At 54.3% G+C, this 69993-nt stretch overlaps 3 long non-coding RNA genes across 3 annotated transcripts; 2 read left to right on the top strand and 1 right to left on the bottom strand.

Moving 5' to 3' along the window:
* Nucleotides 1-17801: 17801 nt before the first annotated feature.
* LOC144375797 (uncharacterized) lies at nucleotides 17802-19314 on the top strand. Its single transcript, XR_013435671.1, has 3 exons — nucleotides 17802-17955; nucleotides 18219-18292; nucleotides 19098-19314. It is a non-coding gene; the product is annotated as an uncharacterized LOC144375797 (long non-coding RNA).
* Nucleotides 19315-30072: 10758 nt separating this feature from the next.
* LOC144376108 (uncharacterized) lies at nucleotides 30073-33930 on the bottom strand. The gene is made up of 2 exons (XR_013436199.1): nucleotides 33339-33930; nucleotides 30073-32922 (listed from the first exon to the last, which is right to left on the bottom strand). It is a non-coding gene; the product is annotated as an uncharacterized LOC144376108 (long non-coding RNA).
* Nucleotides 33931-39990: 6060 nt separating this feature from the next.
* Nucleotides 39991-43827, top strand: LOC144376107 (uncharacterized). Its single transcript, XR_013436198.1, has 2 exons — nucleotides 39991-40275; nucleotides 43623-43827. It is a non-coding gene; the product is annotated as an uncharacterized LOC144376107 (long non-coding RNA).
* Nucleotides 43828-69993: the final 26166 nt, after the last annotated feature.

Here is a 69993-nt window from a genome sequence, read left to right on the forward strand (position 1 = left end):
TGTAGGACCAGCGGACCTGGGCAGCCCTGGTTTGGGAAGTCACGAGCTGCAAGCCACAGCCAATTATGGCTGATAACATCAAGTGTAGTAGCGTAATGCAATAAAGCCAATGACAGAGCAGATCCGACTGGCATTTCATGGAAGTACTGACTTAATTGTGCGACAGAGAGAGGACATATCATTTAATTTTTTTGTCTGATTAGGAATCCCCGGGTATCAGTTAGGATCCCAGCAGGAACCAGATGGCGCATTCACATTAGGAGAATTCCGGGGGGCGTTTTAAACAGAGGAACAATTTGTCAAGGTGTGGGCAGGGGGTGGGAACACCGCATGGGGGGGCAGGTCCTCAGGGTTAGTAACAGGTGTGCTGGGGGTGGGGGCTCCTTAGGTGGTGAGGGGCAAGAGGAGGGAGTGGGGACCAGAAGCCAGAGTGTGGCAAGACTGCTCAGAGAGATGAAGGTGGCCCTGCAGGGAGGGAGCCTGGGGAAGGAGTACCTCCCCTCTCTCTGATTCCCCAGCACGGCTTCCCAGGGGTCAGCCCCACCAGGGCCAGAGGGAGCAGGGCCCCTCACAGGGCCTAGGCCAGAGCAGACTGAGGATGGCTGGCCTCATCATAGCCAGTCCATCCTGAAACGGTCACCTGGGGTAGCACACACCTCCCTGGGCCCCACACTGCACTGTTGGGTGGCCCTAAGGACTGAGTGCTTCCCGTGAGCAAGCCCAAGTCAGCTTCCCTGTTGATCCTTTCCCATTTAATAACAAAAACCGTGATCATCAGGCCCATAGAGAGGCGAGCGGTGGGCAGCTGGGGACTGCTCTTGGTGTTGGTCAGCCATGCCTGACCTGCCCAGTTGCTAGCTCTTTTCTCCATTACTGAGTTGATGTCCCCTCTGTCTCAGGACAGAGGTGCTGGGGTTTCCCCCGGACTCTGCACTACTAAGTGCTATTTTGCGCCCTCACCCCTTTGACTTTGTTCCGAGGCTAATAGAACAGGTCCAGGATCGCATTATGCAAAGTCCCCTGTGACCTTGCGAAAGCCACCGATGGCCTGGAGCTGAACCACGTCTGCTTTCCTTAATGGCCAGCTTTATCTCTTCCAGGTCCTTCAACCTGGAAGGCACATCCAGGAAGGAGGACCAGAGACCCTGACTTCCACCCCAGCAGGTGGGCACAGGGCAAGGCTGCTTTCCCACAGCCCAACATCCTCCCTGGGAGTCACAGACAGACAGGGGCCTGAGAGGACTGGACAGGGTGGCACGTCTGCCTCTGCCACTCTGTCTTGGGCCAGCTGCCTTGGGTCACTGTCCCTGAAACCTGCTGTCATGGACTCCAGGCAGCGCTGCAATGGGAAGACCTGAGTCTGACTCCTTTCAATGCACGCCCCTTGAAGACAGGCCAGGCCATTGGCCCAGTGTTTGAATACCCCCAGGGATGGGAGGCTCACTGCCTTCTAAGGCAGCCTATGGATGTTTTTGGAGTTCTGACTATTATCCAGTTAAGGAGAGTCCTGGCCATCTTAAATATTTTATGGCTAATGACAGAGCAGAAACAAATGGGGACAAAAAGAATAACAAATACCTAAGTGATACATGGTCACCACCGTGGCTTCTGCTCACATCTCATACACCTAGCTTAGCCTTCCAAGCCCATCTCTCCCAGGGCCTCCATACTGCGGTACCTCCATCCTCTGCCATCTATTGGGTGGTGTGGCTTCCAGATGGGACCCCTCACTTCTGAAGAGACTAGGGGTGCTGAAGGGGCAGGGGCAGGCCCCACAAGTCAGTCTTCATAACAATTCCTTTGTCTGATTAGGGAGCTGCTTTCTTTCTCCCCTCCTCCCCGCCATCTGATTGAATCGACCCCTCCTTCCTCCCCACCCCACCCTGGCTGAGTCCTCCCCCACTCCTCCCCTCCCCACTCTGGCTGAGTCCTTCTCTCCCTCCCCCCCACCTCACCCTGGCTGAGTCCTTCCCCCACCCCCACCCCTGCCCCATCCTGGCTGAGTCCTCCCCTCCTCCTCCCCTCCTCCTCTCCGCCCCACCCTGGATGAGTCCTCCCCTCCCTCCTCCCCACCTCACTCTGGAGTCCTCCCTTCCCTCCTCCCCACCCCACCCTGGTTGAGTCCTCCCTTCCCTCCCCCTCACCCCACCCTGGTTGAGTCCTCCCCCTCCCCCCACTCTGGCTGAATCCTCCCCTCCCTCCTCCCCACCCCACCTTGGCTGAGTCCTCCCCCACCTCCTACATCCAGGTGGCTAGCCCATTCTTATTCCTATTCACAGCCACCCTGCCAAAATTCTCAATGTATCTATTTTGTTTTTTAAAAAGGCCTTAAAAAGTTACATGGATAATCCCTGTTACCATGGAAAAATCAGAAAATACAGGTAAGTGCACAGAAGATGAAACTCCGCAACCCACCGCCTGGAGGTGACCACTGCTGAAGTCCTGGGTGTATATCTTTCCAGACTTCTAGAAAGACACTCTTCCCCGTGAGAGTGGCATCATACCGGACTTGTTATTTTGCAACCTGACTTTTCACTTGGAATATATGGGAACATTTTCCCACCGCCATAAATATCCTCCCCAGTTGTGGTTTACATCCCCGCTGTTCCGTGCTGCATGTGGGCAGGATTGGGGTTGGACTCTCAGGGCGCTGGGGCTGCCGAGGGGGGCTGCCCTCCCTCCCCGCAGTGCAGCGCGCCCTCCTCCCTGCTCTGTTGCTGCCTCCTGCTGCCCCTGGGTTCTCCTTGCAGCCCTTCTGGGAGCTGAGCCAGGACCTGGCTGGGCCTGCCGCTCTGTTCCCCCGGCCTCCTCCCTCTGCTTTCCCTCTCAGCCTTGACCCCTCCACCATGTCGCTGTTCCAAGGCAGGCCTGGGATCGGCTGCTCCTTGGGGATGTCATTGTGGTTGTTGGCAGGGAGAGAGGGTCAAGTGCTGCTGGAATTTCAGTTAATAGAATTTCTTATCTCTCCTTCCCTAAATGTTTGCGTGTCCAAGTGGCCCCTTCTTTCAGGTCAGAAGCCACCTCCTCCAGGAAGCCTGGATGCCCATGGTACTTGATCTTTGCTCAGTCATGGGCCTTGTCACAATTGGCTGTGGATTAGAGTACATTGTGCACAAGGAGACTGCACCGTAGAGGGGATAAGAGCACTAATTGTCTTAGCTCTGAAATTTACCAGCTGTGTGTCAGAGGACAAGTGACCGAGCTTCTCTGAGCCTCAATTTCTTCATCTGTAAAATGGAACTAATACTAGTATGTATCTCATGGTACTTTACCTGGCAAACAGTATATGCTCTGTCTGCATCTTGCTGGGGGTGATTTAGATTCCAGACACGTGTGCACAGGGTGTGTTTGGTGAGGCCACAGCAGGGTGGGTTTGGGGGGTATGGGAGCAGGCTCCCTGCGATCAGGGCCAAGACGTCTTTCTAGTACACTCTCTACCCTAGGACCCAGCACAGGGCCTGGTGCCTGGTTAGGGTGCATGGTTTATTTTATGAACAAGTTTGAATAAAAGCCCAACAAGAAAATTGAGGTCCAGAAAGGGATCATGACTCACAAGGGTGACAGGGTGAGCTGGTGGCGGTGCCAGTCCTCAAAACCAGTGCTCCTGCCTTGCAGGCCCCTGCCCTTCTGCTGACCTGGCTCTGCTCAGGCGGCCTGCTTCTTTCCACTGGGCTGTTTTTGGAGATCTGGCTGAAGGATCTGCTGGCTGCAGGATCCCAGCTCTGTGGTCCCAGGAGGCCAGAGGCCTTCCCCAGCCCACCTGTCCCCCTTCCCCTTGATTTTAAACCTGCAGTCTGGCCCCAGTCTTCTGCGGGTACAGGAATGGGAAGGAGGCCCTGCCCTTTCTCCAGCTCCAGCTCTGGTGCCCCTCCTGCCTCTGCACCTGGGTCCTGGTCGTGGAGGGCTGCCTTTAGGGGTGCTCCCTTCACTGTGCAGCGTGGCCGTCAGTCAGGCAGCTGGGAGCCAGGAGCGCCCCCCCACCCCCCGGGGTTGTGGGCAGGGCGGGTGGGCAGGGAGGGCCTGCCCAACCCCGTGGCTACTGAACTTCCAAGAGGAGGCGCCAGGTGTCCACTGCTGGTCTCCCCAGTGTCTGGCTCCGAGCTGAGGGGAACAGGGACAAGCTGGCCTGCGAGGAACTCCTGGTGCAGGGCAGGAAGTGACAGAGGACAGAGCCCTGCCCAGCATACGTAGGGCGGTGGTCACTCTCTAATTCCTCCCAGCGGAGCCTGGGCCCGAGGCCCCTGGAGCATGGAAAGCCCAGGTGACTGGTAGCTGGAGACCTTGGGCCTGCCGTTTCCTAGCTGTGTGATCTGGGCCATGTCCTCTGGCCTCTCTCCACCTCAGTTTCCTCCCCTGTCAGATGAGGATCACAGTGACATTTACAAGGCCATCCACAGGCCCAGCATCTAGCCAAACCTCGGATCTTTAGCTTCCTCCCACATCCTCCTCTCCTCCAGCACTTCCTTTCCTTGCCCCCAGAGATCCCTGAGGACCCCAAGGAATGGCTAGCAAGTTCCCAGAGGGCTGCGGACAGGCTGCTCAGCAAGTTTGACCAGCCGGGTCCCCCGAGGCTAGAGTAGCCCCCACTCCCCCACTCCCCACAGTGGGAAGATCAGACTCATCCCCTGAGGTGACTCCTCCCTGCCCGGGCCCTCGGTGGGGTGTAGACTCCCAACCAAGACACACCTAGTCCGGGGCTCAGGTGGCCACGCCTCCTCACAGTACAGGTGCACAGTGAGGGTAGGTAGGGATGGTGCTGAGGTAGCACAGCCCGCGGAGCTGGGAACCAAGAGTGGCTTTCACCTCCCCCACCTGGAGCACAGTCACTGTCCAGCATCCTCCGTGCAGCACCCGTTGACCTCCAAGCCCGGGGACTGGGAAGCAGGGCCTCAGTCTTAACCCTGATCCTCATCCTGAGTGATTTAGGTTCCAGAGCTGTGCATGAGGTGTGTTTGGTGAGGCCATGGCAGAGTGGGTTGGGGTGTGTGGGAGCGACCACACTCAGGGCCAAAGGCTCCTCCTCCTCCTCCTCCTCCTCCTCCTCCTCCTCCTCCTTCTTTACCTTTTTTCTCTTTTACTTTCTAGCCCTGAGCTGAGGGGATTTCCTCTGCATGTGCTGCCCCAGGCCCCAAAGTATTGGGCGGAATGATCATAGCCTCAACTCTGAACCCAAGAGCCCAGATAAACCCTTTCTTTTACAAGTTGACTACCTGAAGTATTTTCCACAGTAACAGAAAAGTGACTTGACCCAGGGGCCTTCCTGGGGTGGGTGTGGGTGGGCATTTGGGAAGGAAGGTTCCAGAGGTCCCCAAGCCTATCGGCAGAGCCCACTGCATACTATGGAATTTCCCTCTCGGTACCTCTTTCCAGTTCAAAAGCAGAGGCAGCCCTGCCCCCTAGCTCTGGCCCCAGTTGGAGAAGCAGAAGTTTCCAGAGGCAGACTTAACCTAACCCACACCTGCCTGCTTCAGAGCCTCAGGATGAAGGCGGGGAGCACATTTATTTTCCCCCCCTCTATTCTGTGAGGCACCAGCTTTGCTTCCAAACTCCCCTGCAATGTCCTTCTCCCTTCCCTTCCCAGCAGGCCAGGGCACATGCTTCCCGATGTGCTAGGGAGACAGCACCCACAAGAGCATCAGCAAGAGTGAGGTGTTGAGCTCTGATGAATTCATGCACCATGGAAACTTCTAGTTTACAGCTCCACCCTGCTTTTAACTTGAATGCCGCGTGGTGGGGCAGAACCACAATCTTTTAAGGGCTTGATGCCATCAAAGTCACGTCCTTCTCCCCACCACCCAACAGACCCATCTGAGGATCACTTGAGGATGACTTCCCAGGGAATTTCAATCACCCACGAGCACTTTGCATGGAGTTGCAGGCTCTGCCAGTGTCCCTCTCAAGGGAGAGATCCAGCTGAAGGCCCGCTTGGGAAGGGGTGGTCACATTGCTCCCCCTGCTTCTTGAGGCAGGGTTAGAGCTGGGGAGGCATGCTTTCTGTCCCAGGAATGAACAGAAAAGAGGGTTCCTGCCCTAGGGGACTGCCTGGCCTGATGGGGGAAGGGCAACCAGCACTCTCGGAATAAAATCTGGGAGGATGTCCTGGAGGAGTCCATGATGAGATCCCCAGCGAGATAACCCGCGGGGTACTCAGCGGGAGGTGGGGGGTGGGTGCCCATCTCTGCGCATGCTCCGATGCTGGTGCAAACCCGAGCCGCCCAGCGGGGTGGCCGCCGAGGGTACCCGGCGCCCGCGCACGTGCACTGATTTACAGGGTTCACCTTTAGGAACATCTGCTTGTTTTCTCCCCTGACAAAGGAAAACAGTTTTAAACATAAATCCTGCACCGACTTGGGTGGATGTTTCCACCCCCGCCCTGATCAGGGGCCGAGGGTGTGGGAGATGCCTGGTCTCCAGCGTTCATCACCGCGGAGCGCGCGGGTGGCAGGCGTGACAACCTGGTCATGTGGCGGTGATCTACGGAGGTTTGGGAGAGGGCCCCAGAGAGGGGACTCGGCGTTCGTCCTTCAAACACAAAGTCACGCTCTTTATTTATTTATTTGCTGCAGGAGGACAGCTTGCTCCCAATTGCCCCGTGGGGGCGTGGAGCTGGGGGCCTGGAGGAGGGGAGGCTGGGCATCTTTCATCTGGGCTTCCTGAAAAAGCCGCCAATGGCCCCCCAGTGGGTTGGGCCTGGATGGCCGGGCAGATGGATGGCCTGGCTCTTGCATTTCTTTCCAGGACTGCTTGGTCGTTTTGACCCTTGGGATTCTGGCATCCCCTGCTGCTGGCCACTCCAGGATCCATACCAGGGTCCTTGACAGAGGATCAAACTCATGGGTTTGTGATTTTTTTTTTTAAAGGATTCTTTTTCTTCTTTTTCCTTTTTTATAGTTGGACACAATACCTTTATTTTATTGATTGATTGATTGTCATGTAGTGCTGAGGATCCAACCCAGCAGCGCCTTGCAGGTGCTAGGCTAACCCTCTACCACGGAGCCACAACCCCAGCCTGGATTTGTGATTTTTAAAAATGCATCCAGGGTTCCATGGGAGCCATTCCAGTGCTCCATGCCTGTGATCCCCCATGCTTAGGAGGCTGGGGCAAGAGGGTCACAGGTGTGAGGACAGTCTAGGCAATTTAGCCAGACCCTGTCTATATATATATATATATATATATATATATATATATATATATATATATTTTTTTTTTTTTTGTAAAGTGGGGGGACTGGGGATGTAGCTCAGTGGTAGAGTGCCTGTCTAGCAGGAGCGAGGCCCTGGGTTGCATTTCCTGCCCCCTGCCCTACTCCCCCAGAGGCTGGGTTCTGTGAGATTCGCCCACTCTGCAGAGATGAGAAGGGATCCTTTTCTTGCCCACAGTCTGGCAGCCCCTGAGGAAAGAGGAGCGAGAACTGTCCAAGGGTGAAAATTTGCTGTGGGGAAAGAGGAGAACCTACTTTTTTACAAACATCTCTCCATAGAGGGAACCGCGGCACAGACGTTCTCTTCTCAATCCTGAAATCACAGACTTGTTTTCCTCTTGGTAACTCGCTGTGCGGGAGCTCCGCTCAGGATGCTTGAGAATGTCCAGGATCTCCCCCTCCCTTGGAGTTCGGACTAATTGGCCATCATGCCTAGGATGAATGGAGTCCGGCAGCAGAGGCTGGGATCCTGAGATGTGTGACCCTGGTCCCTGGCCCTGGGCACTGTGTATGAGTTTCTGTCTCATCAAGCTTGATTTTAAACTCCCCACTTGAAGAACTGTGTGCCTCTGGTGAGAGATCTTGGGAAGACCACTCATCTTGTCATTGAACTGGCTTCCTTGTCCCAAATCCACACCCTTTCTTGTGTCCCTTAGTAGGATGATGAAGCAATTGCTTCCCAAACCCTTTATTTTAAAATCCCATTTTTTTGGCCAGGGATGCTGGTGGTGCATGCCTGTAATTTCAGCGACTTGGGAGTCTGAGGCAGGAGGATCGCAAGATGGAGACCAGCCTCAGCCATTTAGTGAGACCCTGTCAAAATAAAAATAAATAAATAAATAAAAGGGCTGGGGATGTGGCATCTGAGTTCAATCCTTGGTACCAAAAACAAACAAACAAACAAATAAATCAAAATTAAAATCCCATTTTTTGAATCCTTCTTGGGCACATAGCTAGAGTAGGTGCGACAGGCCTGCAAAGTGTCCTCCTGGTGGCAATTGGGCATCTGGGCTGCTTTCAGTTCAGCTGGATCTCACCTCCCACCACACGCTCTTCTGGGTCACAACAGAGAAGAGCCACAGGGTGGTCACGTCCTAGCTCTTCCATATGGCAGCCCGGAAGTGGTGCATGTCACTTTTGTCCCCGGCTCACTGGTCAGAGCTAGACAGTGGCCTCCTCAGCGGATTGCACGGGGTGGGAAGTGTGGGGTGACGCGTGGAATATTTGTTGAGTGCAGCTGTTTCTGCCCTGCCTCACCCTCAGCAGGCAAGGCTGCCCCAGGGAGCTGGGGGATAGCTGCCAAGAAACTCAAAGGACAACCTGCCCTGCAAGATTCAGACCACTTACTTACGGTAGGCGGGAGCAGGAAGACCCTAGAGAGCAGCTAGATCTATTTCTGCCTTGCCCCATTTTATAGATGATTCACGTGCAGCCCAGAGAGACTCAGGGGCTAACTCATGGTCACACAGCAAGTTCAAGGCAGGGCTGGCCCAGCCAGGGTCCCCAGAACCTCACAGTTCAGCCTTCTTATCCCTATACCTTTTCTTGGCCTGGTCCTATGGGGCAGTGGGTGTGGGGAGCTTGCTGGGGGTCACACATCTCAGGATCCCAGGGCCAGGTCTTAGCCAGCCTCGGCCGCCTGACTCCATTCATCCTGGGCATGATGGCCAATTAGTCCGCACACCATTATGCCGCCTTAACTGCTTTAGCTGCGGCCAACACGGGCGTGCATGGCAGCTGCGCTGGACGGCGGCAGTTGTAATTAGCAGAGAAATCAGGGAAGGAGGCATGTGAAGCTTTTATCGCGGCGCAAACCTCAGAATTGAAATAACTCTGCTAATTGTGCTCCGTGTGCTTATTAACATGACTCGAGTTAGTAAATAATGCCCTGGTCTGGGGCTTTCTCTTCCCGGTTGTCTTTGGGGGCTGAGAATGAGAATAAAAACATCTTGTCCTTCTGTAGCAGGTGCTGACAGCGTGCCAAGCACGCACCTAACTGCTTTTGGGTGAAACTCATTGGGACTTCACAATTTTGAGGAAACTGAGGCCGAGTGAGGCTCTGTCCTGCTGCAGTAACAGAGCAGGCCAGTTGACCGCCGAGTCACGAGAACACACCTGGGTTTTGGTGTAAGGTAAGGGTTTCTCTCCTGGGATCCTGAAGACCCCGGGGGGAATGTAGCAGGAATTCAGGGGATCCATGAACTTGGCTGGGAAGAAGTTACATCTTCATTTTCTTTGAGCTCCCATTGATTTTGAGTATCTCCTTTCCTTACTGTGCCGGAAAAGCACCGGGCGCCAGCAGAATTAGCAGAACTGGGACTTATCGCTGATAGACATCACAGGCATTTCCGTATCCTATTACAGATGTTTTAATACCTTAAAAAAAAAATATTTGCTCATCACGACTTCCTGCCACTCGATCTTGTCATCTTCTGCGTTCATAATAGGCACATTTATCACTCTAACAGGCATTTATTTAAAAACTCTTTTGGTGATACTTTGATAAATCGAGTTCCCTTTGCAATCCTATATATTTTAAGCTTTGAAAGGCATGGTTCTGAGAAGGATCTCGTAGGCGTCCCCAGAATGCCGAAGGCGGCCACGGTGTAAAGAAGGTGACAGATCCCTTCTGGAGGGCCTCTCTGGGCCTTGCTCACTGGCCCCAGAAAACATTTCACTTGCAAGCCTATAAATTAGGCCCTGGGCTGACCCTCTTCCTACTTTGTCCAGGGCTGCTGGCAATTCCTGGGATGTGCCAAGTTCACACCTTGTGCCAGCTGCCTCTTGGCCTGGCCTGCTGCCACCTTTTGGGATGGAGGAAGTGCGGTGCCTCTCTGTCCCTCTGAGAGAGCTTCCCCGCCCCCCCCTCCCAGGCTGGGTGAGGCAATCCTTGCCCAGGGTGAGCTCCAGAATGGCATCTATCACGGGCGGCTGGCTTAGAGACAAGTGAAGGGTGATGGAGAGGCAGTCTTCCAGGACCCTGGGGTGCTGGGACACCCGGCCACCAACTCAGCATTCTCCTCTGGATGAAGACGTGGCCCTGTCAATACGTGGAGTTAGCCTTACGAATCTGGAATGTCAGGGAACGTTCTCTGCAACATTCAGAGACTGTCAGGGTCAAGGATGGGGTGGGTGTCATGAGCCCTTCTGCATGAAAGGGCAGTGTTATCCCCGGGGCAGAAGGACGCTGCCTGTGTGGAGGAGGGGGCGCTGACTAGACCCCAGGGACTGGGCACCTACACAGCAATGGGTGGCATGTGTGTGTGCCATTCCACCGTGTGTCTGCCATATGGCCAATGGCCCCTTTCTGCCACCCCTCAGCTCAGAGAGATGCTGCCAGCACCCACCTGCCCTGGCTGAAGCAGGCCAGAGACCCCCACCCAGAAGACCCTTAGCACAATTAAGCAGGAAACCCCCACTCTATTTGCGGTATGTAAGTTCCTCTTCTTATCAGAGATTTTGTTTTTGCACAGGATGTCAGGAAAAACTGCAGAAGGACATTGGGAGGGAGTAGTTTCCTCTTTTTATAAATGCCAGGTTTGTAGGGGTAAAATATAACTTGTAAAAAATAAAATAAAACCATCTCTGTCCAGTCTGAATTAAAAATGAAACAAAAAGCACTTGTCATGTAAACCTTCGAGCCCCTCCTTCCACTGGGTATAAAGTTCAAAGAATTTCCAAAATCTTTGTTCAGAGGAAGAATTTTTAGGCGAGAGCCTCTCTAAACCTTGTGGTCCATCAATCTGCTTCCTGAAAATTCCTTGGGTGTCCAGCCTCTTGTGTCCCACATCACAGCAGCTCCCTGGAGGGAGCATTGCATGCAGAATCTGAGGCACGGAAAGGCTTCCTGACTGGCCAGGGGTCCCCCGGTGGTAAATCCAGGAGTAAAACCCCATACTCTCATCCCAGAGCCGGCACTCCGAGCATCAGACCTGTCGGATCGTGGGTGATGCGCATGCTCCAGAAGGTCTTGTGTAATTCAGAAACTTGCATAATTCAGGACAGATCCTGAAACAAACTTTGGTAGGTGTTTCTGTTTATCAGCGAAAGTAGGTGTCTCTGTGCGGGGAACGTGCAGACAGGGCTTGCAATTCACCAGGCTGACAGCTTCCACATTCTTCATGCTAAAAAAAAAAAAATAAATGTGAGGGATACATATTATTTCAAATTTTGCATATAAAGTGAGGCTTTATTAATATCTTTATATCACGGTGTCAAATTCGCATGATGCAAAGTCTCATAAAACACGGAGACGCTTATTGCCCGGCAACTTGCATTTTCGTCTCTCTGGGGAGGCTAGACCGTGAGCGGCTGCACGGAAGTCCTCACTTGCGTGTCTCCTGTGCCTAGCACAGGGCCTGGCACCAGCTCAGGGAGGGCTGTTGGGTGAACTGGATTCCGCCTGCAGCCGTTGGGCTGGTTGTGATGTGGGAGGGGGAGAGCTCCCTGGGGGGTCGTACCTCTGAATAGTTTTGTGCATTCTAGGTTAGCAACTCCTGCTTTTCCTGTACCAACATGCCTAGTGGCTCGGGAGGCTGAGGCAGGAAGATCGCAAGTTCAAAGCCAGCCTCAGCAAAAGCAAGGTACTAAGCAACTCAGGGAGACCCTGTCTCTAAATAACATACAGAATAGGGCTAGGGATGTGGCTCAGTGGTTCAGTGCCCCTGAGTTCAATCCCTGCTCACCTTTCCCCCCCCAAAAAATAAAAGACAGGGAGGAGGCACTGGTAACTGACAGGGGGAAAGGGGCAGGATAGCCTTTAGGTGAGCAGCAGGATGTGCGCTCCACATTGGAGAGCTGTGTTCGGGGTACAGAATGGCCTATTGGCTCAGGGTGTGGGAAGGGTCAGGGCGTTGATCGGCCAGTGGGAAACCAATTCTGGGTCACTTAACAGAAAGGGGGCTCAGTGGAAGGGACCCACGCCTCCTATAGAAAATGAGGCTGGAAAGCGAGTTTGGGGGACAAAGTAGCCAACGGGACGATCACAGAGCAGGATGAGGGGTGGGGAGGCAGCCCGCCAGGAGGCCCCAGCGCAGATGAGGCCCAGGGATTTCATAACAGGAAGGCTGGGTGCTGAGAGGCAGGGGTGTGGGCCTGGGTGTCCCTCTTGCAGAGGTAAATGGTCAGCCTGGAGGGACGGGGAAGGTCACTTCGTTTCTCCTCCTTATGTCGCAGTGGAGGGAACTGAGGCCTTGGGCAGTAGCAGTGATACAGCAGGACCAGAGCCCTCTCTCCTGGGCGCTGTCCCCAGAGCGGGGCAGGGTGTCTTAGAGTTTTGAAGGCCTGCAGAGCCTCAGTCTCCATAGCGCTGGGTCAAGGCATCCTGCCTGGCCTCTCTCCGGCTCTTCCCGATTCTCTCTTAACCCAGAGAACCTGGGACCCAGACCAGCCCTGGGAAGTGCAGGAACAGGATCTTGATCAACTCTAGGGGTGGACAGCACCATCGCCTTGCGGTGGGTGTGTGGGGCGGGGGAGAGTGCATGCGGCCCTGAACCAACCCAGCCTGCCATGCTTCTAGGTGGGCAAGAATTAAGGTGGGAGGGGGCCCCTGGGAGCAAAACAGAGAGAAGGTATTCGGGAAATATGTACACCCTGGGCTGGTACTGGCGGGTCATTTTTATGTCCCTTTGTGTGCCACCTGCTTGTGAATATATAAACCCAGGTGATTTTTGGGGGGGCAGAGGGATACGGCTACTGCCTGTTCTTCTCAATTCACTGGGCTTTATCCCATGGACTTTGCCGCTCTTTCCTAAGTTCACCTCGTGGCCCAAAGTGGCTGCTCCAGTACTCGTCATTACATCTCCATGTACCCAGTGGGAAGGCAAAAACTGGGGAGGAGGAGCCCCTGACTGAGCACCCACTACGTGCCAGGACTTTGACTTATCCAATACTTACCCCAACCTCTCAAGACAGTTTTCATGGCCCAGGGTCCCAGGCGAGATGCCAAGGCTCAGGCGCCTTAATCACTTGTGTGTGCGTCAGGCCCTTGGCCGGCTCCGCAGTCGAGGGCCGAGCTGGCACCAGGACTCTGATTGCTGATCCTCCAGTGGATCCCATTTTCACCCTGTCAACGAGAAGCTTGTGGGGAGCCGGTGAAGGAGGGGGGAGCCTCTTCAGCATTCTGTGCAGAGACCAAGCCCTCTGGCTCCCCAAGGAACACAGATAATCCTCCTTGGAGATTAGTCACCAGTCGGCCCCCTGCCTGGGGCTGAGTTTTTGCCAGAAATATCAGCCAGGGCTCCTGAGGGGAACGGGTCAGCAGGGGACCCTCTTTTCTTATCTAGGGCCTGCACCAAGCCCACAGCCAGCTCCATCGCCTCCGGCAGGGCTGTCTCAGGCCCTGTGGGGAGCTGAGCCCAGCTGCTTCTGGGACAGAGACTTGCAGGTCCTATGTGCACTTTCTTCTTTCTTTGTAAGAGTCCTGCATCAGACCACCCAGAATAAAGACATTGCTTCCCAGATTCCTCTGCGGCTAGGTGTGGCCATATGACCCAGCGCTGGACAATGGGACAGAAGCAGAAATGGTATGCACAGCTTCTAGGAAGTGACCTCAGAGAAAGGGGTCAGGGACTCTTCCCTTGTGGTGTTTTCCTTCCTGCTGGGTACAATGTGGATGCAATGAATGCACTGGAGCAGCCACTTTGGGCCATGAGGTGAACTCAGGAAAGAGGCTATGGAGCTGCCAAATTGATGGAGCCCGAAGGGTCCCTGACACCGGAGGCACTGGGGCCCTCACCTATGTAGCTAAGGCTGGACCCAGATTTGATTTATAGCCCCTTCCTTGCTGTGCCACCTGGGTTCTGTCTCTGTGGACCGCTGTTGACAGTACCAGCTGCACATCCGGGCACCTCCTGTGCGGGGGATAAGGGGGGAGTGGGCCACTGGGGGGCTTCAGTTCTAGGAGGACGGAACATAAGGAGAGCTGGGGCCTCCGTCAAATCACCGCTGGAGAAGACAACAGTATAGTGAAGGGAAGGCCCTTGGGGACAGGACTGGCTCCTGGCTTTGCTACTTGCCTGCTGCGTCCCCTCGGGCAAGAGATTTTCTCTGAACCTCGGTTTTCTCATCTGTTAAGACACTTAGCTGCTTCCCAGGGTGTTTCTGAGAAGCAGAGACCGTGCAAGTCTGGGCCTGTTGAGGTAGGTGCTCTGTGAGTGGCAGCTAGGATTTTTGTCATTGGTTTGTGAGGCCAGAGAGCCGAGCCCCCCTCTAACTGAGAGCTGACCCCACGGGTCAGGGCCCCGCCCTAAGCAATGGCCAAGGGAGTAGTGGGCTGAACCCCCACATGGGGGAGAAGCAGGAGCCCGGGGGAGGTGTCTGGGAGGGGCACACGTGAAGGGGGGGAGATGGAGAGCAGGATGGGCCCAGAGCCCGGGGAGCCCAGCTCTGCCCCCCCAGTTTGTGAGGGACCCCACTGAAGTCTAAGGCTGCTGGACAGTTGGTTAGACGAGCAGAGACCGGAACCAGACGTGCTCCCTCCAGCCCCCAGGAGCTCTCTCTGGGAACCTGGCCCTTCCCTGTCTTTCCTGGAAGCCTGGGCATCCCTGGTTAGGATGCGGGTGGAGGGGAAGGCAGTGGGGGTGGCGGGGGGGGGGGTGGCTGCGGAGCTAGAGAAACACCCAGGGACCGGCAGCCAGTGGCTAATTAAAGGCTCCATGTCAAAGAGGAATGCCAAGTAGGTAATTTCCATGCCATTTGAATAATGGGGAAAACGCTTACCATTTCTCCAGTTTGCCTGTTGAATAGAGAGAGGGGAAGAAAGGGAAGGGAGGGGGGAAGGTCGGGGTTGGAGGGGCCTCTCGGGGAGGAGCTGGCGGGGACGCGCTCTAAGGAGGGCGGAGGTGAAAAACGAGAGAGAAGCCATTTTTCACCTGGGAAGGTCCCTGGAACCTGGGCTGGGGGACAGGGTGGCCACTCAGAATGGCCATGCCGTGAAGCCTCTGAGCTGAGCAGGGCCCTCGTGGGTGCACAGCATGCACGCCCTCTGCTCCACTGCCTGGCCACAGGAGGGGGATAGTGACAGCGATGGCAGGTCATGGCAGCGGTGGGAGGGCCATGAGGTCTCAGAGGCAGAACCTGGACAGATTAGAGAGGGCCCGGCGGGCCTGGTCTTCAGGCTACAGGGCCATCGGGTGTGGCTGAGGAGGGGCGGATGGGCCTAGGTGGAGCCACTATGAGGACCCAGCCTCCCTCCCTAGCCTCCTTCCCCAGCCTCCTCAGGGCCTCTAAAGAACAGGAAGCTGTGTTATGGGGCTATGGGGTGCAGAGGGCCTGCAGCTCTGGCCTCTCCCCGGTACCTATCACTTCTTTTCCTTCCTGAACTTCCGATGCTTTGACCTCTGGGCCTTGCTGACCTTGGGGAAGCTGCCCTCTTAGAGCTGCCAATACCTGGAGGAGGGGGCGCTGTTGTAGGCAGACCATCCTGTCCGGAGCCCAGAGCCAGTGGACGCCTATACTCCAGGTCACTGATCGTCCCTCTCCCCAGGCCCCAGCACTGGAAGACTAGTGCTCACCCTGCACCCCAGAACTCACTGACGTGACTCCACCAGGCCAGCCCTGAGCCTTCTCCCCACACCTCACCCTCTCCTTCCTCTGGAGACCACAATCAAGCCTCCTGCTCACAGGTCCCCCCGCGCCCAGCAGGGAGCCTCTGGCTTGGAGTTTCTTGAGGAGCAGCAGGTGCTGGCCCAGGCATCCGAGGGCTGCAGAATCTGCCCCAGGAGGCCGCTCTCCCAGATGCCTCACGCGCACGCCTGGCAAGGAGGCGCCGGGGTGGTGGGGAGCCTCCTAGGGCCCTGCCGTGGGGACAGCCTCCTAGGGCTGCTTGAGTGTCCTCACAACATGGCCCCTGCTTTCCCCAGAGTGCAGAGGACGGAACCAAGCAGAGGCAGCAGAGTCCTCAATGACCTAGCCCCAGAAGTCACATGCGCGCCAGGTCCCCCTTGGTGCCACATCTTGGGGGAGAATCATGCAGGGGCATGAACTGCAGGAGGCTGGTCGCTGGGGGCCACCAGGGGAGCTGGAGGCCACAGCCCCCCTCCTGCAGTGGGACCGAGAGCCAAGGTGGCCTCCCTGCCTAACAGGGCAGGGCTTCCTAGGTCCACAGCAGGGCGGGCCTCTGCCACCTTGGAGGTGGGAAGAGCATGCTCTGGTCTGCAGGGCGGGGAGGACAGAGGGCCCAGCCTCAGAGGGGGGTGTCCTGGGAACCGCAGCACACGGGGTGTCCCTTCTCATCCTGGATCCTGCCTCTTCACACAGGCGGATAATCAGGCCTCCCAGAGCCCTTGGCAGCAACCATCGATGAAGCCTGGTGTGGTGCTTCCCTCTGCTACGCCCGTGGCCACGTTTCTCCCTAGATGGCCTGAGCAGGGACACGGCCCTGTGGAGACTCTGCTCGCTTCCCTCACACTGACCAGGGCCGTCCAGGCCGGCTCTTCTGTTTCCCTCTTTGGTAAGGGGGTGGGGGACTCGGGATGTCAGAGCCAGAAGGGACCTTGGACTGTGTGGTGTAATTCCTACATTTTACAGATATGGATCAGAGAGGGCTGGCGAGAACCCAAGATACAATTTCGGTCACCTTTTATAGCCAAGGAGCCAAGAGACCAGAGTGGGGAGGCCCTGGCCCAAGCTCACACAGCAGGAGGAGCTGAGATGGTGTTGGAAGCTGGGCTCAGGTGACACCCGTCTGGACACCTTTCTGGTACCATGTAGGCAGGCAGAGGTGGCAGGCAGAGGTGGCAGGCAGGCTCCTACCCCCAGCTCCAAGCCCTATATTGTTGGTTTGGCCAAAACCCCCCAGGGATCTGGTGAAGAGGGGCTCCCCAAGGCAGCCAGACTGGCCACCTGCAGGGCGCGGGTGACAGAGAAATACTGACACTAATTGGGGAGCCAGAGCCCCAACATCCCTATTTCCTGTCTTGGCTGCTTGGCCTACAAAAGGGCTTTGTCTTAGTTGGCCCGGTGACAGTGTCTTGTCATGCTCTTCTTGCCTCCTTCAGGCTGGCTCCTTAGGACTACACAAGGACTTCCCCCACTCCCTGTCACCATGGACAGGAGACCCGGAGTACAACCCTGGGGGTTCATCCAACTTGCTGTGTGAGCTTTGAACAAGTTGCTTAACCTCTCTGGGTCTTCATTTTTTCCACCATTTTTTCCATCGGTTTGGAGCCAATGTGGCAAAGGTCTACGGGGACTTCCTTCCCATCATAAGGCCCAGCATTTGTGAGGGCGACGGGGAGATAAGTCCTGCTGCAGCTCTTCCGAAGCCAGGTTGCCGAGAGGAGAGAGTCCTCAGGCAGAGGAGACGTTGGTGAGTTCTATTCTCTTTAGAGAGAGATGCTATTTGCATGTAATCGGCACTTCTTTGGATGCCGGAATGTTCTGACATGGCCCCTCCAGGCTACTCCTCCCACCCCTGTCTCCCTGCTCTCCAGTCCCACCCCCAAGCAGTGCCAGCCCTGGCCCGTCCAGCCAGCTGGGTAGCCTGGCTGCAGGAGGGTGGCAGAGCGTGTGCGGGGTCACTGCTGGGCCTCGGGTGCAGCCCCGCCCGGCTTCAGCGTGTGACTCAGCTTCGTAGCACCCAGAGCCACGCACCGTGACTCTGATGTGTCATTTCTAAAGGATCAAAAGCTCAGAGAGGTTGGGCCACTTGTCCCCAGCGATACATGGAGTGGCAGAGTCAGCGTTCTGGCGCCATCTGTGCAGCTTGGAGCCGCGCTCTCCTCCCTGCTCCAGGCCGGGGATGCGCTACGGGGTGAGGTGCAGGGGAGATGGCCCAGCGCCCACGACAGCCCAATTGCTAGGCAAAGTGTGGCCCCGGGGACCAGGAACGAGGGCATCGCCTGGGACCTGAGTCAGGGTCTGCATTTATCGATGCAGGACACGTGACACCATGCCCACCCTGGGTTAGGTCTCAGTAATCTCACTTGAGACACCATGCCATTGGAGGGGGTGGGGCTCAGCGTTCAAAAGAAGTGTTGGAAAAACATGGTTCACCCGGCTCATCTGTTTTCACAGGTGAGGAAATCCATGCTTGGAGAAGGGCAGGGACCCGCCCAACACCACCTGGGGAATCGACAGCCAGAATCCAGGTATAAAGATTGGTGTGAGGAGTAACAAGGAGCCCGGGTGTCCACTGTGAGTGCTGGAACCACAGCAGCTCAACCTTGCCTCAGTGGCCCAGGTTCTTCCTGTTCCTTAGCCTGGTGTTTTGACCCTGGCAGAAGATGGCTGCTGTTGCTCTGTACCTTACATCCAAGTTCCCGGCAGGAAGAAGAGGGAAGGAGGAAAGGGTAGAAGTTATTTTTCCACTTTAGCTTTTTTATTGAGGGGAAGGATGCTATGCCCAGAGGCTTCTTTGTCTTAGGTCAGAACTGAGTTGCATGGTCATTCTCATCTGGAAGACAGCCAGGGGAAGGGAGGTAGAGAGGCGGGCGGGGGTCAAGCCTCTGTGGGTGACTGTCTCCCTGTCTAGAGATCCTGAGCTGAGATTCCTCGGGGTCCTAGAATGGCAGGCTGTGGGATGGAGTGGGGTGCCTCTGAACCAGAGATGCCGTCCTACCCCCAGCACCTATGGTGTGAATGTCCCACCCCTGTTACGAGAACTATTTGGTGCGGTGGGGGGTGGGTGGGTGAAAGCTTTGCTGAACAGAACACCTATGTCCCCGAGGGCTTGGCGACAGGGGACCTGGATTAGAGGGAAAGCCACTGGGGCTCATTCTAATTCTCTGACTCTCTCCCCTGCTCACAGACCCTAATGAAAACATGTGTAAGAAACCCGCAGGGTTAATTTCGCCGGAAAAAAAAAAAATTCCAATAAAGCTCCATTAGATTTTCACGTTAAATTAATGTAATGGATGCTTAAAAGCCATGCTAATTAGGCTTCCTTATTAACAGGAATGTCAGGTGGATGGGTTGTGGCCCGAAGCTGACATTTTACATCCAGGCAACCTATGGGAGAGGGTTTGTCAGTGGCCGGGAGACGCCACCTCATCTGCTCCCCGCTCCCCGACTGACTCCCGCTCGTGCCTTGGAACGTGGAAGTTCATGGCCTGGGGTCGGGAGTATTTTCTTCACCAAGATGACAGAGGATAAATTGTTTTCTGTTTGTTTATTTCGTTTTCTTTCTGTCTCTGTTTTCTGTGGGGTTTTATTTATTTTATTTATTTTTGCATGTTTCCAATTTTCCCTTGATGTCATGGCTAGGGTCTGGGCACCAAGACACCTTGGAGGGCTCCCCATTTCCCATCAGATCAGCCCAGAAATCCCTGACCTTGGCCTTGTGGTGTGCAGCTCCCCTGTTTCTCTCCATGTGTACTCAGGGCCCCTCCTCGGCTCTGGTGATGGCCCCCCAACCCCATCATCTCAGCCTTCGGACACTGTCCCTTTCCATTTAGCAGATGGAGAAACAGGCAGCTAGAGTCCTGGCCACTCAGTTCCTTGTCCCCCTTTACCTGACCCACAGGTTGACCTCCAAGTTTCTGTCCCCAACTTCTCCCATGTCCCTCCACCTCTCTGCTGGGCTGGGCAGAACGTCTTCGGGGTGCCCACGTGGCCTGCACCAGGGCCTGGAGCTGGGACCTCCAAGCCTCACATGGCGTCTGGCAGAAAGCTCTGTTTGACAAAGGGCGACTTAGGGGGCCAGAGGGCAGGGAGAGCGGGGAGGGTCTGGGCCCCCCTCCGCATCATCGAGTGCCTCTGGCCCAGGCTGTGGGTCTGCAGACCTGTTGCAGACACTGCCCTCCACCCAGGATCGCTGACCCTTTGGCAGGGGACACTGCAAGTCTCCCAGGAGTCTGGACTCGGGAGCTGGCTGTGACATGGCTACCTGGCTTCCGGGGTCTCTGGGGCCCGCGGGACGTTGCAGGTCCGAGGGGGGTTGTGGGGAGCCAAGAGCCCTTCAGGAAGCTGAGCTGGGGGCAGCCACCCCGAGGGAAGAAGAAGAAGCCAGGGTCACTTTCCAGGGACCCTCTTCCCACAGCACAGTCCATCCCTGGCCCCAGAGGCCCAGAGACCTCTCCCCAGGGAACTGGCCTCTCCACGTCTGACCTGGGGCTGGGTGGGCGGGGGGGGGGGGGAAGGTGGGTGTCGTTTGAACCTCTGCTTTTCCTGTTCTTGGGGATCTGTCAAGCGTCTGCCCAATCCCCGGGGCTGGCCGTTCCCCCTGGGGAGGGGTCTGGCTTTCCCTCTGGGGTCCCCACCTGCTAGGCACCCAGGGTGCATTCCATGGCCCCCTATAGGGGGTTGGGGAGGGGTGACTCCCGTGTGGCGAGGGTCGGCAGGAAGGGAGGGACGTGGATCTCGGGAGCCTCCTCAACAATCCAAGTCCTCATGGCTCAGGGAGAGGAGGAAGAGGCACCCCCATCCCCGCCCCAGACCCAGCTGGAGAAGCTGGGCATGCTCACAGCCATCTAGAGGCTCTGGGCCTGAAGCTGGAGGAGCTGCCGGAGGAGAAGTGTTTGCTGATATGCAGGCCGTGGGAAAAGCCGAAGCCAGCAGGGTGTGCGTGTGGGTGTGCATGGGTGTGTGTGTGTGTGTGTGTGTGTGTGTGTGTGTGCTCGCGTGCACACAGGTAACACAGGCCCTTGCACTGCAGAGCCAAGTGTCTGGCTGACCCGAGGTGAGGTGGGGTGGGGATCCCTCAAGACAGGGCTTCTCAGCAACCAAGCCTGGGCTGGCCACCGCAGGGAGCCAGCCACAGCACCCGTTGCGGGGTGGCTGGCAGGAAGAGGCCCGGCCTTCCCTTGCTGACCGGGGCTCCCCTCTCTTTCTCGCACTCCCACGGCTCTTTGCCTTAAGGCAGGCTGTGTGGAACCTGCCCCTGGGCCTTTGCAAGAAGAGTGCACCCAGATGAGACCCTCCTTGCCTGATGCCTTCTCCCTGAACCTTCTTTGAATGCCTGGGCACCCCCTCTCCACCTCCCAAATCCTGCCCAGAGGGCAGGAAGGAAGCCCTGGCAAGGTGCAGGAACCCGGATGCCCAGGGGCTCTGAGTCTATGTAAGGGAGAGGGAGAGGGGGAGAATAGGAACCTGGAGGCAGAGGGGCTGAGCCGCCAATCTGGGCAGGGACAGAGGGGCCGTGCCATGTGCCCAGGACCTTCCCTGACCACTGGGCCAAGGCCATCAGCGCTGCCACTTCAGTGGCACAAGTGGGCGGGGTCCCAGCACCTCTCAGGAAGGGTGACCTGGTGGGTCTAGCCCAGTCCCTGGGCTACTCCAGCTTCCAGTCTGTGGTGGGCAGCTCACAGCTCATGGGTGCAAGAGAACAAGAGGCAAAGGCCCTGGGTGCAGGGGAAGTGCCTTCGGGGCCAGGCAGGATGTGGGCCGGGAGAGAGGACCCAGGGTTCCCACAGCGCTGGCAAGATGAGCCCACCCACCACCTGCCAGCAGTCAGAAGCCACAGGGCACAGAAGGGAGATGCGGGACGTGGGCCTTGCCTGCTTCCCAGGCCTGGGGTTGGAATGGGGGTCCCACAGCTCTCTTCCCGCCCCCCGCCCCCTGTTCCTCTGGCTGTCAGAGCTCAGGAACTGGGGCCACCAGGGAGCAGGGCTGGGGTCCTGTCTGCCCCAGGAGTGGACCCTGAGTTTTCTAAGCCCCGTACACTAATCCTATGTCCTTTGCTGGTGATCAATGACATGGGCCACTCGGTCACTGCCACAACTACTCGACACTTGGTTTAGTTCACAGTTTATAAGCTGAAGTCCTTTAGTGGAGGGTAAGCCATAACACACACATGCAAGTAACTATTATTTATTCATAACACAAGTATAAATGGCACGTCTGGGTTCCAATAAACCTTATTTACAAAAGCGGGTGGCGGCCACATGCAGCCCGTAGGCCACGGTGTGCCAGCCCCTCATTAAAACTCTCAACTTCCTCATCTGAAAAAATGAGGCTAATCATTTCTGTTTCCCTCACAGGGGCAAATTAGAGCACCAAAGGAATTGATTTAAAACTATTACTACATAAAATATGATGTACACACGGTCCTGGTGCTTGGGCAAGGAGAGGTGCCTGATTCTGTCCTCTGTCGTTGCTGTGTGACGTTGGGAAAATCAATGAACTTCTCTGAGTATCTGTTTTCTCCTTTATAAATGGGGGTGATAAGGCCTGCTTCTCATGAGGTGATGTGGGTAATGCTTGTGAAGTGCTTCACTGAATCCTCAATGAAACATGGTGAGTGTTACCAATGAGAAAGGCGCTGAGCCGCGTGCCTCTAATCCCAGGGATCCTGTAGGCTGAGGCAGGAGGGTTACATGCTTGAGGCCAGGCTGGGCAACAGCCAGACCCTGCCTCAGAATAAAAAAATAAATTAATAAATAAAAAGGGCTGGGGGTGTAGCCCAATGGTAAGGCAGCCCCAGTAGGGGGAGGGGGAAGCAAAGCCCCCCCCCCCATGAGGCAGACTCCACCCTGTGTCACCCACCTGTCTTGACCTTAGGTAAATCCAAGCTGCCTCCAGTTCCCATGGGCCCAGCAGCCCTTGGGGGTCTCTGCTACTCCTACCCTCCCCACCTCAACGGCTCCCCCATTTAACAGAAGGAGTAATTAACAATGTTAATTCTAATCTCATTTGCTAATGAAGGCAGTCTAATTGCACCATAATTGGCAGCAGCAGCAGCAGAAAAAAACACAAAATAAACCCTGCGTGTGTAATTCGGTTTAACTTCTTTATAATTACCTTGCAGGCTGGGGCTGGGTGGTCTGGGCGTGGCCGGGGGGTTGGGGTTAAGAGAGGGAGGCGGAGCCAACACCTGGGGCGGGGCAAGAGGTTAGCAGACCCTGGGGTTCTCCCAAGGCCTGGGAGAAGCTTCTCCCCTCCCCAGCTCCCCGTTTCCTCCCTGGCATCCGGCAAACCTGTCCAGCAGGCAGGACTGCCCCTCCACGGGTCCCCACGGCCTCCTTCTGGGTCTCCATCAGCTCATCCCTCCCCAGCTGCGGCTCTGCAGATGGGAATGCAGACCCCAGAGCAGCCCGCCCGCCTCTGCAGCCTGCACCCTCCCTCTGACCTCCTACTCCCGCCAAGGGAAGGAAAAGGAAGGCCAGGTCTTACCTCTGTGGACAGCCTCTGCCCTCATTTGAATGGCATTTCCCCACCCTGGAGGCCCTGGGAGGCTCCTCTGGTCTCCACCCTCTGCCTCCACCCAAGGGAACCTGAGTTAGGCCACATGGCCCCTGACTGCACCCGTTTCTCTGCTTAGGCATTTTCTCACTTCTAGATTGTTCTTTTGACCTAAGTACTCCCAAGAGCTTGATTCTATTTCGGCAGAGTTCTTGAATGAGAGGGAGGTGACCACAAAGAAGTTTCCAGAAGCATTTGGCCAGAAGAGTAAAGAGACCTGGTTCTAATCCAGGATTTCCTGCTAACTTGCATCCCTCCGTGTAGAGAGAGCCTCGCAACCACCATCTCTCATTCTCCCCCCTGCTCTTTGTAGCAAGAACTTTTCAAAATTTCACGGTGGGAATTCTTTTCTCCCTTAAGGGGGAAAAAAACAAATTAAAAACCAAACCAAAACCAAAACAACAACAACAACAACAACAAATGGCCAACATTCTAAAGCCCAGGCCTCTCTCTCTCTCCCCACTGGAAGCTAAACTTCACACCTGAACCTCCGATCCTGGCTTCTCTCACCGCCACTGGGCAGCCTCACTCGGAGGCGGATAATGCTGAATAAATAAGTAAACATCTTCTCTGAACCCTAATATAATGTCTTCTACATCTTATCCAAGTAAGTGAAATCTTAATAGCTCTCCTTGCCCAGTTTTGGAAGAAAATGAGTGCCCAAGGTATCTGTTCTGTTTAGATGTACGATCATTTCCATAGCAACCAGCGGAGATTTAGGATAAGCTCAGACTGCTTTAGCGAAGGGGTGGCAGGGGAGGGAATCCAGCACGGGGCTGGGTGGCCCTTTGGAGCCCTTCTTCGGACTTGGATACCTGCTCTCTGGGTGCTCATGGCCTCCCGTGGACTTCTGACTTCATTCTCAGAAGCATCTCTGGGGGATGGAGGTCCCCCATCCTTCTCTCCCACTCCCTGGCAGAGCTACAAACCTGGGGTTCCTTCCCCACCACCCCAGAAATCCTTCTTGCTCTTTTCCTACGTGGATATCGTGTTTCCTGGATTCCATCCTTTTCGTAGGATATGCCCTTATTTTGTTGGACAGCTTCTGAGAAGTTCGGTGCTGTTCGGCTTCCGTTCTGCCCTGGCTCTCAGTGATCTTTTGTAGGGACTGGATTTTATTTGGTGGCTTTCTGACCTTTTCTTTATCCAAGGTGTTCTGCAGATTCCCAGGGAAGACCTTTGCTATCAGGGGCCCACGGGGCTGGACCCCATCTCCTCCTGGCTGGCCCCCGTCTGTCTCCCTCTGGCTGGCCCATTTCCTAAAGTTTCTCTGGTGATACTTGGGTGCCTCCATTTCCCCTCTCTCTGAATCTCCGTTAGTCAGCTGTTAGGTTTCCTGGGCTGATGTTCTGAGTTTCTAATCATTTTCCTCCTGTTTTTCATTGTTATTCTTTTGGATTTGTTTTGTCGTGGCCTCAATATTATTCACCAACTCCCTTTATTTAATTCCCAGAGCTTTTTAATTATTTTTTTATATTGTTCCCTGGATTTTTTTTTTAAATAGAAGCCTGGTATTTTTTTTTTTCATAAATGCAGTATCTTCTTTTAATTCTTGGTGGGCAATTTTAGGATTTTAAATATCCTGCTGTTCCCTGCCTTGCTTCTGTTTAATCTGAGCCTTCTCCCCGCCCACCCCACCAACTCCACTTTTTTTCCTGGTACTGGGGATGGAACCTAGAGTTGCTTTATGGCTGAGCTACATCCCCGGCTCTTTTAATTTTTATTTATTTTTGGACTGGGGATTGAACCTTGGGTGGGGGGTGCTTTACCACTGAGCTACATCCTCAGCCCTTTTATTTTCATTTGGAGACAGAGTTTCTCTAAGTTGCTGAGGCTGGCCTTGAACTTGTGATCCTCCTGCCTCAGCCTCCCCAGTCCCTTAGATTACAGGCGTGTGCCACTGTGTGACCGGATCCTGTTATTTTATTTATTTATTTATTTTTTTGGTACCTCTGTGTCTCCATCTTTCTTGCTGGATGCCTGGGCTGTCTGGAAGCTCCAGGTGCTAGGAGGCTGACTGGGGGGGGGGGCAGTGTTTCTGAGTCTGCGCTGTTTCTGCAGAGGCCTCCTCCTGCTGTAGCAGGGTGGTAGGAGCTGGGAAGGCCTCTAGGAGGCTGAGTGGAGTAGGAGGTGTGGAGCGGTTGCTTAACACCTCTGCTTCCGCCCAGCACCTCCTCTCAGCCAGGCCTGCTTTGGGTTCTGGATTTTGAAGTCCTACAGACCCATTTCTCTTCTCCCTTCTGCTGGCAAGTGGGGGTGCCATCTGGAGGGTGGACCTGCTTCCTGAGCAGACTTTCAGTCAATCCTTCTCTTTTTAGCTGCCTTGAGACTTGCTGGGCCTCTGTCCTAGGAGCCAGTCTGTTCCGGGGCTTCCCTCCAGTCCGCCCACCTCTCAGCTTCTCTGGCTTTCTAAGTCCGTCTTCTATTCTTGTTTTCAAGGGAGGATATAGAATCTGAGCTCCTCTCCGGTGCAGGGGACTTTAGTGTTTGCACTGCCCGCCCAGATCCAGCCTCTTGGATTGCCACAAGAGCCGGTGGCCTGAGCAGAGAAGGAAGTTTCTCTCTGTCTGTGTTTAATCAGAAACCTGAACCTGTCTCCCAGGGCAGCATTTACGCATAAGTGAACAAGCATTGGCCACAGAGGTGAGAGGTGCCTCCCTCCCGCCCCCTCTGCTCCCCCATGCTCCCCACGTGGAATTTAATGAGAAGTGAAATGCCATTGGCAATGAAGGCCCAGTGGGAAGGAGGCTTTGGAATCAGGGCTGCTAGAAACAGCCTGAGTCCAGGGCACCTGCAGGAAGATTGCTTTGATGTAGTAACTGATGATGTGAAAATTAAAAGTTGAAAATCAAAGGCAAAGACTGATGCTGGTCAGAAAGCACCGAGGGAGGCCTGGGGCGCCCCCTCCCCCTTCTTCCTGCTTTTCTCTTCAGAACTGTCATGCCTGTTCACGTGTGTGCACCTGTGTTGCATACACGCATGAGCACGTGTGTCTGTGAGTCCGTCTATTGTGCACGCATCTGTAGATGAGCCCGCGTGCCTCTGTGGATGGGAGTGCACACACATGTGGGATTCTGTGTGACCAAGGGTGAGTTTGAGTGCAGGACAGAGCTGGGGTTAGGGTCAGCTCGGATTGAAGGACACTCCTTGCTTTTTGTCTGTTTGGGCACCATGTCAGATGCCCAGACTGGGTGGCCCTGCAACAACAGACATTTACATCCCATAGTTCTGGCTCAGAGGTGGCACCTTCTCAGGGGGTGTGTCCTCACACTGTGGCAGAGGCAAACAAACTGTGAGGGTGCTAATCCCCTCCCCCCCGGGGGGGCCCTGATCATTTCCTCCCCCCACCTCCTCTTCCCATGGTTCTGGGGGTGATGATCCCAACCTAAGAATTTTAGGGGGGAACAGATGTTCAGACCACAGCACCCACGCTCCTATTGTCTGAGGTGACCCAATTGCTTTCTCCGAATTTCTTTTTCTTATTTGTAAAATGAGATTGATTGTTCCCACACGGGAGGGGTGGTGCGGTGGGAGACCTTGGAGCTGCACATGAGAAGTGAGAAATGCTGTGTTCAATGTCAGGAGTTGGGCGAACGCTGCTCCTGTGTTCACCATTGGTTCATCTGAGAAACACTCGTGGGGCATTTCCAAGTGGGGGTTGCTGTCCTGAGGAGCACGTGTGTCTGCTTGGAGGAGACAGACACAGGCACCTACCACATGCTGCGCAGAGCCCCAGAGGGGCAAGGGCCTGGCCTGGGAGGAGGGGGAGGGGGAGGGGAGGGGGAGGGTAGGGGAGGGGGAGGGGAAGAGGAGGGAGGGGGAGGGGAGGGGAGGGGAGGGAGGGGGAGGGGAGGGGAGGGGAGGGAGGGGGAGGTCCTCAGGGGTCAAGACTGGGAATGAGGAGTTGATGTTGGACAGGCAAATGGAGGCTGGTGGCCACAGTTGAAACCCCTCCAGCCAGAGGTGCCCACAGGAGAGGACCTGAGAGGATGTGGCCTGTCGGGAATGTGCTGGGGTATTTATCTTAACCCTTCCCCACCAAGCTGCCAGCTCTGGGATGCAGCCCCAGGGTCCTAGTGAACCCCTGCCCCACGTGGGCCCCAGTCACCCTCCAGAATCTGGGGCTGGCTGCAGAGATTCGCCCAGAACAATGTCACTGCAGAATTCTACGCTGTTTCCCCTTCCTGGGGAACGTCTGCCAACAGCTTTTACGATGCTGAATAAAAAGGCTTTTCTTCCCCTTTAGATATTTTTATTTCACCTTTAAAGGATGTGCAGTAAGGGTGAGAGCATCCCCATGAAATCTCCGCAGTAAATAACTCCTGGATCCCTTTCTCCTGCAAGCGGGAGGACAAAAGGACACGCCAGGCTGGAGATGGCCTCCACATCCCCGAGGGGCCAGGGTGGCCGGGGTCTCAGCACGACCACCACCCGGCGGGGAGGACTGCTGGAGGTGGCTGGGGCTCCTCCTGGGGTCCCCGTGTCCTAGCCCCTCTCCCTGCCCTGTGGGAGGGTGGCGAGCAGCCTTGGCCACCCACCGTGGGTGCCACCCCTGTGCACCCACACACCTGGTGTGAGGGTGCTGGGACAGGCTTCGGATCTGCCCTGCCTCTGCTAGGCTCCTGCTTCCTCCACCGGAAGCTGTGAGAACCTGTCAAGTCACTCCATCCCTCTGTGGCTCAGTTTCCTCATCTGTGAAATGGGAATGACAGCTGCCCCCCGCAAGGGCTGTTGGGATGAATAAGTGGACCCGTGCAGGTAAAGCCACGGAAGTGTGGCTGGGATCTGGAAAAATGCCCATAAACATGACCGCTTACTATTTCATCTCTGCCTCAGCTGAGCGGGCCCTGGCCAGGGGCCTGCATGACCCCTCTGCCAGGTGGTACAAAGCCCAGGGAGATGCAGCCTCTTGTTTGAGGCCAGCCTATGAGGAGAGGGAGGCTTGGTGGGGTCCAGTGGCTCTGCAGTGATTCTGCCGGATCTGGACCCACCTGTTGGGGGACCACAGACTTAGGAGGATGCCCCTGACCCTCAGCTACAGGAGCCCGTGGCTGGGACTAGAGGAAATTGAAGGGCTAAGCTGAGTCGTCTTGTGCTGTTGCTGGTGGGGGTTGGGGAGGTGGCTGGGGATATGGGGTCAGCGATGACACATGCCCACAAGCTCTGCAGGACTGAGAGGCGCCGACCACAACCGTTCTTAATGAAGCTGTCAGCTGGGCCACCAGGACTCTGGGAGCCGGCCAGGCAGGAAACCATCAGTGTAGCCGGATAATGAGTCAGAGGCTCCGAAGGGGTGAGGCCTGGGGTCAGCAGGGCAGCATGAGAGGCTGTGTGGGGACATCATGATGCAGCCAGGCTTAGCTCAGCTCCAGAGCTGCCCCCTACCATCCCTGCCTGCCACAGGGCCCCTTATAAGGTCATGCCAGTTCTGTTAACCTGTCCTTAGCATCAGTCCCATGCCAGGCTCTGCGATAGCACCGAGAATAGAGAGGAGACAGGAGATCCCTGCTTCGAGATGCTCAGGCTTCTGGTGGAGACCCGCAATGCAGCCAAGGAGTTAACTATGATGGCATCTGGTCGGGAGGACAGTGGACCAGGGACTGGCCCTGGAACCCCATTGCCTGAGTTTAATCTTGGCTCCTTCTTCTTAGTTTCAGGAACTCAGGCAAGTTACTTAACCATGCATTGCCTCAGTCATCTCATCTGTAGAATGGGATGAATGGTGAGACGGTGGGACAATTTTTTTTCTTCTGTGCATAAAATAACCCAAACTCCGTGGCATGAAATGACCATGAATTTACCATGCATCAAACAGGTTCTGTGGTCAGACACTGGGAACTGGGAAGGGGCACAGTTCATAGCCTGTCTTTGCACAGAAGCTGGAGCTTCTGGAAGATGTGAGTACGTAAGTGATGTGATTGGCTTGAAGCATGTGGCTCACGTCTAGCTCCAAGGCTGGGTTCAGGAGCACCCACACAGTACCTCTGTCTTCTTTGTGTAGCTCAGACTTCCCCACAGTGGCGAGTGGGTTCTGAGAGTAGCATCCTGGGAGGAGATGTCCAGAGAGCGAGGATTCTGACAGGCTGCATGGCTTCTTCTTATTTTTTTTCTGGTACTGGGGACTGAAACTAGGGTGCTTTACCACTGAGCTATGTCCCCAACCCTTTTCAGTTTTTGATTTTGATACCAGGTCTTGCTGACTTGCTGAATCTGACCTCAAACTTTCAATCCTCTTGCAATCCTCTTGCCTCAGCCTCCCAAGTTGCTGGGATGACAGGTGTGTGCCACTGTTCCTGGCAGCAGCAGACTCAGAAGCCAGGTCACAACACTTCCACTGCACTGTATGGGTGGAAAGAGTTGCAAACCTGCCCGTATTTAAAGGGAAGGGACAGTTTAAAAACACTGTCTTCTGGGCGTGGTGGTGCATGCCTGTAATCCCAGCAGCTCGGGAGGCTGAGGCTGGAGGATCAGAGTTCTAAGCCAGTCTCAGCAGAAGCGAGGCACTGAGCAACTCGGTGAGACCCTGTCTCTAAATAAAATACAGAATAGGGCTGGGGATATGGCTCAGTGGTTGAGTGCCCCTGAGTTCAAGCCCCACTACCAATAAAGAAATAAATATATGATAATAATTAAAAAATTGTCCATAGTTTACGATAATTAAACGAGATATGCAAAGAGTCTAGACGCCTGGTACACGGTATTATTACAGTTATTAATAAATGCTAGGTATTGTGAAAAAATATACACAATATTTTAAATGTTAAGTTTTTTTATTATAATAGTAAAATAAAAACAAATTTTAAGCATTATTATCAGTAGTGCTATGGAGGGAAGGAGGTGATAAAGAAATGCTTCCAGTGGCTGAGTGTAGCTCAGCGGTAGAGGCTTGCTTGGCATGTGTGAGACTCTGGGTTCGATCCTCAGCACCACATATAAATCAATAAAACAAAGAGATCCATTGACGAAGGAAGGAAGGAAGGAAGGAAGGAAGGAAGGAAGGAAGGAAGGAAGGAAGGAAGGAAGGCTGGCTGGCTTCCGGAAGAAGGTGAGATCTAGCAGGGTTTTGAAGAATGAATAGGAGTTTGCTGTGTACCTTTTAAGGAACTTGATTCAGCCAGAGGAAACAGCTTGGGAAAAGCCACAGAAGGTTGAAACAGTGACCTGTTCAGGTTTGGCCCTGTTGTCGAATTAGGGCAAGAAAGAAGGGGACCGAAGCTAAGAGGGAGGGGTGGCAGGGGAGCAGAAGCCAGAACAGCGATTTGATTTGTCGGCCCAAATGAGGAGTCTGAATTTTGTCCTGAGGGTACCAGGGAGCCAAGGAGGGTTTCAAGCGGGAGCAGTAACAGGTTTGTTGGGAGATCCCTCTGATGGCATCGTGGGGGATGGGCTTGATGGGGGTGAGGCCCTGACAGAGCTCCCTGTTGAGTCTCCTGCCTCCCCGACAGGGTTCCTGTCCCCTCCCCTGCAGGGTTCCTGTCCCCTCCCCCAGGTCCCCAAGGGGAGACAGGACTGTCCATTGCATTTCGCATTCCTCCTCTGACTGGCCATCTGCAGCCAGCCCCCTGCCTTTCAGAGCTGTACCTCAGGCTGTGTTCAGGGGCCTCCTAGGGAAGGGGGACCGGACCGAGAGCAAAGGTCCAGAAGCGGGCTCCTTCCAGGAAGAGCTGCGCACTGTAGTCCCCCGCCCCTTTTCTGCCGTGACCCTGACCTCCATCTCCTGGGCACCCTGGTTCCTCCTCTGTGCAGAGAAGGACGGTGTGGGTGACTGTGTGGCATGTCGCGGTGTGACAGAGCGATGGTTCTGGGCAAGGCGGTGACCTTCAGCAGAATAGGGGGGCAGAGGAGGAGAGGGGGGCGCTGGAGCCAGCATCCAGAGCCGGCGGGCTCTATGACCTCACAACATGGGTTCCCTCCTTCCCTGTACCTCGGTTTCCTCATCAGTGAGTGGGGGTCAGCGAGATCACGCCTCCCCAGTGCCTAGCAGGGTGTGGGCCGTGACAAACCCTCACAGGGGGTGCGTTTCATTACATAAAATCCTCAGCTCCTTAATTATCCCAGTGCAGAGAGGTGGTGTGGCCGAGGGGGGCGTGAGCTCCCAGCCCCGGTTTCCTGTCACTCTCCGATACAGTGGACAACCCTCCTGCCCTTCCCTAGGGTAGGGATTTGGCCAGAGGAAAATGGGCTGATGCACTGCCCATGCCGGTTCCAGGCCACCCTGCAGACCTCTGTGGAGGCTCCGTGCAGTCCTCTCCTCCCCTGCTGGCTAGCTGCGGAGGATCTCCAGCGCCCCCCAATCAGGACAGCTTTGCCAGCCTGGAGATGCTTTTGTTGTCAGGACTTGCACCATGCTGTAGGGGTCTAGTGGGTAGAGGCCAGCGATGCATCCACTATCTGTGCAGGACAGCCCCCCACAACAGAGTCCCCTGGCCGAATGTCAACACTGTGGAGATCAGGAAACTCTGGTCTGGAGTGGATCCAAGGCCCTGGGATGGGCTCAACAGAGGAGCCTGTGACCTCAAATAACCCCATGGAATACAACCTCCTGTCCATTAGGTCATCAGCGAAAAGCAACATGGCTCCGTGGAGCTACCTGGTGAGCTCTTGAGGGTCATGTGTTAGAATGGTGGGCTTACCTTGCTGTGGTGATGCCCACCCAATCACCACATCATCAACGTCATCAACGTGGCAACTGAGACCCAGGGCGAAGCACTTGTAAGTAAGCAGCAAGGTGTTCAAGGATTTGAACGGGGTCGGTGGGCTCGAAACCCTGGGCTGGCCCCAGTCTAGCACAGCCTTTGTAGCTTCTGGTCTTAAAGAGAAGGCTTGCCACCTTTTTATCCCTGGGTCTGCATCCCCTGGGGCTCGAAGGTAAAGAAGCAAGAGAAGAAGCCACGGGGTCATGGTGGCGCTCGCCTGCTCAGGAGCTCTGCCGCTGGGTGCAGACTGATTGCTCCCCAGACCAGCTGACTGTGGCCCAGGCCAGGACCCCCTGTGTGGCTCACTGCCCTCTGCAGGGAGCCCTGTCCTGCTCACTCTGCTCCTCCCACACCAGCCCCCAGGTTTGCATTTCTAGGCAGGGGTCTGGAGGCCTCTCAGCTTCCAGTTAATTTCCTGACTGGGCTTCCTGACAGGCAGAGGGCTCCAGGTACCTGAGTGATGAGGAGATAGCGCTGTCTGCTCTGCCGGCTTCCTGCCCGTCTCTCCCCATGCAGTCCCTGGCATTCAGGCAGACTGGCAAGCAGGCTGCAGACTGGCAAGCCTTGTGGCAGGGGGGAGGAGCCTGGTGTCCAGGCCTCTAAGAAGCTGTTGTGTGTCCCTAGATATGTGTGGTGGTGTGTTTGTTTACCTACACCTGCTGATCCCCAGGGTCGTAAAGCCTCCATCAAGTCATCCGGCCCAACCCTGTGTCCATGCAAGTTGGCATCCTTCCAAAGGATGTCCAGCATCGTTTACTGTTATTAAAGTAGCTCACAAGTTTGTATCAGTTTGTTAGTAGGTACGAAGTCCTTCCTCAGTTCTGCTCCAAGTCTCTCTTGGGGTGGTCTCCGTCTGTTGTCTCTGCGGGACCTCTCTGCTTCCCTGATGCTAACTCTTGAAGCACCTGAGAAGAGGAACTGAGCTCCTCCCTCAAGATACTTCCCAGATTCTCTTCTGCAGACTAAGCCCACCCCTTCCCCTGGCCCATCCTCATGGTGATGACGGTGATGACAGCTGGGGAAATGGACAGGAGGGGAGCGAGCCGGCAAGCTTCTGCTCCACTCCTTGGCTGAGGTTCTTCTCCCCCCTTTAAAAGTCCCTGTAGCTACAGAGAATGCAGGGGTGTGGGGGCCTGAGGGACAAATGCATCTTTACCCCTCTGCGCAGGCCCAGTTTGGGCCCTTGTATGGAGCCAGCGGCGGTGGAGATGCTCCATAGTCACTTCTCCCACCCATGCCTTCCTTCAGAGCCCGCCCGGCCCTGCTTTCTCCTTGGCTGCTGCCTGAGAAAGGGTCAGCGGCACCCCTGCCCAGCACCCACCTCATCAGCTGTGTGGGGCACCGGGCCAGGTGCGCAGGGAGAAGAAGCAGGTGCATGTCGCCATGGGTGGGCGAAGGTCACCAGGTGGCTCTCTTGGCACCTTTCCTGTGCCCAGGTGTTCCAATGCTGCAGCCTCCTCTGCTGAAGCTCTGACGGGTCTTCCCAGGTGTGATGTGGGGTCACTGGAGTCCCCTACAGCAGGGTGCCCCAGCTTTGTTAGAACCCTAGAGCATGGAGCCGTTTTCCAGATGGGGAAACAGAGGGTCAGCCTGGGGCTGTGGTCTGCCCAAGGGCTGCTCCCCTGTGGAGGGGGGTAGAACCCAGGCCTTCTCCACTGTGGTGGGCAGAGGGGAGCCCAGCCTGAACCTCCTCCCTGGGAGCCTAAGACAGCTTGGAAGTGCCATAGGCAGGTCCCAGCACAGCAGGGACCCAAGGGGCTGTGTGAAAAGTTGCTGTGCCCTTTGGGGAGGAGAGAGGAGCCGGCCAGGTCTGCCTGAAGCGCAGGAGCTGGGGAAGGATCACAGCTCATTTTCCTGAAGCTGGCGCAGCATTAAGTTCTTATGTCTGCCAGCAGCCTTTCAAATTGGCTACTGCCACTGCTGTCCCCCCTGTTACATAAATCCTCCCAGCGATCTGCAGAGACAAGAAGCAATTAGGTGAGGGAGGAGGGGAGGGGGAGAGAGAGAGAGAGAGAGGGAGGGAGGGAGAGAGAGAGGGAGAAACAGAGACTGAAGGCCCTGAGAGGGGGAAAGCAGGCCAAGGGGTACTTAAGAGATGGAGAGACAGAGAAAAGGGGAAGTTGGGGACATCCAGTGACCCAGAGGGAGGCCCAGATAGGAGGATATAGAAATTGAGTTTATAAACAAAGAGACACAAAGATAGACATAAAGCAAAAAAAGGGATCTAGAAAGCTGAGTTTCCCTTTCTCACAAAACTTAAAGAGTCTACTGGATGGCAGGTGATGGAGGACAGCACATCTTAGCTCTCAGATCCTCATGGCCTGGGTGGGAGGAGAGTGGGATGAGGAGCATACTTGCAGAAGTATTTTCTGCATTTCATTCACAGTTGTGCTTTGCCAGGTGCCCGTGAGGCAGAAGGAACAGAGTGTGTTACCACCTCCATTTCGAAGTGGGGAAGGGCCGCAGCCAGAAAGCCCGGGAGGAGTTTGACCTCAGGGCCTGATAAGGACCCCTAGCTTCGGCAGAGCCCAGACCTTTTGCAAGGGCCCCAGTGGCCGGGAGCATGTGGAGCATGTTCTGGACTGGGTGCTGTCTTCCCACCTTCTCTGGAGTAGAGCAGGCACTGGGGAGGCCACAGAGAATCCAGACTCCCCAGCCTTCTGCAGGGAGCCCTGTCCCTAGGTGGAAACCCACCTTTTTTCCCTTTGTGAGTCAGATCGCCCCCTGCTGTTGAGCATTGAGCGCTGTTGAGCATTGGGTTTCTGGGCACCTCCTAATCCCAGCTGCAAGCCAACATCAGCTCTCAGGTGAAATGAGAAGCTCAGGGCTCCCCACTGGGTCCCCTGAGAACAGCAAGCTCCCTCCTCCCCTCCCTCCCATTCCAATTCCTTTTTACAAATGTTATTTATTTATTTTTCAATTGTTCCCTTTCTCGTCTTCATTTTTCAATGCTCAGTCTGTGCCAGGCAACCATCCTGGGTATCAAGGAGCACAGCTAGTTACAAAACTGATACCAATCTCCGCCCTTAAGGAATTGACATTTTAGAGGAGGGAGACAAGAACAGACAAACCCCCAATATACAGCATTCTTAACGTGATGGGTGTCTCGGAGAGAAAAGCACAACATGGTGGTGCAATTTGGAAGTGGCAGGTGGGGAAGGCAGATGACATCAGGGTCAACCACAGAAGGAGGGTTCCATGGCCTGGAGACAGGAGCAGGACTGGCTGGGGTGAGGGACAGCAGGGACAGGGGTGGTGGCAGCAGAAAGGACAGAGGCCAGAGCGGTCGATGAGGAGGACAGAGCCCCAGTGCGGGCAGAGCATCTGGGCCTTGCGGACCATTGTTCCAACTCGGGCTTTTACTGGGAGTGGAGCAGCCATTGGAGGGTGGAGTGGCGCCATGACCTCACATTTCACCAGGGTCGCTCTGACGGTGAAGTCTGGTGCGGAAGGGGGAGCTCATGCAGGGAGACCTGATTTTCCACACCAGCGAGGTTCGGCGAGGGTACGAGATGAGAAAGCTCGGGGTCTGCCCTCACTGAGAAGCAGCTGGTGGAAGGTGCTCGGGGACAGGGGACCTTCACCTCCACACTGCGCACCCCCGAAGGATGAAAGGACTGCATGGGCAGAGCCAGCTTCCGAGCTGGCCCTTCAGGAGGGAAGGCGCGGAAGCAATTTTGTTAAGTCCATCTCAGGTGCTAGGCATGGTTCATATCAATGCAATTTAATTGAAATCAGCACACCAGCTTATGAGGTATTTTTCCCTTTTTATAGACAAGTTCCCCGAGGCTCACAGTACTTAAGGAGCTTGACTGAGCTTAGGTGGAAAGTGGGAGCTTTTTGGTGTCTACCTGCAAAGCCTGCCTGGTGCCCAATGCCCGCCCTGGATGACCCATCCCCTCTCCACGCAGAAGAACCACAGGGGCTGACGGCTGCTGCTCTGTATGCAGCATCCTGGGTCCCTCCGTATGTCCTTGTGTCCCCTTCCACGGCCAGGGGCCACGCTGGAACACGCTGTCTCTGGGATTGCTGTCTGGCCTCCTACCAGGGACCCAGCCAGAGCCAACAGCTAGATTGGATCTGGTCCCGCCCCACCCTGGTCTGGAACCCCGCAGTCTTCCAGCTACTCAGGATGAAGTCCCACCTGGCCACCTGCTCAAGGCCCTGCACACCTGGGTCCCTGGGGGATCTCTGGTCCTGGAGAGAGTGGGTCAGGTGTCTCCCTACCTGGTGTTGCCTAAGCAACTTCTTCCTTGCCCATCACCTTCTCACCTTCCAGGTCTCAGATAGCAGATGGCTTTAACCCCCGGGGAGGTCTCCCGACCCTGTCCAGGTCAGTGTTGCCCTCTGCCTTCTCGGGCGCCAGGACTTTCCCTCCATGCTCATCCTGGGACAAGATGGGAAGGGCAGGGAAGGGAAACGCCTGCGGAAGGAGCAGCAGGACATGGGGCATAGGCACAGTGGGCCAGGAATGGGCCACCAAGATGACTTTGGAGAGAGCTGGCTCCCAGGACAAGTGGGCCTATCTGGGGCCACACAGAGTGGGCTGCAGGCAGGGCCTGGGGTCCACCCTGACTTCGGACAGTGAAGTGTCCTGGACAGCTCCTGTTCTCCTGTGGCTCCCTTTGGGAGTGAGGCCCTGGGAAAGTGACATATTTGTTCCCAGGCACGTGGTGAGGGCTGGACTTGGACAGAAAGCCATTGCATGACAGTAGGTGGGTCCACTTCCCGATGGGTCCCCCTCCTGCTAAGCCACCAGCAGTTCCCATAGGTGGGCTGGGCCCCTGTTCCCCTTCACTCACCCCCTTTCCAGCAGCCCCCGAGAGAGGAAGCCCAGGGGCCATCGTCCTGCCCCTCTGCAAGGGGCCTGGCTTGGCCTCCCTATTCTAGTCTTCCCTGGGCCCCAGCCCTGGTGGAGACACTGTGCCAGCAGAGGGCTGGGGGGCCAGGCTGAGTCATCCTGGGGTCTGGCAGACCGAGGCCAGGAGGCAGTAGTGTCACTGGCAGAGATGGCACGTGATGAGAGTGACAGAGTGACTGAGAAGCAGTCAGGGGTTTCCACCTCCCCTGGGAGGGATCTCACCTTCAAAACAGCCTCCGAAATGCCACGGCACCGTCTCCCTGATTTAGGAAAAACCAGAACTTGGGCCCAAGGAAGTCAGGGAGCCAGCCCAGGAGAAGAGAAATTCCCCCTTTTCTTTCCTTTTTTCTATGTTCAGTGCCCACAGGGCTCTGAATTTTGTAGGCACCTGCCTCCTCTCACGTCATCTGAGGAGGTGACTGAGCATCTGGGCCACCAGGCCGGGTTGATACCGGTGGCAGGTAACGAGGAAGGTCAAGGTGGTGACAATTGTTCCTGACTTGGTATCGGCCAGTTGGGTTCTGCCTGACCTCGTTGGGCATCCTGCCTGTAATTTTTCTCTCTTCGTAGTGTATAGCGATCATTCCCGTTGGTGCTGGCTTCTTGTAGCCAGGCACCAGAGGGCAGACGGGACGCCAGCCAGCAGTTGGGAGCCTTGAGCCTTGCTGGAAAAATGGGGTGATCTCAGGCCCTCACTCCTCTCTGGCCCCCAGCATGCAGATCTGCATTCGATCAGACGACCTTGGGGCCCTGGGGTGTGTGGGACCAGCCTCCCTGGGCAGCATCTCTGGATTCAGTGGGCGTGAGGCTGCTGGCGCCACCAGCCCGGCCAGTCTGGGCTTCTCACACAGCGATAGTCCAGGCGGGCCCGCCGTCGCCTGGCTCATTTCCCCTGCCTTGGCATCCTTAGTGGGGTCTTGACCCTGATCCATTTCTCACTCGTTGATGGGAATTTCCCTCTAGCCTAGCGGCGGCCTCCATGAATCTCAGCTCCTCCAGGGCTGGGAACACTCGGTTTAGCAGGAGGGAGGCGAGATCCCTGCCTCTTTCTTACTGACCCCTTGGCCAGATCAGTGTGGGAACAGATGCAAACCCCAGATTCAAGGAAGGGTGCTTCTCTCCTAGACCTGTAGGTGCCTGCTTGGTGGTGGAGGGGGAGGACCGGCTCCCTCAGGGTCGACGGGCTTGGGGGCTGCTGTGCATTCATCCTGGGTGGTAGGAATGGGCATCAGGGGTGGGAAGACAGGGCTGCAGTTCTCACTCTGAGCCCCTCTCCCCCTCTCTGGGCCTCGGTCTCCCTACCTGTGAGTTGAAGGGTTGAACTATTGTCAGGATTCTCAATTGGTGGTTCAGAGGCCCCTGCACTGGAACCACCTGGCTGTGTGTGATGTGTAGAGGACAGACCTTTGGAATCAGCACTCCTGGTAGGGCCTGGGAATCCGTGTTTGAATGGATCCCGCCAGAGGATTCTGATGCATGTGAACTTGGACTTGACCATGGCTGGAGCAGAGGACTCCTGAAACCCTCTGGCATTAGCATTCTGTTATGATTTAGATCTGAAATGTCCCCCAAGGTCTAAGACTTTATCCCTAACACAGCAATATTCACAGGTGATGCTAGTGGGAGATGATGGAGACTTTAGCAAGTGGGGCCTAGCTGGGGTATGACCTGGGAGGGTGTGTCTTGTACCTAGCCTCCTCTCCATTTCCAGCCATCATGAGGTGAGCAGTTCCGCTCCACCAAGTGCTTTTGCCACGTTGCTCTGACTTACCTCAGGCCCAGAAACAACGGGGGTCAACCAACTATGGACTGAAACCTCTAAAACCATGAGCCAATATATATCTTTCCTCCTTTAAGTTGTTTTTCTTAGGTATTTTGTCACAACAGCAGAAAGCTGACTAAGACACACTCTCCTGGCCTGACTCCCTCATGCTTTGGTGTTTTGATGGTTAGGAACTGTGTGCCAATGTTATGTGTCATGTGAAGTCCCATAGGAGAATCAGGGGTACTCTAACCAGAGAAGCAGCTGCTTAGAGGGACAAGTCACCACTTTCAAGAGACGTCATGAGGGATGATCTTGCAGGCAGATGGAGGACTATGGCTGAATGATGGACAGAAGCACTTCCTAACTAACCATCAGAGCTCCATGGGCTGCCTTCAGCAATGGTGAGTGCTGTCAGTGGGGGTAGTGCTGGCAGATGCTGTGTGCTCTCCTGGGAAAATGTTGCAGAAGAAATTCAGGCAGCAGGTGGGGAGGTACTGGGTTTGAAGATATTTATGAAGGTCTCTTTTAAGTCAGAGCTGCTAGGATGCTGTAAAAATCAGGTAGCTTTACCTACCCAGGACTTAAATCAATGTGTGCACACCAAGCACACATGGGCCCTCGCACACAAAGAGACACTCATGTGTGCAAACCTTCAAACATATTTACATGCACACACGAGCACGTGTGTGCCTTCTTGACACACAGCATGCTTTTGTATAGCATAAGTGCACACAAGCATGAATACATACACCAACATGCATCTCCATTCGTGCCGGTTCACACACGACACGCATCTGTCTCAGCCTGTCTTCCCTGACTCTTTATTTTCCCCCAGAGCCAGGAGACTCCCTGTGCTGTATCCAGGCTGGTCTCTGGAGTGAAAGCCTTGTTTAATCTCCATTAGCGCTCTTATTTCCTGCACCAAATTAAAAGTGTGACCAAAAGTTAATTATTCTAATTCAATTTGGCCCTAATGTGGTGTACGTGGTGATGGGGAGGCCCGGGTGGAGGTCAGGCTGGGAGTGGGCAGGGGAGGAGCCACCAGAATTTAATACATCTTAATGACTCTTACAGGAAAATGTCTGAAGCCCTCTTCTCTATGATATCCCTGCCACTCCCCCAGCCCCAGCCCCCCAGATTTCCTGGAAACCCCAGGGTGTTTTTTGGGGCTTCACTCTGGGAAATATTTGAAAAGATAGCAGGTCTCTCTGGGGATGCCAGAATGGAGGTGGGAAGGTGTGTGTGTGTGTGTGTGTGTGTGTGTGTGTGTGTGTGTGTGTGTGCAGGTGCGTGCACAGAAGTGTACGCTGGTGGAACTCTCCAGACTCTCCAGACTCTCCTGTCTAGAAGCCAGACCTCCCTCACAAGCCCACGCTGCTGAGATCCCTGCTGAGCCTTGTCCTTGGGCAGAGCTGCCTGGGCTGGAACTGGGCGGAGCCAGCCTTCTCCGCTCCAGCTCAATTGCTCCCGCCTGCCTCTTCCCACTTAGACCTTCTCCGTTCAGTCCCCATCCTTCCCTGCTCAGGAATGTAGATTTCCGGGGCTCATATTCGGCTTTCCCTAGTCATCATGTCTTCCCCAGAGACTGGGTCTGATCCCCACACTTGAACATGGGCCCTGATGGATGCTGAGGTGAGGAGTTGCTGAGGGGGCTTCTCAAGGGGAACTTGTCCTGAGAGCGTCCGTCTCATGGAAAAGTCAAAGCAGGACATCTTGGATTCATGGGGGAGGCAGCATCCTATTTGGGAATGGCCGCCCGTAACCTCACAGAATCTAAGGCAGTGGAGGTATTTTCCAAGTGTGTTGCCGAGGTCTAGCGGCTGGCTGATGCTCCAGGAACTGCGGCATCTCCGTGTTTGCGTGCCCCAGTGGCAGAACCCGCTAGGTCCCCTAGGGTCACCCATTCTGCCTCTTGTCAACTCGGTTCACATCTTCCTGCCCGTGGGTGGAGCTGTGGTCTGCATCCCTGGATCTTTCTTCCCGTGGACCCTGGAACTGCTGTCTGGTGTCACATGGGGCCAATGTGCCCATCGTGGTGCCTAAAATATTCGAGGACCATGTGTGATGCTCTTTGTGGAAACTCCTCTTCCCCAGGGCAGCCATTCCTCAGCTGTTTGTCACGGGGCTTAGAGTTCATCGGTGTCAGCTGGGATGGGCTTACTGCCATACCGTGCCATCCCCGAATCTCAGGGGCCTCATTAACATCCCAGGGCTGGACTCCTCTCTCCATTAGTGTCTGGCTCAGGTATTCAGCAGGCAGCCCCCTGCGGTAATTCCACGTCCCTGTTTCCCTTCTACGGGGGCTCGCTCTGTCCTTCCCAGTTAGCCAGTGACTGGGAAAGGGAGTGTGGAGGCTGCCAGGGAGTCTTCTGGATTGAATCGGGGCGGGGGGGGCTGGAGGGGTGCAGATCACTGCTGCCCACCCTCTTTTCAACAGAAATCCATCCCAAGGCTGCCCTAACTGCAAGGGGTTCCGGGAATACAACCTGGCGGTGTGCCCAAGAGTAGCTAGGCAGCCTTCCCCTTGCCATCCCTCAGTGAACCTTCTCCAAAATGCTCCAGCTTGTCCTTGTCCCTTTTAACAGTGAAGCTCAAATAGATAGAGAGCGGGTGTGGTCTGACCATCTACCAATACGAGCTCCCCACTTCTTGAGCATCATGTCCTAAGTGGTGTCATGCTAGAAACGGGCTCCCACCTGCTCCTGAAAGCCGATTCATTCAGCACCTCTTCTCCCAGCTCTGTTCTGAGTGATGTCGTGTGGCTAGGTTGGAACGGGCCAGGGTGGTAGTGTGGAAATCAAGAAAATGGGCACATGCTACAAGTCGAGGGCTCGTGTCAGCACCCAGCATCCCGGCTCCAGCCGTGCTATCCCGAGAGCCTCACAAAACCCTGAAGAGGCGAGCTCTGTGTCTTGTATAGTGTGATTTAAGGAACTGAGGTCTTGGGACCTGCCCGGCCAGTGCAGAACGGCCGGACGCTGCTGCCCTCTTCTGCACACACACACATTTCTGAACTATTTCCACTCGATGGCTGCTAGGACCAGAAGTATTGAGGCTCCACTTGAAGTGCTGGCTTCATGGGGGATGTTGGGTCTCCCCTTTTGGTCTGGCAGGAGCTGGGTCTCTGTCTTGCTCAGGAAAGTACTAGACACATAGCAAGGAGTAAGTAAATACCGGATGAACCCAATCCAGTGGGCTGCTGTCTGGAGCCCACGGGGGAAATGGGTCTTTCCCTGACTGGGGAGGCGGACCTCAGTCTGAAAAGGAATAAAAGGTCTCAACTCACAGAAGCCCCAATCTGAGGGCAAACGGAGTCACAGCCTCGGTCCAGGGGGAGCTCGTGGTCATCTAGGAGTGGGCACCGTCCTCCACCAGGAACTCCCGATCGGGTGGGGCAGAATTTAGATCCAGCCCTCTTGTCACAGATCCAGCCCTCTTGACAGCGAGGGCAAGTTTGACCTGGGCATTAGGGCGCAGAAAGTTTTGAATCTCCAGAGGGTGTCGATGGCGTCCTCCACTGTAGCCAAGAGCTACTGGAGTTTCTGTAGGTCCCGGCACAAAGTCTTCCCTTCCAAGAGCCCCGGGATATGGGGACAGGTCAGGGGAAGTGAGTGTCCCTCAGAGAGCCTGATGCCTCTCTTCTGTCCCCTGCAGGGGTGAGCTTTCATCCTTCCTGTGAGGTCAGGTCCTGGCTGCAGGGCTGGGGAGCGAGAGGCCAGGGCTGCCAGCCTGCCTCCAGGTGCAGTCATCTGGCCTCCCTGGGCTCCTGCACGGGAGGCCCTGGGATCTGTTTAGGAACACGGATCTGTAGCAATCTACAGTGTGCATTAGGAGGAAAAGAAGGGGAACTGCATTTTGTTATTCATCCAATTAGGCAAGGATGGCAGGTCTGTGTGACTCACTGGCTCAGCCCGCCACACGCCTAGGCTTCCTGCTCTGCTCCCTCAGGTGACTGAGGCAATAAGGTGCAGGGAGAGGGGGCAGTCGGGTGGCTGATGGGTGAGCCAGAGGGCGGGCAAGTGGCACCTGGCAGTGAGGAGGCACCTCTGGGATGAATGCAAGGTGGCCTGGACTCACATTATATCGCTTGACCCCAGCACTGGACAATGGGTGTCTAGATCTCCACCGACAGGACAGAATTTGGTAGAGTTCTACACACCTTTGGAGGTTAGACTGGCTTTCTGTTTTCTGGTAAACTGTTTCCCCTCTTCTACTTCCTCTTCTCTCTTCTCCTTTTCTTCCTCTTCTTCATTCTCTAGGATCTATGAGGGTGACAAAGCCAGGAAGGTCATTGTCAGCTAGGGATTTAGCATGAATAGAATCAAGGAGGTGGAAGACAAGGGACTGGGGGCATCCTGAGCTGGAGGGGCCTTGGGAGGAGATCACTAGCAGGCGGTGGGAGTGACTAGGTGGGACCCCGAGTGTCCGACTGAGAGGTCCTTGAAGCTGGGTTGTGTTGGATTTACTGTGGCATCTTCAGTATCCAGCACAGCGTCCAGCATGCAGTATGTGTTCAACCAATGTTTGTTGAGTAAATGAGTGACGTCATCCCATAGACAAGGTGCAGCCTGGACTTCAGCCAACAGAAGATGGTTGAAGGGTAGAGCGGTATGATGAGATGTTTTACCCCTGGGGGCATAGGTTCTATAGGGGGAGAAGGACTGATATGGGCTAGTGCCTCAAAGGAGCATGCAGTGGAGAGAGAATATGCTCATGCATGAAGGATTCTAAGGTGATGTATGTGAGCAATTGCAGACTTGCCGAGGTGCTCTAAAGTGGGAACCCATGGTAGGAGAAGATTCTCAGAGGACGTTGTGCTCTGATTTGGGTTGGTGAGTGGAGCTAGGGGGGCATGCCTGGTAGGGGCAACGGCAAGAGCAGGAGCAATTGATGTTTGTTCGACGGGTACAGTGAAGAGGTTGGTCCATCTTGTTTAATAGGATTCTAGAACTGTCAAGACCTTTCATTTGTCTTTCCAGATTGGCAAACTGAGGCTCAGAAAGGAGAAAACAGAAGCCCAAGGTCACACAGAAAAATGCTACGAGGACCAGAACCTTCCTGATCTCTATCCAGTACTCTTCCCTATACACCACGCACGTCACCAGCTACCCATCCATTCATACAGAGCATGAAGTAGACATTTGACTAACTTAGTCAAGGACAGAAAAAGAAACCTTTCTTATTCACATCCTTCTAAATGTCTTGCATCTTAATGACATTTTTTTTTTGGAAACACTAGAAAGATCTTGGACACCTTGTGGGGTCGTGAGGGAAGGCACTGTGTGTGTGTGTGTGTGTGTGTGTGTGTGTGTGTGTATGTGCGTGCGCGTGTGAGTGTGAGTTATGGAAAAGCTGCCTTGGGTGAGTGCACAGTTCTTACCCAGTTTGCCCTGTAGTAACCCTGGGCACCTGTCGACTTTGGCTTTCACCTTGACCAGGGCGATAAGCAGTTTCTGCTCAGGGCAGGCTCACTTGATCTCACTTTGGGATTTGAGGACTTGAATTAGAGCTCTTTATCTGACCAGTTAATCTGCTTTTCTCTGGTGGCCAAAGTCCTCCCCAGAAGGATGACTTTGGGGGAAATTTTGTTTTTTTCCTTCCCCAAACTCCCTACTGGCTCAGACTTCCGCAGTGTGCTTGTCGAGTGTCTCAGGGCCAATTCTGCCTTTGTTTCTGGGACCTCTGCTGTTTAAAAAGAAAAAAGAACAAAGCTGCTTTCTTACTTCCAGAAAGGGAGTACAGTTTGCCAGTCCTTCTAGAAAGACAGCGGCGGCGTGCGGAAGGATGAGGACTAACTCCAGGGCAACTGCTAATTTTCCCTGATAGTGTAGGAAAAATATCAGTCAGCCTCCAGAGAGACCCCGCACCGACGGTCGGTGTGACCCCTCCCTCCTCGGAGCCTGTGGATTCCCTGAGACTTTGAGAGAGCTGGACCGTATTTTCTCTAAAGTGCATTTTATATATGCTTCAATTTCTCTCTTGGACACAGATATTTCTTGAAAATGTCTTTTGTGCAAAACATCCTGCATCTCCCTCTTTCCCACCTCCACATATGGAATGACCTAAAGCGCAGTTGCAAAGTAAATGTATCTCATTACACATCTCATTACATAAGCAATGAGGAGGAATTTTAGCATGAACGTCTTGGATAAGGGCAAGAGCTCTGGGGCAGATTTTTCTGGTTAGAATCCTGGCTCCCATCACCTATTGGTTGTGCGACCTTGGGCTAGTTGAATGCCAATTTCCTCATCTGTTAAAGGGGGGACCCGAATAATACCCATCTTGTTGGATGGAGAGTAAATGAGGTTATCTAGATAAAATGCTTACACCAGTCTAGACATAAGGAGGCGCTCAGTAAATGACAGTAAGGATCGCAGCTATGGTGACTCTTTGGTTACACATCTTGCCGCTCTCCAGGTGCTCTGTGACCCACACCTGCCATGTGAACCTCTTGGGTTGGCTTCTGAAGTTCCCGTGGAAATGGGCTTTGCCTGAATTTTGAGTTTCCAGTCGTTCTTTTCTCTAACAAAACCGTAAGAATTTCACACTCCAATAATACACAACTGCTAACAATCCTCCGAAGTCGGCACACTGATCATTTTAAATGTCTTTGTACGAGCAAGAGCCTGGGCCAGGAATGTCTGTCATCTTGTCTTCAAATTCCAACCCTCTCATCTGATGACTCCTACAACCCATTGGGCAAGAACAGCCACTTTCCCCGGGGAAATTATGCACCCATTGTCATCTGCTGGATGCCTGTGGCACTGACAAATTTTGTTTACAAATCTACCTTCTTTGCTGGGAGCAACCCAAGAGAGGGGAGATATTTTATTTTCATTTCTATCCCTGGAGTCACGGTGCTTTGAGTTAACTGTCCCTAACCAAGCTGCCACACGCAGAGCCCAGAGCTGGTGCTCAGTGAAACTTGTGAGCTCTATGTGAAATGCTCAACATGGACATTGGGCCTGTGAAGAGCATGGAACCAGAGCACGGTTTGGGGGTGGGGAGGCAGGAACAGTCAAAAAGAATTCCTGATAGGGTAATTCTGGGGCTGGCAGTATAGCTGAGCACTTGCCCAGCATGCACAAGGTTCTGGGTTTGATCCGCAGCACCCCCTGCCCCAAAGTAAGTTTAGAGGTTCAAGTTCTCCTTCACGGGAGCAGGTGTCCATGGGGGCCTGTCAGGCATCTCAATCTCTATCTATGGGTGAGGGAATGGAGTGTGGGTTCACTAATCTACACACAGTCTTGGTCCCACCCTCTAGCATGATCCGCAGAAGCCTCTTGTCTCACCCTCACACACAAACATGAAGTCACAGATTGAAGCCCCAAAGGGTCCCTTCAATCCATCTACTTCTCTCAATCTCTGTGCTACCATCCCAGTCCCAGCTCCCTCACCCTGTGCCTGTGATACCACTGGTTACCGGTGACCAGTCCTGCTCCCTCACAGGTGGAAGTCTGAACATTAGAGAGGCTCACCGAGGCAAGCATGTACAGCAGGGTTTATTTAAAAAGGGGTAACCTAGACTTCTCCCAGGAGGGAGAAAGGGGCCATAGCTGGTATCCTGCAATCCAAGAAGTGAGGGTGTTCTGTCTTTTAAAATGTCTTAGGCTTCCTGTTTTTCTCTGGCTCTCTTCCCCTTATCTCTCTCCTTCCTGTGTAGGTGACTAAGCCCAGGAGTGCTCAGTGGGATGGCCTAAAGGTGGGAACTAGGTGGGCTGAAGGGGGAAGGGCAGGATGGAGCAGCCCAGACACATTAATTAACTACTTTATAGCTCCCTGTAGGGAGGGGCGATTCCTGGGACAGGTTACCTTAGCAACAGGTTGGAGTAGAGACACAGATTCTTGATAAGGGGTGGAGAAAGGGCTCTGAAGACATTTCAATCCCTCAGGGGACAGTCTCCAACTTTCCAGACTCACTCAAATTGGCCTCCTTGATCTACCTGACTCGATTTACCTATCTACACTGCCTGCCTGTCTAATTCTGGCTTCCCCTGAATCCTTGTAATAACTTTCTAACGGGTGTCCGCACTCAATCTAGAACCCTATCTCTGTTTGAATGAGGTTAGACTGTGAGTAACAGAGACCCAGAATGACATGGGAAATTCTGCAGGTGAGCTCTTAGGGCTGCAGCTGCACTGGGCTCCAAGTCACGTTGGGCACTGAAGCTTTTTTTTTTTTTTTTTGGTTGCTCTGCCCTTTTTAACCTTTCCCACTTTGTGGATCAATATGGTGCTTCAGCTCCAGTTATTACATCAGCAGCCCAGTGAGCAGGCAGTGTACCCACTCCTTGGACGGTGTACCCACTCCTTCCGCTCACTGGCCCAATCTGAGTCATGAGGCCACACCTGGATGCCAGAGAGACTTGGGCACTGAAAGATCAGAGGCCCAGATGAAGAAGGGAAGTGGTGTTATTGGGTGACAAGCAGTAGCTTCTATTACAAAGCTCTACAACCAATTCATCATCCCTTCCCTCCTGCCTTAAAGCCCTTCAGCCACTCTCAGATTCTCTCAAGGCAAAAATTCCAAAATCTTAATATAGCCTACGAGACCCTGGATGACCAAATCCTGCCATTCTTTCCTGTTTCCCCTCCCCTAGCACCCCACCCGCTTTGGGTGCTCACCATCTCCTCTCTCTCGCCATCTGGCTTTGGCACCCGCGGGGCCTGCTGTCAGGAACAGTCTTCCTAGCAGATTTTTTTTTGTGTCCCCTGATGTCCCCTTCAGTATGGCAGCATGGACATTTCTGGGCATTCCACTGTTGACCCATCTCAAACATGGGCTCCAGTGTCTCCCTGTTTTCCTGACGGAGTGGAAAGTCACAGAACTTGTGCAGTCTGAAAGGAAGAGTAGTTTGCACCTTCAGGGACACTGACAGGGCTAGGAGTCTGTGACCGAGTGTCTCTGCCCTAGGGAAATGATCTAAGGTGCATTCTCATGGTTCTTCTTCAGAGGATCTGCGGGAGGACTGAGCTCTGCTTTGGCACAGCCTTGTGAGCTCAGCCCTGGACCCTGGACTGGTTTTACTCCTTCCTTGCCTTATTCTATCCCTTTTGGTTCCTAGGGCCATTTTCCAAATAAGCTGCCTGCACCTAAGACCTTGTTTCAGACTCTGCTTTTGGGAGACACCAAGGATGACAGCTGAGACCAGAAGTTTCTCTAGAAAGCAACCACAAGCATGAGCGGGCACCGGCCCTACTGCTACATTTCTCCTGGAAGCTGATCTGAGGGAATGCTGCCATCGCCTGTCAAAGGCTTGGGGAAGAGGCCTGTGTGTGAAATGCATCTTGCAGGGGGCGATACAGACATCCAGGATGTGGTGTGTGCTTTCAATCAGTGGCTGGTGTCTGCTGCTGTGTCACCAATAGCTAGAATAGGCATGTCTGGTGGAGGGCAGGCTCTGGTCTCCGGAGAAGACACTTCTGCGAGGAGACAACAGTAGGATTTGGCTGTGAATGGTGTGATGAGTGCTGCCTGGTCACTTTGGATGCTTCATGTCAGTGGAAGAGTGGGCAAAGAATTGCCAGAGTCTCAAGCATGCCAAGGGCTTTCTCTCCCCTGCTCTGACTCAGAACAGGCGCAGCAGGAAGATCAGTAAGAAGCAAAGTCCTCTGGGATAACCCTCAAGCAACAGGGACAGGAATCAGTGCTTGAGACTCTGCCAATTCTTGCCCCAGCTTCCTTCTGACAGAAGCATAAGTGACCAGGCAGCACTCATCCATTCAGCAATTCTGAGGGTTGTAAACTCTCCAGAAGGTATCCAGCCCAACCATCTGCCCTTTCTCTGGTTCCCTTGTCCCCGGTCCCCTTGCTGACTTGCTCTGGTTTCCTGAGGTCACCACCCAAGTAAATGACCCACCCCTAAGACCTTATTTTGGGCTGTTTTGAGGGGAACCCCAAACTAAGATACTCATTCCTTTTTCTCTCTCTCTCCCATTTTTGGGGGTGTGGGGGTATATACTGGGGATTGAACTCAGGGGCACTCGACCACTGAGCCACATCCCCAGCCCTATTTTGTATTTTATTTAGAGACAGGGTCTCCCTGAGTTGCTTAGCGCCTCGCTTTTTCTGAGGCTGGCTTTGAACTCGCCATCCTCCAGTCTCGGCCTCCCAAGTATAATTCCCATTCAGATTTTCATCTATGCCACTTTTTTCCCCCTAATATTTCCCTCACCAATGTGCCCAGGTGAGGGATCCCTCTTATGAAGGCTACATCCCCTAATAAGTAGTGTCAGGTTTTATAAAAGGCTCTCAGTAAATATTTGTTAAACAAACAGCTCCCCCAGCGGACACTTCTCAGCAAGAGAGGAGCCACCACTAAAGACAATTGCAAGTCTTGCCACCCTCGACTTGGATGCTGCAATCCCGGAATCCACCGGTGCTGGGTCCCTGTATGGGGACGGAAGTCCATTATCTGGTCGTATCAGCCTCTAATACACCTCAGCGAGGGGCCTCGGTAACCAGGCTGGATAAGTGCAGTACAAAACACCACGTCCCCCTCCCGCCGCCCTCTGTGCCCCTCCCCCAGGCAGCCACATTAAGTGAGTAAGTAATGAGAATGGCTAGAAATTGAATTTTATGAAAAAGTAATCTGCGGCTTAGAGAACAAGCAGGGAGGAAGGGAGCGGGATTTGATGAGATGGGGGAGATGATTTCAAGGGCCGTCACAGGGAATGAAGGAGCCTGGGAGCCGACCAGCCGAGTCAGGTAGGAGAGCCATTCAATTAGAGAGGCCGAGTCGGTGGCGGGATTTTGTCTCCCTTCTTTTCTGTCCTTTTCTATTTTTTTTCCCCTTCCACCCTTTTCATCTCCTCTCGGGGTATTTGTCTTCATGTTCACGGGTGGAGGGGAGGGGAACGAGGACAGAGATGGCAGCAGCAGGGAGCAGAAGACGCTCACACCGCGCAATCAATTACTCTGCCTGCAATCGGAGGACACCCCTATTCGGAATGCGCAGGGGCAGGAGGAGGTGCCAGGATGGGCGAGGACAGGGACAGCAGGCATGGTCACCACCTGCCTCATCCGAGGTTGGCTTTCTCTGATGGCCTCCCTGGCTATCCTGGGCCAACCACGATGGGTGTGCGACACTGTTGGACGAGTTGTGGTCAGAGTAGGGAGGTGCTTGTCCCAGGGAGGAGTCCTGTGTGTGTGAAGCCCCTGCTGAGTCCCCATTCCCCCCACTCAGTGTGCACATGAATGACCTCATGACACCCTGACAGCCACTTTGCAACACTTCCCATTTTCAGGATGAATACCATGAGGTTCCCAGAGGATAGGTGAACTCCGGAGACTCTTAGCTGGTGAGATCATCCATCCACACCTAGAAGGACTGAGAGCTGCCTGGTGATACCACGGGAACTATGCCAGAGCCTGCCTCACCCACCAAAGTTCATACCTGTCATCAGGATATGGCCCATTTTGGGGTGTCATTGTGGGAGTGTGGCAGACCTGAGTAGGTGTTTTGGTTCATTCTTTTCTCCTGCCTTCTTCATGGGCCACACTGGCCTCCCCAACAGTCCTCCTACCTTTGTGGGCTCCTTACAATCCCCGGTGCCCCCTCCCTGGGCTTCAAGCCCTTCACTGACACTCCCACCCCACCCCACTGCCATTTGCAAACAGCTAAGTGGAACTCAGCTTGAGCTTGATGCTTGGCGATGATGAGTTTCCCAGCAGGGGAAGGGTTTGCTTTGCAGAGACAAAGACCAAAGCAGCAACATTAAATCTTCCAGCTTGTCCACACTCAGAGCTACAAGGAGGCTCCCACAGGCTCTCTGGGAAAGCAGAGATGGGGTAGAGCCAGAGCAAACAGAAGCCCCAGGGGGTTAAATGCCAGCAATAGAGATGCCCAAGCAGGGCTGATGGAATAATGGAAGGGGGTATGTGCCTGGCCATTAACGGGCAGATAAAATAACAGAACCACAGGGGGAAGAGGCCACACTGAGCTTTGGATGGACTGGAAAGCTGGGTTCTGGCCATGCAATCATGGAATGGTTTTATGCTTTAGAATCAACCTTTTCTTTGGGGGGAAGGGCTACTGAAATATTTTTAATCCAGGCTAAACTGGAGTTTAATTAGCCAACAGACCCAGCAGCCACTCTAGGAAAGGGCTTGTATTTTAGCACGAAGATTCCTGCCCTTGGAAGGAGCTCAGTGATTCCTTCATCCAGTGACTGGGTACCAGGCCTGATGTTAGGCTCTGGGAGTAGACAAGGCACAGAACCGGCCCCAGCCCTGCCTCCCGGAGCTCCTGTTCTAAAATGGAAGGAGACATTAGCTAAAATCACACAAATATCTATATTCTGATGATCCACACTGTGAAGTAAAGGGGTGAGGCGCTGTGAGACCGCATTATATGGAGATTTAATCTGGACGGCAAGTTTGGGGAAGGGATGCTGCAGTTGAGATAGGAAGCAGTAGGAGGTTAGTCCCCGGAAAATTGGGAAGATGAAGCTTCCTCTATCTCATGAGAGGCGTTAGATATAGAGGTGCAAATTTGAGGGGTGAGGCCCTACCTGGGGGGAGAGTTCGGCAAGTTTGAGGAATGCACACAAAACCCGTGGCCCGAGACACTAATGGGGGAGTCAGCGTTGAAAAGGAAGAGCTGGGGAGGCAGGTGGGCGGGACCTGCCTGGGTTGCTCAGGAGCGGGGAGGAGCCTGGGGCGGGGCGCGGTGGGGGAGCTGTCCCTGGTGCTGACCGGGAAAGGGCGCCAAGCCCCAACCAGACTTCCATTATGGCGAGAGGGAGGCTCAGGAGGGTTGCAGCTTCAGAGTAGGGTGGGCAATGGGTTTCCCTACGAACCCCAGCATCACCCTTCTTTTGACCTTTATGCATCGGGAAACTTAGTGTTCCCGACACTCATCTTTATTCTGAATGTTTTATAAACTCAACACTCTTCACCAATGTGTGAGAAAGCCAAGGACAGGAAAGATTGTCCCTGTCCTAGAAAGGCTGGAAAAGAAGGGGAAGAAGGAGAAGAAGAAGGAGAAGAAGAAAAGAAGAGGAGGAGGAGGGGGAGGAGGAGGGGGAAGAGCAGGAGGAGGAGGAGGAGGAAGGGGAGGAGGAGGGGAGGAGGAGGGGAGGAGGAGGGGGAGGGGGAGGAGGAGGAGGGGAGGAGGAGAGGGAGGGGAGGAGGAGGAGGGGAGGAAGAGAGGGAGGGGAGGAGGAGGAGGGGAGGAGGAGAGGGAGGGGAGGAGGAGGAGGGGAGGAGGAGAGGGAGGGGAGGAGGAGGAGGGGAGGAGGAGAGGGAGGGGAGGAGGAGGAGGGGGAAGAGCAGGAGGAGGAGGGGAGGAGGGGGAGGAGGAGGGGAGGAGGAGGGGAGGAGGAGGGGGAGGGGGAGGAGGAGGAGGGGAGGAGGAGAGGGAGGGGAGGAGGAGGAGGGGAGGAGGAGAGGGAGAGGAGGAGGAGGAGGGGAGGAGGAGAGGGAGGGGAGGAGGAGGAGGGGAGGAGGAGGAGGGGAGGAGGAGGGGGAAGAGGAGGAGGAGGAGGGGAGGAGGGGGAGGGGAGGAGGAGGAGTGGGAAGAGGAGGAGGAGGAGGGGAGGAGGGGGAGGGGAAGGAGGAGGAGGAAAAAGGAAAAGAAGAAGAAGAAAAGAAGAAGAAGAAGAACCAATTTCATGATTTTTCTCATAAATAAAGTAAAAGCTTGACTCTTTTGAGCACCCATCTCCTCCTTCATTCATTTATTTGTAGAATCCAGAGTCGTAGGACAGAGGGTGCCTCTGGCCAGGTTTGAGATGGAGATCTAAAGGCCAACAGGGAAGGAGCAGAAGGTCAGGTGTGAGAAACCGAGGAGTACAAGAGGGAGGGGTGAGGCCTTCGGCAAGGCAAAAGGGCACCCAAAGTCAAGGGGCAGTGATTACCAACAGGTGACAGTTGCCATGGAGGCATGTGGGCTTTGTGTTGTCACATCTTCTGATTTTTAAAGGTAGCAGAATTTTGTATTTTTTTTTCTGTAATTAAAATCACAGAAGCCAGGCATGGTGGTACCTGCCTATAATCCCAGTGACTCCAGAGGCTGAGAGGATCATGAGTTCAAAGCCAGCCTCAGCAACAGTGAGGCACTAAGCAACTCAGTGAGATCCTGTCTTTAAATAAAATGCAAAATAGGGCTGGGGATGTGGCTCAATGGTGCAGTGTCCCTGTGTTCAATCCCTGGCACTCCCCCCAAAAAAGAAAAATAACCCACACAAATATCTGTATCATTACAGTCCATGCTGTGATGTATTGGCCAATCCCTGTAATGGCCAGGGGGTCTCCTATTTGCAACCTGTTATGCCTGCTTCCCCTCATTTGATAGATGGAGAGTGAGGCCCATAGGGGTCATGCCACTTGCCCAGTGTGTCAGGGAATGACCATTATTATGGACTAGCATGCATGGTCGGTCTCCAACTTGGAGCAGTGGACATAAAGATGTATTCAAAAGACACAGCCCCAGTCCTGGGCGAGCTCATGATCTGGCAGGTGAGCAGCCCTGTCCTCTGTAGGACTCAGCATGATAGCTTTCAGGGGTTGCACAAAGAGCCTCCGAGGAAGCACAAAAGAGGCACTCCCGAAACTCCTAGCAGAAAAACACCAATGGAGTGGAGACGCAGGGCTTTGCAGGTTCTTGAGGGCGTAGCAGGCAAAAGGCTTCTGCTGCTCAGGGGCTCAGCCTTGTGGGTAGCCTCTGTGCAGGCAGAAAGTTCCTAGGGCTGGAGATGCCTGCTTATCACCGAACCCTGGAACAGAGGAGATGCAGGTGGGGGCCTCTCAGCTGCACGTGGCAGAGGGAAGTCTGTGTGGCAATTTATAGCCCTCGCTCTGCCGCCTAATTGCACCATCAGTGCCTGGTGTCTAAGGGCCAGGGCGAGGATGGATGGGCTGATGTTCTGGGCCAAATGGCCACAGTAAAGTGTGGTGTTTGCAGTGTTAAATGGCCCGGCCCACCCATGCTGGGGGCCACCCCTTAGCTCCACATGGGGGCTGGGAGCTCAGTGCATCTGGGTAGGGCTTGTGAGCGACACCAGAAGGGGCTCCCATCAACTCGCCCTGTCCCTGTATGCCCTTCCCAGTCCCGCGGTGGGGCCCTGTGCAGGAAAGATGGGTGCCAAGCTAGTTCTGTTCTCCTCCTCTCCCCGAGTCTCTGAGCAAACTGGCAACTTCCAAGGGCTAAGGGCCGTGCCTTTATCAACAGCTGCTCCAAGATGAAGGCCCTGTCCCCCAACAAAACTGGGGGACTCCCACTGGGTAGGGCTTTACGTTCATCACCTAATGGAAGCCAGTCCCCGCCCCCCCCCCGCCCCCCACGGATAAAGCCAGCCCCTCTTTCACTGAGACTCGCTGGGAATGGGGCATCCCCTTCTGCATGCCAGCGTCCCTGGAGCTGAGGACTCCATTCTTCGGCTCTTCTGTCTACCAGCAGCCTCAGCATCCAGGGAGCTGTTAGAAGTGCAAAGACTCAGGCCCCAACTCAGATCCACCCAACCAGGAACGGATTTGAATGAAACCCCAAGTGACTCTTTTGCACACTAAACTTTGAGATGGGTCCATTTACAAAGCACTCAAACTTAAAGAGGGCCTTAATACATCTCCCACCCAGCATTTTTGGTTTCTAGTGTCCCCACAGAGGCATGGTGGCTGCCACGAGTAGGGGAGATGGGGAACCAACCTCAGAGGCTTGGTACAGAATAGGTGTTCAATTAATATTTGCTGAATGCATGCAGAGGTCATTAGATCTAAACGTTTCCCTTCATCCACCTCGTTCACTGGACTTTGGCCTCTGACCTGTCTCTGCTTCTTCCAGATTTTTCACCTTCTTTCCAGCTAATAGGAAGAAGGGTTAAAATGTCAGAGTCAGCAAAAACGTCTTTGCCACTTGGGATGGTTTCTGCTGAGGCCACATTACCTGAGGTTTGGGCAGAAGAAGTGTAGTGGACGGGTGTGATGCTGTCCCCAGAAAAGGTACTCCTTAATCCACTCATATCCTTAATCCACTCTGGCGATTAGCACTTGCTCACCACGGTCTCATTCCCACTACTAGCCACCCTGTGCTCAGCCATGGGAGCAAGCACTTGCTTACAGTTGTTGGTGGCCCTGCTGCATGCTCCTTGTCACTCCAAGACCCTGTGTTTCCACATCTTACCACAGTGTCCCTGCTCTTCGCGACCTAGCAACTACGGGCTGCTCTGAGCTCCCCCAAACGTGTGTGTTCTTGGTGACTCTGAGCCATTGCACATGCTGTTCCCTTTGCCGAACACATCCTTCCCCCAGCCTTCTAAGCCTCTGCTTCTGCTTCTCGACTCAGCCCCGTGCCACCCTTTGTAGCTCCCTGGCTCCCATATTGTAATCACTTTTTGGTGAATGTCTTCCTCTGCTCCATCAGAGGCTCATTAATCTCTTCCACTTTTTTAGTAGTGCTAACAGGAGCTACCCAGTGCGCATTGAAGACACAGAGGTCCGTTCCTAAGAGGTGCTCCAGGAGAGGAGCGCAGTCAGGACAAAGGCCAGACAAGATGGCGGGCTGCTCACTGTGCTATCCTGGGAGAGGAGGAGTGGGTGGGATGCAGGCAGAAGCTGCAGTCCTTCTAGGTCCTTGTCCTACCTTTAAGCCCTGCATCCTAGGTCAAGATGAATGGGAGAGGCTGGGACTTCTCAGCCTCCTTGGGCTTTGCCTCTCTTATGGAGATGGAGGGGAGAGGAGCCGACGCAGGTGGCAGCTCTCAGATGCTTGGTACCCAGCACAGGAGTGGCTGGTCACCGCCACCGTAGATCAGGGTGTGCCGTCTTGCTGCTCATTGGAAAGGGGAGTGAGGGAGATAATTGTGTCTCCTCAGGAAGAAATATGGCTGCAGGCGGGGACATCTTTCTTTCAGCTTTGGGGAGAAGAGACATCTATTCAGCCTCCTCCTCCAGGGTGGGTGTGATGAGGGACCGTGTTTAACCCTTTCCCTTCAAAACGCCCTCTGTAAGATCTCGCCGCAAAGGCTGATGGTGCCTCCTTATGCCCCATTATGAATTCTTAGAATGATTCAAAGAAGGTGGGCAAGGGGCAGTTCTTGGGATAGGAGGGCAGAGAGCAGGAGGGGTGGCCCTAGGAGTTCAAGGGCAGAAGGCAAGCTGGGACAGATACCAATTTGGATTGTGGACGTGCTATCCACCTTTCTTGTTCACCCCCACATCATCTTCTAGCTCCCCTGTCTCACCCTGCCTGGGGCACCTCCAGGTATCCCCTCCGCATTGTGCTCCAGGGGCACCTGAGCCGTGTTGGGGAGGCGGGCCAGCTCAGCAGAGATTGGAGGGGCAGCCGTCCCTCTCCATCCCTCAATTAACTTGATTTCCAAACGAGTTTAATCACACCATCCTCCATGGTCCCAATCTGCAATTTCCACTAATTAATGATTGCAAATTGCTAAGGAACGCACCACTTGATGGTGCTATTATTAATGGCTGGGAGTGGACCATGGTCAGAGCATGGGGGAGAAGGGCCATTAGCCTTGTGTTAAGGGGATCTGTGCCGGGGGACAGGCTCGGAAGCTCATAGGGAGGGCAGAATGACACAGGACGGGGACTCTGGGTCCTATCTGCTGCTTACCAACTTGGTTGATAGGAAGGCTTGATGACGTTCCTTTGCTGGTCTTCCCAGGATCCCAGGTGACATAGTTGGGGCCTGGGGGAGAGGACTGTTAAGGCAATTCCTAGGTTTGGCAAGTTGGGAGACGGCGGTGAAGTGATCCATCGGCACACTTGGTGGCGGGATGTGTGTGTGTGCAGGGGGTGAACTGGGGGAGAGGAAGCCTGGGCCATCGGTGGAAGCTGAGAACAGACTCTGGGGCTTAGAGCTGGCCCAGACATTTAGGAAGCATCCATGTTGTGTCCGGGCTCCAGGGCAGATGACAACACAGGCTTCATGACATGGGGGACATGACTGCAGGGCTGGGGGAGCGAGGCACTCAATTCGATATGGAGGGAAGCTCAGAATCTCATGGAAGAAGCATTGTCTATTTTTTTTTAAACCAGACATTGAACTCAGAGGCATTCGACTATTGAGCCATAGCCCTGTTTTGTATTTTATTTAGAGACAGGGTCTCACTGAGTGGCTTAGCGCCTCATTTTTGCTGAGGCTGGCGTTGAACTCGAGACCCTCCTGCCTCAGCCTGCCCAGCTGCGTGGATCATGGGCCTGCGTCTCTGTGCCTGGTGAGAAAGCACAATTTGAATCACAACTTCAGACTTCAGGGGCCAGCTTGAGCAAAGCTGGGAGGTTGTGGGAATTCAGGCGTCTGCAGTGGCGTGCGTGTGAGTGCTTGTGCGCCTGCGTGGGCTGACTGGCCAGCAGTGGGTAGGGCGGGACTGGAAGGCTGAGAGGCCAGAGCCAGGCACCTGGGGGAGAAGCTGTAGGCCCTGGAGCCAGGCTCACGTGGGACCCAATCTCAGCTCCCCTACTCTTGGACCATGCTCCTGGGCAAGTCGACTTCCCTGTGCCTCATTTTGTTTCTCTTTTTTTCTTTTTCTTTCTTTATTTTGTGTGTGTTTGTGTAAGTGCGTGTGCATGCACGTGCATGAGGGGCTTCTTATTTTTTACCTAATAGTGGGGTTTGTTTTGACATAATCATACATGAATGGGATATATAATTTGCTCCACTATAAATAGATTAGAGAGAGAGATGCACATGAAGGTGGAATTCACCAGGGCCTATTCCTATAGGTCGCAGTTCCTCCTTTCTCTCATCTCGCCTCCCTCCACCTCCGTCCCTTCTTCACTCCACTCCTCTCCCTTCTGTTTTCACGGGATCCCTCCACCCACCTTCCCTTACTTTGCTCTTCCTTCCACCCAGGAGAGAACACAGTCCACCCTTGACTTTCAGAGTCTGGCTTATTTCACTTGGCGGGACCTTCTCTAGCCCCATCCATTTACCAGCAAATGCCACAATTCCACCCTTCTTCATGGCTGACTGGAACTCCTTTGTGCATGTATATGACATTTTCTTTATGCATTCATCTGTGGACGGGACTCTCACTGTCATCCTGCGGTTAAGTGGGGACCACAACAACGCCCACCTGATGATAAAAGACTTCTGCAGTGCTCGAGTGGCTTGATACGCGTGAAGTGCTCAGGGTGGTGCTTGGCCTGGAGAAGGAGCTCCGTGGATCTTGGCACAGGTTATAATTAGTCCAGGAGAGACAGCACTGTGACAAGATTTTCTGGTGGAGAAAGAATAGAACTTGAGGGGCTGGGGTTGTAGCTCAGCGGTAGAGAGCTTGCTTCGCACATGTGAGGCGCTGGCTTCAATCCTCGGCACCACATACAAATAATAAAGAAAGAAAGAAAGAAAGAAAGAAAGATATTGTGTCCATCTTTAAAAAAAAATCACTTGAGGAAGTGGAGATGGCTCAGAAGGACACCTGGGAATGGTTTTTCAGAGTGGTTGGGGCCACTCCTGGGATTGACTTATTTATTGACCCTGGGGATTAAACCCAGGGGCATTTAACCTCTGAGCCACATCCCCAGCTCGTTTAAAATTTTGTTTTAGAGACAGGTTCTCACTGAGTTGCTTAGAGCCTCTCTAAATTGCTGAGGCTGGTTTTGAACTCGCGATCCTCTTGCCTTAGCCTCCCGAGCTGCTGGGATTACAGATGTGGACCACTGTGCCTGGCTCACTCCTGACATTTATTGGGAGGAGACCAGGGATGGTCGACATCCCGCCATGTGCAGGACCTCTCAGCCAAGGAAGACCCATTTCCTGCCGTGTTCTGTGGTGTCCCAGGAGAAACTTAACTCAGAGGCCAGCTCTGGCTCTGGTTGGCTTGGAGAGGATGGAGGTCAACCTCAGCCCTGGGTCCGTGGGACCAGATGCTGGGCCTAGACAGGCATTGCAACACAGAGCTGTGACGGGCACGGGACGGGGCACTGTGGGCAGACTTTTAAGGTCATGTTTCCTCTATATGTGAAACGTACTGTGAGGCTCCAGTGAGACAGTCGGCAGGAATCCCACGGGACGTATGGTCACTGGATCCAGAAAAAAAATTCTGCACCCCAGGCAATGACTGGGCTTTGCTTTGTTTCTTCCCCAGCAGCATCGAGCGTTGCTGGTCCCTCTGCTGAGATGTCATGAATACAGCTCAGCTGAGCTCCACATGGTGGCTCTACCTGCTTCTGCGGCTGTCCACAGATTCCTGCTCATTTTCTCCGTTTCCAGTAGCCTGGTGATTTCTATTGACGTCTGTAACTCCTGCTGCCCCGCGGCCCCTGGCAGCCTCGTGGTCTTGGCTCCGGCTTCCTTAGTTCCTTTATGTAATTTTCAATTCAAATTCTGCAAAGGTAGAATCTGATGTGGCCAAGCCATCTCTGTTAGGGTGGGGCTTTCCCAGCGTGGCCACCTCCAAGGAGCCCAGGTTTGATCAGCGATGACCTGGTCGCTGACACCCACCCACTTCAGTACAGTGGGTAGGGAGCACAGAGGTGTCTTCATCGACTTGCTTGGGATACGGGGCCTTGGGCTCAGATTCACACACCCCCTTCTTTCTGAACTGTCCCTCCCAGAGCTGGCCCCGCCCCGCCCGCAGCTGGGTAGGTAAAGCCACGTAGGTAACGGTGAACCTATTTCTTTTCCCAAGAATGACGACGACTCAGATCCACACGTCAACTCAGCTGCCTTAAGACTCCAACCCTCTGAAAGCCTCTTTCCCTTACCACTTCTCTAATTCCGACTGTTCTAGATGGTGAACAATTTCCTGTCTGTTATCTTGACCCCAAGTTGCCTTGATACAACCGGCACAGAAGCCTGAGGAGGTGGGATCTATTGCTTACCCCTTGAGGTTGTTTCCTTTCCTGCCATATGGTGAGAAACACCACCTGTGCATGGTGCCAAGCTGGGATCCCGGCTCCATCAATTTTCCCAGTGGGATCTTGTAGGAGTCAATCACGTTGAGCCTCAGTTTTTCCATCTGTGCCATGGGAATACCAGTACTGCTGCTGGACGTTACCAAGGAGTGCAGGATTCACAGTGTCGCTCAGTAAATGATTGCTACCTCTTCTATTTAAGGACGTGGACCCTCATCTGTTTGACCTGGTGGCGGTGGTATGAGCAAAAAACCTTGGATGACATGGTCCCCCAGGCTCTCAGCATGCATTTTGGTAGGATGAAGTTCTGAGGAAGTTGAGGGGCCCCTCAGAGTTCCCACAGTTGTTTCCTTGCGTTCTTTGGTGTTCCCTGTTCAGCCCGGCCATGCCTGAAGCAGTTCTTCCTCATCCTGCAAATGCGGGGCCTCTGCTCAGCCCCGCAGGCTGGGTCTCTGTGCTCACGGCAGCTCCCAGTGCATGGAAGGATTTTCATAAACCAACTACATCTCTCATTTTCCCCAAAAGCACTTCCATGGAGCTTAATATTCACCATCTCCTCTCCAGTGTCTCGGTCTCACTGTCTCTTAACATCTCTGTGTTTTGCTCCTGCTCCATTTCTGCTAGGCTTCTTGGCCACAATACCACCATGGAGCCTAGTGGCCAAGGTTGACCTCCATCCTCTCCCAGCCAACCAGAGCTACTTCTGCTAGTCTCCGATGTTCCCCTAGACACCCGGACGGACTGCCTAACCCCACAGGAGACCAAACAGCTCCTTGGACATCCTTCTGAAAAGACAGCTTGCCGGAGGGAGGTGCTGACCCCTCCCCAGGTCTCCGGAGCACCGTGGGGCTCAGCAGGACGGTCGATGGGGATTTCGGACTCTGCTTGGTGGATTTGAGTGCCGTATTGTTCTCCCGTGATTAATTCTCCTCCATTACTGTTGGATAAGACGGAATCTTTAAAGATTCTTGACACTAAGCGACTTTCGGTGGGAAGGAAGGAGCCTAATTGAACGCTAAGCCCTTCTCTCCGGTCACCACCCCCCAGCCTGTGTGAACGCACACAGTCATTTTGCATGGCGGTGACCAAGGTGTGAGGCCGGTCTCTGCCTTCTCCACTTCACGCCATCTCACAGGAGCGTGGCTATTGTATCTGCTTATTCTACGGCGCTGTCATATTTAATAATTCCAGCACATTAATAGGACCACCGTTTGCTCGCTGCCATTGTTGGGCGTTTGGGTGGTGGCCAAATTTCCAATCTTAACAAATAGTGCTGCCATGAACATCTTTGTCAAATTACTTCCCTCCCGCCCCACACCCTTTGGATTGGTTCCCAAGGGTTTATTCCCATAAGGAGAATTCCCAGGTCAGAGAGGATGGACGGTTCTGTAGCTGGCATTCACATTGCCAGCTTGCTTTTCAAAGGGCAGACTTGAGCCGTCCGTCACATACTGCAGGGTGCACAGGGACAGACCTGTGGGGTGGGGTAGGCATTTCTGTTTCTTGGGATTAGGGTGAACTACCCATTTGCTGTGTGACCTAGGGGAAGTCAGATCCCCTCTCTGAACCTAGGTTTTCTTGTTTGTAAAGTGAAGTTACTGGGCTTATAAAGTCTTATAAAGGTCTCTCCTGTTCTGATCTGCGATGAGGGTTTTTCCAGGTCAACTTGATGGTGGGTTGGTTGGATCGATGGACACTGGGATCTCGGACTCATTGGGATTTGAGTCCTTTTCTCACCAGCAGAGAAAATGCCAGACAGGCTTGACGATTGTTTTTGGATGGAGAGTGCTGTGACTTCCTGTGTGGTGGGGGGCTCAGGCTGGGTGGTGGCCTGGGACTCCTTAGCTGGGCTGTACTCTTGACAACGATTCTGCGATTCTGCGTGGCTGATGTCCATGCTCTGCTGCTCACTGAGCGCTCTGAATTTCACCCCTGGGCATCTGGGGAGTGTTTGGGAGTCAGAACTGGGTTTGAATTCACTTGCCACTTGGGCTTTGTGGGGCTTGGAGAGATGACTTAACTCAATCATTGTGTGTTTTTTGGGGGCGGTCTCAGTGTGTCCATCTGTAACATGGGGAGAAGAAGATTCCTGGGTTTTTGACTCTCCCAGAAAAATAAAAAAAAAGTGGGGAGCTTTGTTTTGCAGTCGGTTTGGCTGTTATCGCTGAACTTTTATGGGGAAAAAGGGGACAGGGCCTCATCATGCCAAGACCCGAGGTTTTTCCTGATGTGTAAAGATGGTAGACTCCCATTCCTGAAAACCCTCTTCCCAATCCCTGGGAAAAAATGCAATTAGCAGTCTCTTTGTTCAGGGTGTTAATTAACTTGTTTTTTCCTGAGCACACGCACCTTTCTTCTAGGTACGGCCCCTCATCTCTGGGGTGCTGGCAGGGGGAAGGCAATTAGATCCTCATTACTGTGCAATTAATTATGGCTTCAACACTGCTTGAGGAGGCTTGCGAGAGATTCCTCGACAGCACCAGCCCCAGGAAGAGGCCTCGCTGAGAAGCAGGCGGTGAGCTGCGTCCAGTTTGGGGGATAGCGAAGAGGCAGGTCTGTGCTTCTGACTCTCCTGCTCAAGAACTTTCAGTGGCTCCCTAGTTCCTACCAAATCAAGAGCCAACTTCCTATTTGAACATCCAAGGCTGTCTGTTATCTGGCTTGGACCCATGTTTCCAGAGTTATTGCCCGTCACATCTACACATGGTCTGCGTCCTTGTCACACCCCAGGTCCACACTACCCGAATCCACTTTCCATGGCTTCGTCCCATGATTTCCATACCTGGGATACCTTTGCTCGTCCATCCCTGCCAGCTCTCAAGCTGGCATGAACATCATTGCAAACACCCCTTGTCCCTGGAGGGGTATTTTTGGAAGGCCAGAGGGTGTCTTAGAGAGTTAGGGCTTTGGACTCAGGTACACTTGGACTCAAGTTACCTGAGTTCCCGGGGCCTGTGCACTGAGGACCACAGACCTGCCGTGCTGACATCTGCCCAGTGTGGTTGCTGGGGCTCCATGCCCCTACTCCTCCCATCGCTCAACCTGAGGCTAGAGCCTAATTGTGTTTCTTTTATGCTACTTTCTGACATTATTTAATGTGTGTGTGTGTTTATAACATTTTCCAGGAATGGAACCACCAATAAAACCAAGGAATGGAACCACCAGTAAAACCAAGAAATGGAACCACCAGTAAAACCAAGGAATGGAACCATCAGTAAACCAAGGAATGGAACCACCAGTAAACCAAGGAATGGAACCACCAGTAAAACCAAGGAATGGAACCACCAGTAAACCAAGGAAGGGAACCACCAGTAAAACCAAGGAATGGAACCATTAATAAACCAAGGAATGGATCCACCAGTAAACCAAGGCAAGACTGGACTTTGTTTGATGAGCATTGTATTAAGGAGTTGTTTAGTGCTGGAAAACCACAGCATGGTGGCCACAATGCTCACGGTGCCTCAGTCTTCAAAAGAACACATCAGAGCCCCAGTGTGGCACGGCAGGCGCTGTGTTCAAGATGCCCGACTTTTGGCTGTGCCTCTGGCTCCTTCCTGGGTCTTCTTGGGTGGCCCTGCTCAGGCATTCACAGATGGAAGTGGGTGTTATTATTAATGATTGCTATTCTGGTGCTGAGGATAGAACCGAGGGCCTCACGCCTGCTGGGCAAACACTCCACCACGCTGCATCCAGATGGGACGTCCCTCCCGTGGCTTTTGGCTTTTCCGACAAGAGGCAATCATTTGCTTGACTTCAGGGGGAGCCTGCCTCACAGCCCTCCTGGCCTGGGGGTCCGAGATGAGATAGCCCTTCAGCTAAGCCCCCTGCTCTCTGCTCAGCTCCAGCAGCCCCAGCTCGCCCCAGGCTGCCTGGTCCAGGCCTCCAGTTCCCTGGCACCCTCCACACCCCACCTGTCTCCCAGCTGATCCCTAAGCCAGATGAGCAATCCTCAGGGCTCCTGGCTCAAGCTGAAGCTCACGGAGAAGCTGCTGTCACATCTGGACTTCAGGCCACTGTTTCCCCATCTGGGCAGCCCAGGTGTTCCTAGAACCTGCATTTCTGTAGTCTATGGTTCTCTCCTGATTCTTAGATCTTCTTCCCGTATCCTTTCCCCTTGCCTGAGCTCCTAGGCCCTGCTCCCTGCAGCCTTGTGTGGAGCGAATTAATTAGAGAGTTAATAAAGGGCTTTCTGAAGCGTAGGCTTCTTCCCCCACCCCAGGCAGCCCTTACCCTGTCAGTCCTCCTCCGGGGCCATGTTTGTATTTGCAGTGGAGAGTGGCTTCTAATAGGAAGCTAATGTCCCAGAACGGTGGTGCCTGCCTTTGGGAGGAGGGGCGGGGCTCTCCTTCCCCTCCCCCCCACCAATTAGCTGATGACTGTGGTGGTGGCGGCAGTGTGGCTTTGAGGTAATGGCTTGGAGTACAGGACATCAGTGCCGACCCATCTTCCATCTCCAAACAGCCAGGTACCTGTCGAGCCTGGAGAGCGTGCATGGGGCTGCTGGGAGGGTCCGGAGGTCCGTGTGGGAGTGCAGGGGAGTTCCCTTATCTCCTGTGGGTGGTGATGGAGTTCCAGTGCCTTCGCAGGCTGGGCCCAGATGGGTCCTCTACCCCATGGCTGTCATTCTGGGTGTGGAGGCGTGAGTCTGTGGGCCTGGGCCTGCCAGCTGGGGTAGCTGATCAGCCTGTCCCCCCCCCCCCCCCCCCCCCCGTCCATCCCTCTCTGAAGAATGGCGGGTCCTGCTCTGCTGTTCACGAACTGTGGGGCCTGGGCTGGTGGCTTGGGGGTGATGGAGTGATCTGTAGTGACCGAGTCAATGGCTGGGTCACAGGAGGCCGGTGTTCCAGGCTGCGTGAAGCGGGGGTCCTGACCCTCCTTGGCAGACCCTCTCCAGGTGAAATAGCTGCCCCTTCACCCGAGTCTCAGGGGCTGCAGGAAGGAGCTCCAGGGGGAAGGCCTCTCTTGCTTTCTGAGACCTGAGGCCATGACAGGTCCTTCTATCCAATGGCTGGGCCCAACATATCCAATGGCATAGACTTCTAAGTTGTTTATTGTGAGTTGAAAGTTCAGTTGAACTGGACACCCTGGGTGTTTTGTTTTGTTTTGGGTTTTGGTACAGGGGATTGAACTCAGGGGCCCTCAACCACTGAGCCTCCTCCCCAGCCCTATTTTGTAGTTTATTTAGAGACAGGGTCTCACTGAGTTGCTTAGTGCCTCATTTTTTTTTTGCAGAGGCTGGCTTTGAACTCACGATCCTCCCGTCTCAGCTTCCCATGTCACTGGGGTTGCAGGCTTGTGTGCCACCGCACCCAGCCTGGATTTTTTATTTCCTAAGCCTGGCCAACCAGGAAGGCAACCTAGACCACTGAAATGGGCCTGCCCAGGCAACGTGCTTTGCCCCAGATTTGTGACCAGCTGCATCCCGAGTTTTCTTAGGTGAGAAGGAGCTCAGCGGCCAAGAGGTGGGAGGGCGAGGATGCCTATGGGTTTTAGGACTCGGGTTGGATGGCTCCCCACCTCCTTTTCCTAGTTCTTTTCTCCCCAGCACCCTCTTTGGCTCCTGGCATCTCTCATAACCTCTAAGAAGTCAGGGCTGAAGGGGTCCTTACAGGTCACACAGTCACCTCCTCCCAAGCCTGGGCATCCCCACTCCCAGGAAGACTGATCGCTAGGCCTGGGGCTCAGGCCTCCCTGCAGATGATCAGGAGGTGACCCCGGACTCAGCTAGGTGAATGGGAGGTCCCATCCAGCCTCTCTGCTGCACAGAAGGGAGGCCACACCTTGGGCTCTCAACGTAGCCTCCTGCTCTAGCTGGGTTGTGGGACCTTGTTCCCACCACCCTTGGCCTTCATCGGAGGGCCGTGAGCTGCTGGGAGGGGTGCATGCAGAGAGTCGGGGAGCCTGGCCACTCTAGCAGGGCTTCTCGCGTCCTCCTGGGCCCTTGAGCTGGCACCAGGGCAGGCTGGAGTCATGTGTGGTGCGGAAAGTTGAGGCATCTGGGTCTGTGAGGCCAGGGCTATGCAGAAAGCCGGTCCCCTTCATCTCACCACTGTCCCTGTCCCTCTGCAGCCTAGACTTGCTGCCTGCGAGAGCCCCCTCCTCGATGACCCTTCACCAGGTCTTGTTCATATCACGACTCCCTCTCTTCTGCCAGACCTTCCTTTCCTTTGAATTCCGACACAGTGCAGCAGCATAACTTGACCTTGCTTCCCTGGGCCCAGCTCGTGGCATGTAGTAGGTGCTCAGTAAGTAGCTGCTGAACAGATGGCTGGACAGATGGAGGGGCCCTGGAGTGTCAGGAGACTCAGATTCTTGCCTTGGCTTGACAACTCACTGGCCATGTGCCTTAGGACAAATCGCAGTGTCCTGGGACTCAAGCGTCTCTTCCCTAAAGCCCGGACAGAATAAGTGAGTGATCATAGATGACTGGCTTTCCTCTGGTTAACGTGGGTTCCTTCTCCCTAAATCCTCGGGACTCTTCTCCTTTCCCTTAACTGCAGGAGAACAGGTTAAATCATGTGTGCCTTGTCTCCAAGGGGAAGGGGTTCGGAGACTCCAGCATCATGGAAACGCCCAGACTGCTCTTCTGGGGGCCACCTTCTTTCCCAGGCCCTCCTGAGGCCCCTCCATGCGCTTTTCTGGAACTCAGCCCTTCTCTCCCCATCAGAGAGCCAGGGTCGGGTCTTGTGCTCAATCTCCACCAGGCACAGCCACCAAGCCCGGTGACTAGACCTCCTCCGCCTCTGCCCAGGCCCCAAGCCCCTCAGCAGACCTCAGCTGCAGCCTCCGCCTGCGGTAGCACTCTCCAGTCTCGCCTCTGCCTGCCACCCAGCGTGCCTGGCCCTGCCCACCTCTCACCCTGTCTTCCCACCCTCCCACCCACTTCAGGCTCCCTCCTCTGGGTGAACTGCCAGCAGCCTCCGGAATTTGCTGTCTTCTTTTCCAGCCCTGGATCTCGGCACGTGCCGTCCGCTCACTCCTCCCTGGGGTCGCATCTGTCCTGACTTCAGGGAGGGGCCTGGTTTCTGGGACCTTTCTCTGACCACCTGAAGACCACCCCCATCTCACGCTCCTTCCGCAGGTTCTGCACCACCACGTCCTCACCATGATCTCCTCACGTCCTAGGTCACCAGCACGTACTACAGCGGGTTGCTCTGTCCTGTGGCTTCCTTGAAGGGACCGTGACTGGTTCATCTTTGGGTCCTCAGTGTCTAGCACTAGGCCAGACCCAGGGGGGCAGGAGACAGGAGAGCAGAGTCAGGAATTCAGACTTGAGCTCCATGTGTGTCATTCAACCCAGTAGCCACCTGCCCCATGGGGCGGTGGAGCACCCCAAGATGCCCTGTTGGGGAGACTCATGGTGAGTTTGAAATGGACATGGAATTTCAAAAGCGAGGGCAGGCATGCATATAAGAATGTCGAGTATTTTGCTAAGTGTGGTGGCGCACACCTGTAATTCCAGCAACTAGGGAGGCTGACGCAGGAGGATTGCAAGTTCAAGTTCAGCCTCAGCAAGGCCTTGTTTCTGTAAAAGGTCTGGCGAAACGTCGGAGGGAGAGACCACCCAAGAGACTGACTCCATGCAATTGGCAAAAGGGGATATTTATTGGGGATCCATTCCAGCGCGCTGGGACTCTGTGCTCACTCAAGAAGGGAGAGCAGCCCAGAGCCCCGAGCTGAGGTCAAGCAGAGCTTAAGTTCACTTTTTGGAGAGGGCGGGGGGGGGGGGGTGTTTGCATACATCAGAACAAATCATCATGAGGCGCGGGAAAATTGAACAACAACCCTAAGTCAGGATTAGTGCATACATTGGCGGGAACAATCAGGCAGGAGTGATTGGTGCTCCTAGGTGGGGTACACATTCAAACTGATTGGTTTAGGTCCTGCAATGCCTACGTGCCAAGCAACCTGGAACCCTTAGCTATTAAACAACCAGAAAGTCAGTGGAAATATTTACTGGGCAGTTCCAGTATTGTCCTAACAGCTACAGGGATTACAGGTTTTGGGGGTAGCAGAGGGACTCTAACAATACCCAGTCTTTTACTTTTTAACCCAATCCCTGCACTTTGGAAACTTTAGGATGCCTGGTCTTTTACACTTTAACTCAGGCTCTGCGGCTTAGAATGAGCTTGGAAATTTTACCTTTACAGTTTCCAAATAAAAAATAAAAAGGAGTGGGGTTGTAGCTCAATGGTAGAGCACCTCTGGGTTCAATCCTCAGAACCAAAAAAAAAAAAAAGCATCTCATTATTAATTTTAAAGGCTCATTATACAGTTGAAAAGATAATGCTTTGGATAGATGGAGTTAAATAAAATACCTTATTAAGGTCAATCTCACCGATCTATTTTTACATTTTAGAACAGGGTTCCTAGGAAATGTACACCTGCACACATGTCTCAAGATGAACTCCCATTAGGAAGTGCCCTTGGCCGCTGTTCCCCAGATTCAAATCCCCGTCCCACAGCACGTTGGCTGGGCAGAGCCTTGAGGAAGTCGCTTGGGTGCCTCAGTCTTCACATCTGTAAAATGAGGATGGCATTAAAATTCTCCTCACAGGGTGGTTATAAATATTCAGTGAGTTAATGTGTGCTTTGCAGATAGCAGGCCCAATACAAATATTAACCATCTTTCTGATTAGTTACTCAATTAACTTTTGTTGAACAAAGTGTTGAATTCCTAGCCTCCTTACCCCACCCCATCCCTGCCGCCACCCCTTATCTGTCATTCAACATTTATTTGGCAAATATTTGAGACACTACAGTGAGCCCGGCACTGTGATTGACATGGCAGGCAAAGAGGAACATTTAATCAATCAATTAATTAATTCCATGAATCTCTCTGGAGCCTATCTTTTATCCCAGGGGCTGACTGGACTCTGGGATGCACAGGTTGAATGCTTGCCCTCTGGGCAGGGTGGGCAGGATTCCTGGGCCCAGGAAGGAGACAGCCTTTAGCAAGGTCACAGCGCTGGGGGACAGGGGGACCGAAAGGATGGATGGAACCCAGGTGTGGGGAGGCATGTGCGTGTGCCTGGAAGTGCCCCTGGGGACACAGGTAGGGACTAGCCAGGCAGAGGGGAGCCAGTCCTCCTCCACCATCCATCAGACTGAGCCAGAGAAGCAGGGTCACAGAACTTAACCCGAAACGCACAGACACATCAATATCTGTCTGGACCGCTGTTTGTTCCTAAGTGGACAAGTCAGCTGGTTGATCGAATTTCTCACTCATCATTAGGGTGTTGAACTGGATCGAGGCCACACCACCCTCTGCCCAGGAGCCTCCGCCGCCCTGGGCTTGAGACCCCCAGCTCCTCCGGCTCCACCCAGCCCCAGACCCTCTGGCCAGCCTCCTTGGCTGTTTAGTGCACAGCTGGTAAGTTAAAAGCAGTTTAGCGATAATTCCACCTCCGCACTGAAGACTTCCGAGGACTGTTAATGAATTTAAATGCCTGGGATTTTCTCTGACGCCTCATTGCATATGCTGCTCACATTAAGATGCTAATGAGGGATCTGCTGGATGGAGGCGCTGGAGCCAGACCAGGGAGGGTGGCCTGGAAAGGGTCACTGGCTGTTCAGCGCTTTTCTAATTCCTTATCAGTGTCTGATGAGCGACCTCTCCAAACCAGGTTAACCGGTCCCAGCCTCTGGGGGAGGATTGAACACGCAGTCAGCTGGGGCCCGGTGGCCCTGGCGCCTACCTGCTTGCTCTTCTAACCTGAAGGCTATCGACATGGGCCTTATTAAGCAAACAGGGGAGTCGCTGTCAGATCCAAGGTCTGGGACCCTGTCCAAGAGGCTCTGCCTTAGGCAGGGACCCAGCTGGACTGTGTGCGAGGCTCAGCCCACATGTCCGTGATCCTGGGGGAGCTCCAGACTTGAAAGGCAGCACCAACTCTCCCAGGGAGGGATGGAACAGGTGTGTGGAAGAGGGAAGGGCAGCCTGGAGGCGGAGGTGGGGGGGGGCACAGGTGCGCGGAGGCTGGGGAATGGCCAGGAGGACACTTGGGCTGCCCTTGAGGACACTGTGAGAGGTTGTTGGCCTAGGATCCCTGTGAGGATTGGAAGATGGGTCTCCCTGACGTCTGCTTCTGACAGAAGCCCAAAGAAAAGTGTGGCCACACACACAGATGAGAATAGAGCAGGTGAGAACTCTGGAGTCGGATGCCTGGCTCGGAACCTGCCTCTGCCACGGGCGAGCCGTGTGACCCCTGGCGATGAGTGACCTAACCTTTCCGTGCCTCGGTTTCCCCACGGGTCACGTCGTGGTGATAATAACAGCACCTGCCTCTCATGTCCCCGGAACGAGGTGGTGCCTGTCCATTCTGTCACACTGGAAGCACTTGCCCGGGATCTTCTAGCGGCTTTCATTAGCAGCCATGGAGGCTGAAGTCTGCCCCCGCCAGTCTTCAGATTCTGCTTCTAGAGAAGAAACTGCGAGAGGAACCCTGCCAGAGGGGCTGGGGAAGGGGCTCTGGGGCAAGAAACCTCCTCCACCCACAGTGACAAATACCCCAAGTCCCCATCAGCGGCGGG

The sequence above is a fragment of the Ictidomys tridecemlineatus genome, chromosome 3 (genome assembly GCF_052094955.1).
Source record: "Ictidomys tridecemlineatus isolate mIctTri1 chromosome 3, mIctTri1.hap1, whole genome shotgun sequence".
Taxonomy (NCBI): Eukaryota; Metazoa; Chordata; class Mammalia; order Rodentia; family Sciuridae; genus Ictidomys; species Ictidomys tridecemlineatus.